The 72,089-nt window shown below is 42.9% G+C and overlaps 1 protein-coding gene across 1 annotated transcript; it reads right to left on the bottom strand.

Moving 5' to 3' along the window:
- Window positions 1-27,916: 27,916 nt before the first annotated feature.
- Window positions 27,917-67,557, bottom strand: LOC311139000 (serine/threonine-protein kinase 4-like). The gene is made up of 12 exons (XM_084173825.1): window positions 67,243-67,557; window positions 65,991-66,071; window positions 65,366-65,494; window positions 65,040-65,154; window positions 64,264-64,428; window positions 63,105-63,272; window positions 62,766-62,903; window positions 57,901-58,029; window positions 56,904-57,096; window positions 46,478-46,635; window positions 34,669-34,860; window positions 27,917-28,777 (listed from the first exon to the last, which is right to left on the bottom strand). The coding sequence occupies exons 1-11, from the start codon at window positions 67,284-67,286 to the stop codon at window positions 34,702-34,704; spliced, it is 1,479 nt and encodes a 492-aa protein (XP_084029951.1). The 5' UTR covers window positions 67,287-67,557; the 3' UTR covers window positions 27,917-28,777; window positions 34,669-34,701.
- Window positions 67,558-72,089: the final 4,532 nt, after the last annotated feature.

The raw sequence follows: 72,089 nt of genomic DNA, 5'->3' as shown, positions 1-72,089 counted from the left end.
CTGTCTCCTACCCTTCATCTAAACTGATTGAATGGGATTTAACAGGTGACATCAATAAGGGATCATAGCTTTCACCTGGATTCAGCTGGTCAGTCTATGTCATGGAAAGAGCAGGTGTTCATAACATTTTGTACACTCAGTGTAAATATTTATATTCCGGACTCTGACATTGCTAGTTCTGATATTTCTTAATTATTTTATTTTTCTGTTTTGGATTTGTGTGTATTGTTTTTGTATTGTAACGTGTAGCTCAGTTGGTAGAGCATGGCATTTGCAACGCCAGGGTTGTGGGTTCGATTCCCACGGGGGGCCAGTATGAAAACGTATGCACTCACTAACTGTAAGTCGATAATAGCGCTGCACCTGTGATAACATCTACAAAATATGTGTACGCAAACAATAACAATGACTCCAACCTAAGTGTATGTAAACTTCCGACTTCAACTCTATATTAGTAGACTATATGTAAAGACCAGATTACATTGAGAATAATCTGATGGGTGATAATATTATCAAATGCTTGTCAAATTATGAATGAGAGACTGATGAAATGTGTGCAGTCTGCGCAAGAAACAGAGCAGAGTGCATGCCTTTCATGAGACTTTTTTCAAATCATCATTAGAGTCACATCATGCAGCCTTAGAATGTATTAGAAATCAAAACATATAGCCTAAGTTTGTATCACAACTAAAGTTGCATAAATAACTCTACAGTAAATGAAGTATGAAGAAGGACCCGTTTCAAATCACCACTTTGTTAACCACTCAACACAGAATAGCTGCATGTGCACAAATATCCTTTCAATTTATTCAGCTATGTTCAATTGTATTCATCGCACTATAAAATAATATAAAATAATGCCATGGGAATTATAAGCAAATCTTATCTGCTAAATGAACTAGTGTATCCCCCAGCCATATGACATATGGCGAACATAAGGACGACTCAGAATATGCTATTCTGTTCTTCTGAATAGGCTACATTTTCCTCATATCATGTTTCTTTAGACCTGCCTAAAATAAATAATGGATTTATTGTGATGGTGTAGGCTTAATTCAATTGATTGATTTAACTTTTTAAAATGTAGATGTTCAAAGGTTTACGTTAATGGTCAATTTACATGAGACCGGCAGTTATTTGCATGACAGTAACCAGCTAACAAAATGTCATGACCGGCACAGCCCAAGACATCACAGCTAAATGTTTTATCTGCTGTGTGAGTCCGTACATGTTCGGTTAGGTGCGCCCTCTGATTGAAGCTTTTCCCACAGTCATCACAGCAAAATTGTTTCTTTCCTTTGTAAATTAGTTTATGCCTGGTTAGGTTATTCTTGAAACTCAAGCTTTTCCCACAGTCAACACAGCTAACTGGTTTCTCCTGTGTGAGTCAGTTTGTTAACAATTAGGTTCCCCCTGAGATTGAAGCTCTTCCCACAGTCATCATAGCTAAACTGTTTTTCTCCTGTGTCAATCCTAATGTGCATGGACAGATATATTTATATTTGAAGGTTTTGCCACAAACAGGGCAGGTGCAGGGTTGCTCACCGTGCCAGAGTCAGTTTACAGATTAGCGTTTCTTTTCAGATGTGGCATTCACTGGATCTATTCTTGGCAAGAGTCATGTGGTTCTGCAGGTCAGCTTTCAGAGCAAACGTTTTGCCACAGTCACAGCAGCTGTGAGTTCTTCTAAAATTGGTTCTGGGTTTGGAACAGTGTTTCCCTACTGATGGGTTTAGATCCAATGATGAGCTGGGATCCAATTGTCTCATTTTCTTCTGTACTCTATTATTAAAGTATACTGTGGTATTCTAGTAGGAGAGTATACAATTGTAGTAGTCTGAGTGTAGTTATTTCTGATGAAATGTGTGATCTTACTGCCCCACAATCCAAAGTGATAAGGTTGATACAGTGTTCACAGTCTATCACTGATTTGATAGTCTATCAAAGTAAAACATTTTTAACTTCTTCCACTACCACAACAATACTTTTAAAGGGTTAAAGCAAGCACCACAACTTTATTTCATGTAAAATTATAATGTAGTTACTGTAGTGTTTTTGCAGACATTATTGTAGTATTGACTGTTGTGTTTTTGTTTTATTATCTTTGACATAGAAGTGGGAGCTTTTTCATTGAGGAGAAAAACCTACTGGAAACCTACAGGATAAATACTAAAGGTAGGACTGGGGTCTGAAAAGATAGTTCAGAGCTTCTGCTCTTTTCTATAACCCGTAGGAACACAATATATGGTCTATACTTGGCATGTACAGTCGTGGTCAAAAGTTTTGAGAATGACACAAGTATTGGTCTTCACAAAGTTCGCTGCTTCAGTGTTATGAGATATTTTGGACAGATGTTACTGTGGTATACTGAAGTATAATTACAAGCATTCCATAAGTGTCAAAGGCTTTTATTGACAATTACATTAAGTTTATGCAAAGAGTCAATATTTGCAGTGTTGACCCTTCTTTTTCAAGACCTCTGCAATCCGCCCTGGCATGCTGTCAATTAACTTCTGGGCCACATCCTGACTGATGGCAGCCCATTCTTGCATAATCAATGCTTGGATTTTGTCAGAATTTGTGGGTTTTTGTTTGTCCACCCGCTTCTTGAGGATCGACCAAGTTCTCAATGGGATTAAGGTCTGGGGAGTTTCCTGGCCATGGACCCAAAATGTCAATGTTTTGTTCCCCAAGCCACTTAGTTATCACCTTTGCCTTATGGCAAGGTGCTCCATCATGCTGAAAAAGGCATTGGTCGTCACCAAACTGTTCTTGGATGGTTGGGAGAAGTTGCTCTCGGAGGATGTGTTGGTACCATTCTTTATTCATGGCTGTATTCTTAGGCAAAATTGAGAGTGAGCCCACTCCCTTGGCTGAGAAGCAACCCCACACATGAATGGTCTCAGGATGCTTTACTGTTGGCATGACACAGGACTGATGGTAGCGCTCACCTTGTCTTCTCCGGACAAGGTGTTTTCCCGGATGCCCCAAACAATCGGAAAGGGGATTCATCAGAAAAATGACTTTACCCCAGTCCTCAGCAGTCCAATCCCTGTACCTTTTTCAGAATATAAGTCTGTCCCTGATGTTTTTCCTGGATAGAAGTGGTTTCTTTGCTGTCCTTCTTGACACCAGGCCATCCTCCAAAAGTCTTCGCCTCACTGTGCGTGCAGATGCCCTCACACCTGCCTGCTGCCATTCCTGAGCAAGCTCTGCACTGGTGGTGCCCTGATCCCGCAGCTGAATCAACTTTAGGAGACGGTCCTGACGCTTGCTGGACTTTCTTGGGCACCCTGACGTCTTCTTCACAACAATTGAACCTCTCTCCTTGAAGTTCTTGATGATCCAATAAATGGTTGATTTAGGTGCAATCTTACTAGCAGCAATATCCTTGCCTGTGAAGCCCTTTTTGTGCAAAGCAATGATGACGGCACGTGTTTCCTTGCAGGTAACCATGGTTAACAGAGGAAGAACAATGATTTCAAACACCACCCTCCTTTTTAAGCTTCCAGTCTGTTATTCTAACTCAATCAGCATGACAGAGTGATCTCCAGCCTTGTCCTCGTCAACACTCTCACCTGTGTTAACGAGAGAATCACTGACATGATGGCAGATGGTCCTTTTGTGGCAGGGCTGAAATGCAGTGGAAATGTTTTTTTGGGATTACGTCCATTTTCATGGCAAAGAGGGACTTTGCAATGAATTGCAATTCATCTGATCACTCTTCATGACATTCTGGAGTATATGCAAATTGCCATCATCAAAACTGAGGCAGCAGACTTTGTGAAAATTAGTATTTGTGTCATTCTCAAAACTTTTGACCACAACTGTAGGTTTCTCACTTATTGGTGGCACAAATGGGATATGGTGGAATGGACAAGGTATATGCAAATAAAATGCTTTAGTATTACTATAGTTTAGAAAACAGTAGTGTTTCTGTTGACTGTAGTGGTTTGCGGACATTATTGTAGTATTTACTGTAGTGTTTTGCAGACTGTAGTATACTACAGTACCAGAGCATATGAGCGGAGTGGAGCGGGAGCGAGCGTGGAGCGTGAGCGGACGGATTTTGACAGAGCGCAGAGCGGCATTTTTAAAAGGACGGAGCGTCGCCCTATGTCCCGCTCCAATTTCGCTCGTTCACACCACGAGTCTGAAGCATGCTCAAGCCTGACCCAGAATCCATCTGTTTAATTTAATTTGTGTCGTCCATGAATTTGTATTTTATAGAGCGAGAGGAGCAGCAGCAGCAACAAGAGAAAAGGGTTGAGGAATTCAAAAGTGTATTCACTGCACGTAAAGGCCCAACCATAACAAGGGAGAGAAAAAGAGAGCTGGATGTAGCATTTTTTAAAATGATTACGCGAAGGGGTGCAACACTTCGCCAGCGTAGCTCAACCGGGCTACACCCCCCCCCCAAGAAACTATGATAAATTAGTACTTTACTTTGTCAAATTTACATCTGAGATGCCCCATTCACATGCTTCAGCTGGCGATCAAAAACGCCGTTAACAAGCACGACAACATTAATAGGCTGTTAGTGAAAGTCGGGCACCTGGTGAAAAGTGTACACAAGAGCACAGAGGAAACCGACCAATTAGGTGTCCGCTCCACATATGCCTGCGCCATTCGATGGAGCAGCCAGCTGCGGATGATTCAGTCGTTCATCCGGTTGTTCCAAAAAGACCCGTTATGGTAAAACAAACTCAAGTCTAATGTTGCTAACATCACCCTGAATCAAGTACGGCAGCTGACGCACCTTGTCAGTGTGCTGACACCACTAGCAGACCTCACAGACAAAATGCAGGAGCTGGGGAACCTGGGGATGATCCTCCCTGCTGTCACATAAATCAAATCCCTGCTCACCGATTACACTCACGCTGCACTTCCAATGGGCATCGCTGCTTTTGCAGAAACATAGGCAAACAACGTGTCAATTCGCTATGGAATATACTATACTGATTAACATCTCATTTTAGCGTCAGTGTTAGATCCCCGTTTCAAGACAGAATGGATAATCCGAGATGAGTCTGTATGCAACAAATTCGGGGAGATAAAGTAAGGCTGTGGTTTAAGCTAAAAGTGAAATACATGCAGATTTTGTTCCTTTTTTGGAGTGAGCGGGGGGCGATTTGAGTGGAGCGCGATGCAAACTGTGTTGAGCGCTGAGCGATAATGAGCGGACTGGCCTGATGTGGCTTTGAGCGGGGGGAGCGGAGGGGTGAACAGCTCCGTGAGCGAGGAGCTGAGATTCTCACCGCGACACTCCGCTCATATGCTCTGTACAGTACACAACAAAATTCTATAGCAAGTATACAACATTTTATCGGGGGATACTACAGTATGTAGTATAGTATTCTACAGTATACTACAATTTACTACATAATTCTATAGTAAGTACTGTAGTATTCAATATTAAACTGTAGTATTTTTTCATGTGGGTTTCCTGCCATACAGTTGGAGTAAGACACTGACCTTAATTAGCCCTCAGAGAATATATATATATTTACACACAGTGTACAGGTATGTCCAAATACCCCTAATTTAGACAGGTAAAGGAACACATCATTCTGTGCTACTTCAGTCCTTTCTTGACATGAGTAAACACCGCACCAGATTCCACTTGTATATGAAGAATGTTGGTATGCGAGGCAGCGGGAGCACAGAATGTTGCTGTGGGCTACCAGACAGTTGTAGGTCAGTTGTAGAGCAAGCTCAGAGCGTAAGAATTTATGAGAATAAGCAGATATGAAATACTCGATCAGGGTGTCAAACATGTTTTATGGCTTTACAACGATTTGAACTCATTCACAAACACTTCAGCCAAAACTACACGATAGAAAATACTCAAAAGATTGACAAGAGGGCAGAGCCATAGTTACGTACAGTGTACCTACATGGCTCTGAGAATGGTGTCCTAACATATGGTTCAAATAGCGCACTCCTAACATGTCAGCAGTAATCCTTAAATCTAAACTTGGGTCCTCTTACATAAAGGTTTATTTTGTGGCTCTTGGAGCACACGTGCAGTTTGGGGAGGGAGGCGTTTTGGGTAGAGGGAACTCCCTGGCTCTGGTAGGGCGTCCTTAATGATAGCTGACCTGAGATGGAGGCACTGACCTTCACATCCTTCCACCAGCCTGCCGAGAATCCCTCACGTCCGTGGAGATCAGAAAGGATCAGGACACAGGCATGTACACGCAAACCCACACACATACACACACACACAGAATCACGTTGGCACATTTTTCAAATGTAAGTGGTATATTTTCAAAACTCTTAGTACGAAGGTTAAAACTGATAACACTTGTAATTCCCCGTCTTATGTTCAGAACCTTTGATTGAGCATTCCAGTTGAACACATATTTCACCCCTGAGTCTCTCATGCAAAATTAAGATTTTCGTGAAATACCATGAGAACATTTTGTTTAGTCACCAATACGTCAGCTAACCTCAGGGCTCTCCAGAGGGTGGTGCGGTCTGCCAAACGTGTGCTTCAAGGTCTCAGAGTGAGTGATGTCACTGATTGAAACGCTACTAGTGCACACCGCTAACTTGCTAGCCATTACACACCGGTTACACAGTACATACGTAGAATAAATAATCAGATATAGGGGTATTGTAGAATGGATTGTAAAGCAGAAACATGCAGTATAAAGTTATTGGTGTAGCCTGGTATACAGTGCATTCGGAAAGTATTCAGACCCGTTGACTTTTAGCACATTTTGTTACGTTACAGCCTTATTCTAAAATGGATGAAATATATTTTTTTCCTCATCAAGCTACACACAATACCCCATAATGACAAAGCAAAAACAGGTTTTTAGAAATGTTTGCAAGTTTATTACAAATTAAAAACGTAAATATAACATTTACATAAGTATTCAGACCCTTTACTCTGTACTTTGTTGAAGCACCTTTGGCAGCGATTACAGCCTCGAGTCTTCTTGGGTATGACGCTACAAGCTTGGCACACCTGTATTTGGGGAGTTTCTCCCATTCTTCTCTGCAGATCCTTTCAAGCTCTGTCAGGTTGGATGGGGAGCGTCACTGCACAGCTATGATGCTGCCACCACCATGCTTCACCGCAGGGATGGTGCCAGGTTTCCTCCGTAGGTGACGCTTGGCATTCAGGCTAAAGAGTTCAATCTTGGTTTCAACAGACCAGAGAATCATGTTTTTTCTCATGGTCTCAGATTTCTTTAGGTGCATTTTGGCAAACTCCAAGCGGGCTGTCATGTGCCTTTTACTGAGGAGTGGCTACCGTCTGGCCACTCTACCATAAAGGCCTGATTGGTGGAGTGCTGCAGAGATAGTTGTCCTTCTGGAAGGTTCTCCCATCTCCACAGAGGAACTCTGGAGCTCTGTCAGAGTGACCATCGGGTTCTTGGTCACCTCCCTGACCAAGGACCTTCTCCCCCGATTGCTCAGTTTGGCCGGGCGGCCAGCTCTAGGAAGAGTCTTGGTGGTTCCAAACTTCTTCTACAGTGGGGAAAAAAAGTATTTAGTCAGCCACCAATTGTGCAAGTTCTCCCACTTAAAAAGATGAGAGAGGCCTGTAATTTCCATTATAGGTGCACGTCAACTATGACAGACAAATGAGGGAAAAAAATCCAGAAAATCACATTGTAGGATTTTTAATGAATATATTTGCAAATTATGGTGGAAAATAAGTATTTGGTCAATAACAAAAGTTTCTCAATACTTTGTTATATACCCTTTGTTGGCAATGACACAGGTCAAACGTTTTCTGTAAGTCTTCACAAGGTTTTCACACACTGTTGCTGGTATTTTGGCCCATTCCTCCATGCAGATCTCCTCTAGAGCAGTGATGTTTTGGGGCTGTCGCTGGGTAACACGGACTTTCAACTCCCTCCAAAGATTTTCTATGGGGTTGAGATCTGGAGACTGGCTAGGCCACTCCAGGACCTTGAAATGCTTCTTACGAAGCCACTCCTTTGTTGCCCGGGCGATGTGTTTGGGATCATTGTCATGCTGAAAGACCCAGCCACGTTTCATCTTCAATGCCTTTGCTGATGGAAGGAGGTTTTCACTCAAAATCTCACGATACATGGCCCCATTCATTCTTTCCTTTACACGGATCAGTCGTCCTGGTCCCTTTGCAGAAAAACAGCCCCAAAGCATGATGTTTCCACCCCCATGCTTCACAGTAGGTATGGTGTTCTTTGGATGCAACTCAGCATTCTTTGTCCTCCAAACACGACGAGTTGAGTTTTTACCAAAAAGTTATATTTTGGTTTCATCTGACCATATGACATTCTCCCAATCCTCTTCTGGATCATCCAAATGCACTCTAGCAAACTTCAGACGGGCCTGGACATGTACTGGCTTAAGCAGGGGGACACGTCTTGCACTGCAGGATTTGAGTCCCTGGCGGCGTAGTGTGCTACTGATGGTAGGCTTTGTTACTTTGGTCCCAGCTCTCTGCAGGTCATTCACTAGGTCCCCCCGTGTGGATCTGGGATTTTTGCTCACTGTTCTTGTGATCATTTTGACCCCACGGGGTGAGATCTTGCGTGGAGCCCCAGATCGAGGGAGATTATCAGTGGTCTTGTATGTCTTCCATTTCCTAATAATTGCTCCCACAGTTGATTTCTTCAAACCAAGCTGCTTACCTATTGCAGATTCAGTCTTCCCAGCCTGGTGCAGGTCTACAATTTTGTTTCTGGTGTCCTTTGACAGCTCTTTGGTCTTGGCCATAGTGGAGTTTGGAGTGTGACTGTTTGAGGTTGTGGACAGGTGTCTTTTATACTGATAACAAGTTCAAACAGGTGCCATTAATACAGGTAACGAGTGGAGGACAGAGGAGCCTCTTAAAGAGGAAGTTACAGGTCTGTGAGAGCCAGAAATCTTGCTTGTTTGTAGGTGACCAAATACTTATTTTCCACCATAATTTGCAAATAAATTCATTAAAAATCCTACAATGTGATTTTCTGGGGGAAAAAAACTCAATTTGTCTGTCATAGTTGACGTGTACCTGATGAAAATTACAGGCCTCTCTCATCTTTTTAAGTGGGAGAACTTGCACAATTGGTGTCTGACTAAATACTTTTTTCCCCCACTGTATTTATGAATGATGGAGGCCACTGTGTTCTTGGGGACCTTACATTCTGTATAAATGTTTTGGTACCCTTCCCCAGATCCTTGCCTCGACACAATCCTGTCTTGGATTTCTACGGACAATTCCTTCGACCTCATGGCTTGGTTTTTGCTCTGACATGCACTGTCAACTGTGGGACCTTATACAGACAGGTGTGTCCAATTAATTGAATTTACCACAGGTGGACTCCAATCAAGTTGTAGAAACATCTCAAGGATGATCAATGGAAACAGGATGCAACTAAGCTCAATTTCGAGTCTCATAGCAAAGGGTCTGAACACTTATGTAAATAAGGTATTTCTGTTGTTGAATTTTTTATAAATCTGCAAAAATGTCTAAAAACCTTTTTTTGCTTTGTCATTATGGGGTATTGTGTGTAGATTGTTGAGGAAAAACATGTATTTAATCAAGTTTAGAATAAGTCTGTAACGTAACAAAATGTGGAAAAAGGGAAGAGGTCTGAATACTTTCCGAATGCAATTTCTGCCCCATGCAACATTGCACAATATCAACTTTTCTATGTAACCTGTTACTGTAACTGCCACAGTAGCATCATCTAAAATCATCAGCTGAAAGTGTATCAATGAAATTCAGATAATGAGAATAAACTGTTATTTACAACCTAAGTATTTCAGCACTGCATTGTACACTTCACTATAATTTCAAATATAGTGACTCTTTCCACTTTGCCCTACTGTATTGAAGCACACTGGCTGATGGAGGATGATGATGTAGTATTTAAATCAAACCTAAATGGATGTCAATTGATACATTTATGATCTACAAATATAGAATTGTATCGTGTTCAGCCGTTGTCAATATTGAATATTTTATTGTGAATAGCAGATACTTAGATTGAATATGTATGCAAAGTTACTGGGAAGTAAGTCTGTCCTCACCGGAGCTCCACAGTGATCGCACTCCCTATGCCCAGCAGTATTCCTGCAGAAAACCCTTACCTGACAGGAAGTAGGTCCCCTTTCAGTGTCAAAATGCTTCGCCATTCACTAACTACTTCACACACAGTCGTACAAACAGGCATTAACACACACACGATAAAATAAAGAGACACACATTCACTCATATACTGTGGGCTGAACACACACACAGAAAAGGCAAAAACACACACGCACATGCATGCATGCACGCACACACACACTCACACTCTCTCCACTTAGACATATGCTCCCACATGCTAGTCTGATCTGTGGCAGAGAGGTGAAGGCAGGGGCTGTTAGGAGACACTTGTATGAATGGTAGTGGAGCCTCTAGTAGCCCTTCTGTATGTCATTGGGAATTCTATGGCTTTATTGTGGTATAAACTAAGACTATCTGTATTCATTTTCATCAATTTGCTTATTATGTTTTTATAATTATTTTTTTTACATTTTGTGGAATTATATCCTCATGTTATCATGTGAAATCTACAGATCAAATAGCATGGCATACAACACACATACGGACCAATCTATCAAATACTCTCTGAATTTACAAAATGAAATGGAAGTAACTAAAATAAACATATCTCCAAAAAAAAGAATACAACACATGTATTTCATTACTTTTTTAGCTTTAAACGTTGTATTGATCAAACTGTATAGAGGAGCCATTCATCTGGCAAGATCCGTGACTGAATGCTGCTAGCCAGTCCTATACCATGTGGTAAAGCTAAACAGCGAGTGTGTGCTTGGCGAGTGTAGCTGTTGTGGAGGAAAAGGCATTTTTATCTCACCTCGCAGACACAGGGCTGAATAGACAGAGAGTGACTGTCAGCCCTGTCATCACGACAGAGCACTACAAGGTCCTTCCTGTTTTAGCGAGGATTTAGTGACATCAACAGTGAAATGGAGATTATCCTCTCAAAACCACTGCAAGGTCATTATAATTGTATTTGCTCAGTCTCGGATGTGAGTATTTTAAGAACAGAAGATATAAAAAGTGCACCCATGCTGAAGAGATTTTGGAAACATCAAGATTTGTTTGACACTTGGCAGGAGAAATCATATTTATTGGGGAAATTATGCTAATATATCACTGACATTTGACTCATATAATCATACAACAATGTTTGTCAAATAAATGTGAACGGCAGTGAAATTGGTACATTTGAAAGTCACATGAAAGACCATTGAAGTAGTTTACTCATGAAATAAAACAAAAGATCAGTTACTTTCAAAGTTGTGTCAATTACCAGAATATGGAGATCAAATACATTTTTCTTTCTTAATATTTGCCTTTGTACATGTCAATTGAGCTCAATGATTTAGTTTACTGTACTACTGTTTCTATGTAGCTTCTAAGTTTTTCTATGCGTTTGATGTGATGAATTGAAGGGGTACCTTTGTGTCCTCTGTTTGGATGTGGGTGGCCTCATGGTGGGCTTTCGGGAAGGAAGAGAAGCAAGATTACACTTTTTACTGGAAAAACAGGCAGATGGTCTTATATTGCTTTTCGGCAAGGAACTGTTTTGCAAAAGCATTTCCTCACTGTGTCTGTTTTCATCAGTTCAAAAGTAGCATTTAAACAATGAAGTCATTGTCATTCAGGAAATATGGAGGAAAATCAGCTGTCTAACAAATTCAGGCACCATTATAGATGTAGGATCTTAATTTGAGCCAGTTTGCTACAGCAGGAAAATAATCCTGCAGCAACAGGAAATGTGAATTATTATGTGGATTATATAATTTATGGATTTTTTTTTAAGGGTTGATACATTTTTCGTTAGGGCAAATCAAGTCTGAAATGTCAAAGTGGAAATAACAAACTTTAGAAGCCTTTTTAAAACTCAAATACACTACTAGTTTGCATTTTGTGTTGTGCAGGAAAATTGTCAACAGCAAAAGAGTGATCGAATTAAGATCCTACATCTGTACACCTCAGTATTGACTGAGTTGTTGATTATTGTGCAATGTCACTGATAAATGCTGTAAAAAAACACATCTACGAAGTACTTGGCAAGTATTATGTAATATTATTTTCAGAGATTTTAGAAGTATAATCTTTATGTAGAAAATGTGATAAACAAAAAGGCAGTCAGTGTCAAGTTTGTGTGAGCAGCATGATTTATTAACACTATAGGGCACTGGTCTTTAACCTTTTTTGACCCAGGGACCCCCTCCCAGGCAATCCGGCAACCCAGGGACTCCCGTCACACGTTATAATTTTTTTTTATGGTCTTATCGGGTGAATGATAATGGCAAGGAGAAGTAATCAATATTTTTAAAATGAAACGATTTTGTAGATAGCATTTCATTATTTTGACCTCCCAAATCATAATTGGAACATAGCCTATTAGCTAGAAAGTTAACTCCAAACACATTTTCACTAAGAGCAGTTGTTTAGCTGGTTAAACAAAGGATGTGTTTACACAGACAGCCCAATTCTTTCTACCACTAAAATCTAATCAAATCTCATTTTATTTGTCACATGCTTCGTAAACAACAGGTGTAGACTAACACTAGTAGTTATTGGTACGTCTGGGCGTCGGGTAGGGCATGGTTTTTCCCGCCTTGGAAAACCCCTTTGGGCCGGGGACGTGGCATTGCCTTGCCGGCATCTCGGGGCGGGTGGGGGCGAGCGCACCCACTGACCAGGGCACCCACTGATGGGAACTGCCATTTGTATTGTCTGAGTATTGTATTGCTATTGATTAATATATACATATATATATATATATATATATATATATATATATATATATATATATATATATATATATATATATATATATACAGTACCAGTCAAAGGTTTGTACACACCTACTCATTCAAGGGTTTTTCTTTATTTTTATTGTAGAATAATAGTGAAGACATCAAAACTATGAAATAACAAATATGGAATCATGTAGGAACCAAAAAAGTGTTAAACAAATCCAAATATATTTTATAATTGAGATTCTTCAAATAGCCACCCTTTGCCTTGATGACAGCTTTGCACACTCTTGGCATTCTCTCAACCAGCTTCATGAGGAATGCTTTTCCAACAGTCTTGAAGGAGTTCCCACATTTGCTTAGCACTTGTTGGCTGCTTTACCTTAACTCTGTGTCCGACTCATCCCAAACCATCTCAATTGGGTTGAGGTCGGGGAATTGTGGAGGCCAGGTCATCTGATGCAGCACTCCATCACTCTCCTTCTTGGTCAAATAGCCCTTACACAGCCTGGAGGTGTGTTGGGTCATTGTCCTGTTGAAAAACAAATGATAGTCCCACTAAGCCCAAACCAGATGGGATGGCGTATTGCTGCAGAATGCTGTGGTAGCCATGCTGGGAAAGTGTGCCTTGAATTCAAATAAATCACAGACAGTGTCACAAGCAAAGCACCCACACACCATAACACTTCCTCCTCCATGCTTCACGGTGGGAACAACACATACCGAGATCATCCGTTCACCCACACCACGTCTCACAAAGACACGGCAGTTGGAACCAAAAATCTCACATTTGGACTCCAATTTCCACCTGTCTAATGTCCATTGCTCGTGTTTCTTGTCCCAAGCAGGTCTCTTCTTCTTATTGGTGTCCTTCAGTATGGTTTATTTGCAGCAATTTGACCATGAAGGTCTGATTCACACAGTCTCCTCTGAACAGTTGATGTTGAGATGTGTCTGTGACTTGAACTCTGTGAAGCATTTATTTGGGCAGCAATTTCTGAGGCTAGTAACTCTAATGAACTCATCCTCTGCAGCAAAGGTAACTCTGGGTCTTCCATTCCTGTGGCGGTCCTCATGAGAGCCAGTTTCATCATAGCGCTTGATGGTTTTTGCGACTGCACTTGAAGAAACGTTCAAAGTTCTTGAAATGTTCCATATTGACTGACCTTCATGTCTTAAAGTAATGATGGACTGTCGTTTCTCTTTGCTTATTTGAGCTGTTCATGCCATAATATGGTATTTTACCAAATAGGGATATCTTCTGTATACCCCCCTTCCTTATCTGTCACGACTTCCGCCGAGGCTGCCTCCCCTCCTTGTTCGGGCAGGCTTCGGCACTCGTCGTCACCGGCTTACTAGCCACTGCCGCTCCATATATCATCATTCCATTTGTCTTGTCTTGTCAATTACACACACCTGGTTCTTATCCCCTCATTAGTCTGTGTATAAGTGTTCCCTCTGCCCCCCTTGTCCTTGTGGGTGATTGTTGTTTGTGAGAGTAGTGTAGCTCGGTGGAGCTACTCGCAATTTGTATTGCCGGGGTAGATATTTCCCCTGTGCCTGTATATTGTTGGAGTATCCCATACCGTGTATTGCCAGGGTAGATCGTTTCCCCTGTGCCTGTTTTTGTTTGTCGCTATCCAGCGCTATTGTGTACGACGGAATAAACTCTGTATTCTGTGATTTACCGTTATGGAGTCAGCGGGAGATGAGCACATGCCTGGAGTCGTGGCACGGGTCCAGGAGCATTCCACGATGCTGACCAGCTTTGGGGAAGCGATGGATCGGGTTCTTCAGGTCGTCCAACGCCTGGAGATGAGAGGACCCGATCTGTCGAGACCAGCTGGCCAACCGGATTCAGCCACCTACACCCCAGCACCCGGAGGGATCCAGATATCCCGACCACGGGCGTTCGACGGGACGGCGGCGCTCTTCCAAGGATTCTTCCTCCAACTGGAGATCTACTTCTCCAGCATCAGGCCGGCCCCATCAGAGCGGGAGAAGGTGTCCGTCCTTGTTTCCTGCCTCTTGGGGAAAGCCCTGGAGTGGGCCAACACGGTTTGGAACGAAGGAGTAGCCGCGTTGAAGAATTACGGGGAGTTTGCTCGCCTCTTTCGGGCGGTCTTCGATCACCCGCCCGAGGGTCGAGAGGCGGGCGAATGGCTGCTCCACCTAAGGTAGGGGACGAGGACCGCGCAGGCCTTCGCGTTGGAGTTTCGGACTCTTGCAGCGGGGTCCGGGTGGAACGAGCCGGCCCTGATCAACCATTTCTGGTGCCATCTGCGGGAGGACGTCCGACGAGGGCTAGCCTGCCGGGACACCATGTTGTCTTTCACGCAACTGGTGGACATGGCCATCCGTTTGGACAACCTGGTAGGGGTCTGCCTGTTTCCACCCCGGATGACTCAGATCCCGAGCTGATGGAGCTGGGTGGAGCCGCCGTCCGAGAGAGCGGAGGACGACAGCGACAGTGCCACTCTGGTGGCACGAAGGGACAGTACACCACACGTAGTCGTCAACGCTCTTTTGGGTCTGGAGGTGGCAGGCAGGGCACTCTCGCATCACCCCAGGTATCGAACACCCAGACTCGTTCAGAGCCCTCTGCTGCGCACTGTACCCTACCTATCTACTTTTCCGATCACATTGTAGTTCCCCAGTGTATGGCGCTAGTCGATTCAGGCGCAGATGGGAACTTTATGGACAGGGCATTCTCACGCCATCAAGGCATTTCATTGGTTCCCCTATCCATTCCACTCCCCATCAGAGCACTTGATAGTCGACCATTAGGGTCCGGGTTTGTTAAGGAAGTTACTGTACCAGTCACCATGATCACCCAGGAGACTCATTGTGAGCAAGTTACTTTTTCTATTATTGAGTCTCCTGCTTTCCCTGTGGTATTTGACCTCACCCTCTCACCGTCCCCCCCTACTCACAAGGCAGGCAATACCCTTGACCTCATCTTTACTAGATGCTGCTCTTCTACTAATCTCACTGCAACTCCCCTCCATGTCTCCGACCACTACTTTGTTTCCTTTTCTCTCTCGCTCTCCTCCCACACTACTCACTCTGCCCCTACACAGATGGTAATGCGCCGCCGCAACCTTCGCTCTCTCTCTCCCACTACTCTCTCCTCTTCCATCCTATCATCTCTTCCCTCTGCTCAATCCTTCTCCCTCCAATCTCCTGATTCTGCCTCCTCAACCCTCCTCTCCTCCCTTTCTGCATCCTTTGACTCTCTGTGTCCCCTATCCTCCCGGCCGGCTCGGTCCTCCCCTCCAGCTCCGTGGCTTGATGACTCATTGCGAGCTCACAGAACAGAGCTCCGGGCAGCGGAGCGGAAATGGAAGAAAACTAAACTCCCTGCCGACCTGGCATCTTTTCACTCCCTCCTCTCTACATTTTCTTCATCTGTTTCTGCTGCTAAGGCCACTTTCTACCACTCTAAATTCCAAGCATCTGCCTCTAACCCTAGGAAGCTCTTTGCCACATTTTCCTCACTGCTGAATCCCCCCCCCCTCCTCTCTCTCTGTGGATGACTTCGTCAACCACTTTGAAAAGAAGGTTGACGACATCCGATCCTCGTTTGTTAAGTCTAATGACACTGCTGGTCCTACTCACACTGCCCTACCCTATGCTTTGACTTCTTTCTCCCCTCTCTCTCCAGATAAAATCCTGCGACTTGTGACTGCAGGCCGCCCAACAACCTGCCCGCTTGACCCCATCCCCTCCTCTCTTCTCCAGACCATCTCCGGTGACCTTCTCCCCTACCTCACCTCGCTGATCAACTCATCCTTGACCGCTGGCCATGTCCCTTCCGTCTTCAAGAGAGCGAGAGTTGCTCCCCTTCTCAAAAAACCAACACTCGATCCCACTCATGTCAACAACTACAGACCAGTATCCCTTCTTTCTTTTCTTTCCAAAACTATTGAGCGTGCCGTCTTTAGCCAACTCTCTTGCTATCTCTCTCAGAATGACCTTCTTGATCCAAACCAGTCAGGTTTCAGGACTGGTCATTCAACTGAGACTGCTCTTCTCTGTGTCACGGAGGCTCTCCGCACTGCTAAAGCTAACTCTCTCTCCTCTGCTCTTGTCCTTCTAGACCTGTCTGCTGCCTTTGATACTGTGAACCATCAGATCCTCCTCTCCACCCTCTCCGAGCTGGGCATCTCCGGCGCGGCTCACTCCTGGATTGCGTCCTACCTGACCGGTCACTCCTACCAAGTGGCGTGGCGAGAAGCTGTCTCCGCACCACGTGCTCTCACCACTGGTGTCCCCCAGGGCTCAGTTCTAGGCCCTCTCCTTTTCTCCCTATACACCAAGTCACTTGGCTCTGTCATATCGTCACATGGCCTCTCCTATCATTGCTACGCTGACGATACACAACTAATCTTCTCCTTTCCCCCTTCTGATAACCAGGTGGCGAATCGCATCTCTGCATGTCTGGCAGACATATCAGTATGGATGACGGATCACCACCTAAAGCTGAACCCTGGCAAGACAGAGCTGCTCTTCCTCCCGGGGAAGGACTGCCCGTTCCATGATCTCGCCATCACGGTTGACAACTCCGTTGTGTCCTCCTCCCAGAGTGCGAAGAGCCTTGGCGTGACCCTGGACAACACCCTGTCGTTCTCCGCTAACATCAAGGCGGTGACCCGCTCCTGCAGGTTCATGCTCTACAACATTCGGAGAGTACGACCCTGCCTTACACAGGAAGCAGCACAGGTCCTAATCCAGGCACTTGTCATCTCCCGTCTGGACTACTGCAACTCGCTGTTGGCTGGCCTCCCTGCCTGTGCCATTAAACCCCTACAACTCATCCAGAATGCCGCAGCCCGTCTGGTGTTCAACCTTCCCAAGTTTTCTCATGTCACCCCCCTCCTCCACACACTCCACTGGCTTCCAGTTGAAGCTCGCATCCGCTACAAGACCATGGTGCTTGCCTATGGAGCAGTGAGGGGAACGGCACCTCTGTACCTTCGGGCTTTGATTAGTCCCTACACCCAAACGAGGGCATTGCGTTCATCCACCTCTGGCCTGCTGGCTCCCCTTCCTCTGCGGAAGCATAGTTCCCGCTCAGCCCAGTCAAAACTGTTCGCTGCTCTGGCACCCCAATGGTGGAACAAGCTCCCTCACGACGCCAGGACAGCGGAGTCACTCACCACCTTCCAGAGACATTTGAAACCCCACCTCTTTAAGGAATACCTGGGATAGGATAAAGTAATCATTCTACCCCCCCCCCCCCCCCCCCCAAAATTGTAAAGTGGTTATCCCACTGCCTATAGGGTGAATGCACCAATTTGTGAGTCGCTCTGTTTAGGAGCGTCTGCTAAATGACGTAAATGTGCCCTTGAGCAAGGCACTTAACCCTAATTGCTCCTGTAAGTCGCTCTGGATAAGAGCGTCTGCTAAATGACTAAAATGTAAATGTAAATGTATTAGGTATCCCTTGGCTAGCACTCCACAACCCCACCTTCTCATGGCCGTAGAGGGTTCTCACGTGGGGTCGCGAGAGTGTCAGGGTAGGTGTCTAGGTGTTTCCGTTGGTGCAACCATGGTGGAAAGTCCAGACGGTACCTCCACCATGCGCATTCCCCCCAAATACCTTGATCTGGCGCATGCGTTTTCTAAGACGCAGGTGACAAAATTACCACCTCATCGGGCGGGGGATTGCGCGATAATCCTTCGGGTAGACGCTGTACCTTCTAGGAGTCATGTGTACCCCCTGTCGCAGGCTGAAACTGAGGATATGGAAACATACGTCACCGAGTCCCTGGGCCAGGGGTATATACGTACCTCCACTTCACCCGCCTCCTCGAGTTTCTACTTTGTGAAGAAGAAAGATGGTGGTCTGCGCCCGTGCATTGATTATCGATCACTGAACAAGGAGATGATAAGATTTACATATCCTCTCCCCCTCATTCCTTCAGTGATTGAATCAATGCATGGGGCACGCTTCTTCACCAAATTAGATCTCAGGAGTGCATACAACCTGGTGCATGTTCGGGAGGGGGATGAGTGGAAGACAGCATTCAGCACAACCACGAGGCATTATGAATACCTGGTGATGCCCTACGGTTTGATGAATGCTCCATCCATCTTCCAGTCCTTTGTGAACGAGGTGTTTCGGGACATGCTTGGTCGCGGTGTGGTGGTCTACATCGATGACATCCTGGTGTATTCCGCCACGCACGCCGAGCATGTGTCCCTGATTCGCAAAGTCCTGGCCAGACTGTTGGAAAATGACCTTTATGCCAAGGCAGAGAAGTGTAGGTTTTTCCAGCAGTCCGTCTCCTTCCTCGGATACCGCATTACCACCTCAGGTGTGGAGATGGAGGGAGATCGCATTTCAGCCGTGCGTAATTGGCCGACTCCAACCACGGTTATGGAGATGCAGCGCTTCCTTGGCTTCGCCAACTACTATCGAAGGTTTATCTGGGGCTTTGGCAAGGTGGCAGCTCCCATTACATCCTTGTTGAAGGGTGGGCAATCCCGGCTCCGCTGGTATGCTGAGGCTGACCTTCAGTAGACTGCGGGGTCTGTTCACCTCAGCCCCGGTACTGGCCCACCCCGATCCATCACTACCGTTCGTAGTGGAGGTGGATGCGTCCGAGGTAGGGATAGGCCCTGTCCTATCTCAATGCTCGGGCACGCCACCCAAGCTCGGCCCCTGTGCCTTCTTCTCTAAGAATCTCAGCCCGGCGGAGCAGAACTACGACGTTGGTGATCGGGAGCTGTTGGCTGTTTTCCGAGCTTTGACCGTGTGGAGGCATTGGCTCGAAGGGGCGAAACACCCTTTCCTCGTCTGGACGGACCACCGTAACCTGGAGTACATCCGGGCAGCGAGGAGGCTGAATCCTCACCAGGCCAGGTGGGCCCTATTCTTCACTCGGTTTGATTTTACACTGTCATACATTCATACAGACGCACTGTCCCGGCTGTGTGACAAAGAGGAGAGGCCCAGAGACAACACCCCCATACTCCCGGCCTCCTGCATTGTGGCGCCGGTAGTATGAGAGATGGACGCAGATATAGAGCAGGCATTACGCACAGATCCATCTCCACCTCAGTGTCCAGCTGGGCTGCGGTACGTGCCTGCTCTTATCCGTGATTGTCTGATCTACTGAGCACACACGTCACCCTCCTCTGGTCACCCAGGTATCGGTCGTGCAGTGCGCTACCTGACCGGAAAGTACTGGTGGCCTACCTTGGCTAAGGACATGAGGGTGTACGTCTCCTCTTGCTCAGTGTGCGCCCAGAGTACGGCACCTCCCAGCGGGTAAGTTACAACCTTTATCAGTTCCACAACGACCATGGTCTGTTGATTTTTTGACTGATCTTCTCCTCTCCCAAGGTAACACCACTATCCTGGTCGTTGTGGACCACTTTTCCAAGTCCTGCCGCCTCCTTCCTCTGCCCGGTCTCCCCACGGCCCTGCAAACTGCGGAGGCCCTATTTACTCACATCTTCTGGCACTACGGGGTACCAGAGGATATAGTGTCCGACCGAGGTCCCCAGTTCACGTCCAAGGTCTAGAAGGCATTCATGGGACGTCTGGGGGTCTCAGTCAGCCTGACCTCTGGGTTCCACCCCGAGTCAAATGGGCAGGTGGAACGGGTAAATCAGGATGTGGGTAGGTTCCTGCGGTCGTACTGCCAGGACCGGCCGGGGGAGTGGTCGGTGTTCTTGCCATGGGCAGAATATGCCCAGAACTCTCTCCGCCACTCCTCTACTAACCTAAAGCCATTCCAATGTGTTTTAGGTTACCAACCGGTTCTGGCACCGTGGCACCAGAGCCAGACCGAGGCTCCTGCGGTGGATGACTGGTTTTGGCGCGTGGAGGAGACATAGGAGGCTGCCTACATTCACCTCCAGCGCGCCGTACGTCGTCAGAAGGCCAACGCTGACTGCCACCGCAGTGAGGATCGGGTCTGGCTCTTGACCAGGAATCTTCCATTCCGCCTGCCCTGCCGGAAGCCGAGCCTGCTGTTTGTGGGGCGGTTCAAAGTCCTGAGGAGAATCAACAAGGTCACTTATAGTTTATTACTTCCCCCTGATTACCATATTAACCCCTTGTTTCATGTGTCTCTCCTCAGGCCGGTGGTGGTTGGTCCTCTCCAGGAGTCTGAGGTGCGGGAGGTTCCTCCACCTCCTCTGGACATCGAGGGGGCCCTGGCATACTCTGTCCGTTCCATCCTGGATTCGAGGCGTAGGGTGGGGGGCCTTCAGTACCTCGTGGAGTGGGAGGGGTACGGTCCGGAGGAACGGTGCTGGGTCCCGGTGAGGGATATCCTTGATCCCTGCCTGTTGCGGGTTTTCCACCGTCGCCATCCGGCTCGCCCTGCTCCGCGTCCACCTGGCCGTCCCCGAGGCCGGGGTCGGCGCGCTGCTGGTGCTGCGCGTCAAGGGGGGGTACTGTCATGACTTCCACCGAGGATGCCTCCCCTCCTTGTTCGGGCAGGCTTCGGCGTTCGTCGTCACCGGCTTACTAGCCACTGCCACTCCATATATCATCATTCCATTTGTCTTGTCTTGTCAATTACACACACCTGGTTCTTATCCCCTCATTAGTCCGTGTATAAGTGTTCCCTCTGCCCCCCTTGTCCTTGTGGGTGATTGTTGTTTGTGAGAGTAGTGTAGCTCGGTGGAGCTACTCGCACTTTGTATTGCCGGGGTAGATATTTCCCCTGTGCCTGTATATTGTTGGAGTTTCCCATACCGTGTATTGCCAGGGTAGATAGTTTCCCCTGTGCCTGTTTTCGTGTGTCGCTATCCAGCGCTATTGTGTACGACGGAATAAACTCTGTATTCTGTGATTTACCCTCCTGCGCCTGACTCCTTCTATCACACTCAACACATTGTCACAACACAACTGATTGGCTCAAATGCATTAAGAAGGAAAAAATTCCACGAATTAACTTTTAAGAAGGCACACCTGTTAATTGAAATGCATTCCAGGTGACTACCTCATGAAGCTGGTTGAGAGAATGCCAAGAGTGTGCAAAGCTGTCATCAAGGCGAAGGGTGTAATGTAAAAATTTTTTTTATAAAGAAAAACCCTTGAATGAGAGGGTGTGTCCAAACTTTTGACTGGCGGTGTATATAAATATATAAATAAATAAATGATAAAAACAGTGAAACTTACGGGTCCTTTTCCAACAATGCAGAGTTAAAGATAAAAATAGAAAATAAAATAAAAAATTGAAATAGTGACACGAGGAATAAATACAAAGTGAATAACAAATAACAATAACTAGTAAAAAAAAAAGTGATTTATAGATGGCCTGGAGCCAGTGGGTTTGGCGACGAATATGTAATGAGGACCAGTCAACAAGAGCGTACAGGTCACAGTGGTGGGTAGTATATGGGGCTTTGGTGACAAAACGGATGGCACTGTGATAGACTACATCCAATTTGCTGAGTAGAGTTTGGGAGGCTATTTTGTAAATGACATCGCCGAAGTCAAGGATCGATAGGATAGTCAGTTTTACGAGGGCATGTTTGGCAGCATGAGTGAAGGAGGCTTTGTTGCGAAATAGGAAGCCGATTCTAGATTTCACTTTGGATTGGAGATGCTTAATGTGAGTCTGGAAGGAGAGTTTACAGTCTAACCAGACACCTAGGTATTTGTAGTTGTCCACATACTCTAGGTCAGACCCGTCGAGAGTAGTGATTCTAGTCGGGTGGGTGGGTGCCAGCAGCGTTTGATTGAAGAGCATGCATTTAGTTTTACTAGTGTTTAAGAGCAGTTGGAGGCTACTGAAGGAGTGTTGTATGGCATTGAAGCTCGTTTGGAGGTTTGTTAACACAGTGTCCAATGAAGGGCCAGATGTATACAAAATGGTGTCGTCTGCGTAGAAGTGGATCTGAGAGTCACCAGCAGCAAGAGCGACATCATTGATATACACGGAGAAAAGAGTCGGCCCAAGAATTGAACCCTGTGGCACCCCCATAGAGACTGCCATAGGTCCAGACAACAGGCCCTCCGATTTGACACATTGAACTCTATCTGAGAAGTAGTTGGTAAACCAGGCGAGGCAGTCATTTGAGAAACCAAGGCTATTTAGTCTGCCAATAAGAATGAGGTGGTTGATAGAGTCGAAACCCTTGGCCAGGTCGATGGAGACGGCTGCACAGTACTGTCTATTATCGATCGCGGTTATAATATCATTTAGGACCTTGAGCGTGGCTGAGGTGCACCCATGACCAGCTCGGAAACCGGATTGCATAGCAGAGAAGGTACGGTGGGATTCGAAATGGTCGGTGATCTGTTTGTTAACTTGTTTCAATGCAAATTGTCCGGGTGGCCATTTGATTAATTGTTCAGCAGTCTTATGGCTTTGGAGTAGAAGCTGTTAAGGAGCCTTTTACCTAGACTTGGTGCTCCGGTACCTCTTGTCGTGCGGTAGCAGAGAGAACAGTCTATTTCTTGGCTGACTGGAGTCTTTGACAATTGGAATATAGGGAGGTGGTCAGAGACCAGGCAGTGTGGTGCTAAGACAACAACCTCTCCCTCAACAACAGCAAGACAAAGAGCTGATCGTGGACTACAGGGAACGGAGGAGCGAGCACGCCCCCATCCACATTGATGGGGCGGGTCGAGATATTCAAGTTCAAGTTCCTCTGTGTCCACTCCCTCAAAATTTGAGACATCTGTGGCATTGTGTTGTGTGAAAAAACTGCACATTTTAGAGTGGCCTTTTATTGCCCGCAGCATAAGGTGCACATGTGTACCTGTGTAATGATCATGCTGTTTAATCAGTTTCTAGATATGCCACACCTGTCAGGTTGATGGATTATATTGGCAAAGGAGAATTGCTCACTAACAGGGATGTAAACAAATTAGTGTACAACATTTGAGAGAGATAAGCTTTTTGTGCATATGGACATTTCTGGGATCTTTTATTTCAGCTCATGAAACATATGACCAACACTTTACATGTTTTACATTTACATTTACGTCATTTAGCAAAGGGGGTACCAACTCTATATTAATGCCCATGATTTTGTAAAGAGAAAAACATCCCCACAGCATGATGCTGCCACCACCATGCTTCACCGTAGGGATGGTGCCAGGTTTCCTCCAGACGTGACGCATGGCATTCAGGCCAAAGAGTTCAATCTTGGTTTCATCAGACCAGAGAATCTTGTTTCTCATGGTCTGAATACTTTAGGTGCCTTTTGGCAAACTCCAAGCGGGCTGTCATGTGCCTTTTACTGAGGAGTGGCTTCCGTCTGGCCACTCTACCATAAAGGCCTGATTGGTGGAGTGCTACAGAGATGGTTGTCCTTCTGGAAGGTTCTCCCATCTCCAAAGAGGAACATCTGAGCTCTGTCAGAGTGACCATCAGGATCTTGGTCACCTCCCTGAACAAGGCCCTTCTCCCCAGATTGTTCAGTTTAGCCGGGCGGCCAGCTCTAGGAAGAGTCTTGGTGGTTCCAAACTTCTTCCATTAAAGAATGATGGAGGCCACTGTGTTCTTGGGGACCATTAATGCTGCAGACATTTTTTGGTACCCTTCCCCAGATCTGTGCCTCGACAATCCTGTCTCGGAGCTCTACGGACAATTCCTTCCACCTCATGGCTTGGTTTTTGCTCTGACATGCACTGACAACTGTGGGACCTTAAATAGACAGGTGTCTATATGGTGGACTCCAATCAAGAAACATCTCAAGGATGATCAATGGAAACAGGATGCACCTGAGCTCAATTTCGAGTCTCATAGCAAAGGGACTGAATACTTATGTAAATAAGGTATTTCAGTTTTCAATTTTTTATACATTTGCAAAAATGTCTAAACCTGTTTTCGCTTTGTCATTATGGGGTATTGTTTGTAGATTGATGAGAACATTTTAGAATAAGGCTGTAATGTAACAAAATGTGGAAAAAGGGAAGGGGTCTGAATACTTTCCGAATGCACTAGGCAAACACAAAGCAACTGTTCACAAGGCTGCAGGGCCAGACGGATTACCAGGACACGTACTCAGAGCATGCGCTGACCAACTGGCAAGTGTCTTCGGTAACATTTTCAACCTCTCCCTGACCCAGTCTGTAATACCTACATGTTTCAAGCAGACCACCATAGTCCCTGTGCCCAAGAACGCCAAGGTAACCTGTCTAAATGACTATCGCCCGTAGTACTCACATCTGTAGCCATGAAATGCTTTGAAAAGCTGGTCATGGCTCACATCAAAACTATCTTCCCAGAAACCCTGGACCCACTCCAATTCGCATACCGCCCCAACAGATCCACAGATTATGCCATTTCTATTGCAGTCCACAATGCCCTTTTCCACTTGGACAAGAGGCGCACCTCTGTAAAAATGCTGTTCATTGACTACAGCTCAGCGTTCAACACCATAGTGCCTTTCAAGCTCCTCACTAAGCTAAGGACCCTGGGACTGAACACCTCCCTCTGCAACTGGATCCTGGACTTCCTGACGGGCCGCACCCAGGTGGTGAGGGTAGGCAACAACACATCTGCTACGCTGACCCTCAACACGGGGGCCCCTCAGGGGTGCGTGCTTAGTCCCTTCTGTACTCCCTGTTCACCCACGACAGCGTGGCCGCTCACGACTCCAACACCATCAAGTTTGCAGACAACATGACGGTGCTAGGCCTGATCACCAACGACGATGAGACAGCCTATAGGGAGGAGGTCAGAGACCTGGCAGTGAGGTGCCAGGATAACATCTCCCTCAACGTTAGCAAGACAAAGGAGCTGATCATGGATTACAGGAAATGGACGGCCGAGAACGCCCCCATTCACATCGACAGGGCTGTAATGGAGCGGGTCGAGAGCTTTAAGTTCCTCGGTCTCCACATCACTAAGGATCTATCATTGTCCACAAACACCAACACAGTCATGAAGAGGGCAAGACAATGCCTCTTCCCCCTCAAGAGGCTGAAAAGATTCAGCATGGGCCCTCAGATACTCAAAAAGTTATACAGCTGCACCATTGAGAGCATCTTGACTGGCTGCATCGCCGCTTGGTTTGGCAACTACTTAGCATCTGACGGCAAGGCGTACGGCCCAGTACATCACAGGGGCTGAGCTCCCTGCCATCCAGGACCTCTATACCAGGCGGTGTCAGAGGAAGGCTGTAAAAATTGTCAAAGACTCCAGCCAGCCAAGTCATAGACTGTTTTCTCTGCTACCGCACGGCAAGCGGTACCAATACAACAGGACCCTGAACAGCTACTACCCTCAAGCCATAAGACTGCTAAATAGTTAGGCCAGATAGCTATTTGGTTAACTATTTAACTATATAAATTGACCCTTTTTGCACCAACTTTTTTTTACTCATCACATATGCTGCTGCTACTGTTTATTATCTGTCACTTTATTCCTAGTTATATGTACAGTGAGGGAAAAAAAGTATTTGATCCTCTGCTGATTTTGTACGTTTGCCCACTGACAAAGACATGATCAGTCTATAATTTTAATGGTAGGTTTATTTGAACAGTGAGAGACAGAATAGCAGCAAAAAAATCCAGAAAAACGCATGTCAAAAATGTTACAAATTGATTCGCATTTTAATGAGGGAAATAAGTATTTGACCCCTCTGCAAAACATGACTTAGTACTTGGTGGCAAAACCCTTGTTGGCAATCACAGAGGTCAGACGTTTCTTGTAGTTGGCCACCAGGTTTGCACACATTTCAGGAGGGATTTTATCCCACTCCTCTTTGCAGATCTTCTCCAAGTCATTAAGGTTTCGAGGCTGACGTTTGGCAACTCGAACCTTCAGCTCCCTCCACAGATTTTCTATGGGATTAAGGTCTGGAGACTGGCTAGGCCACTCCAGGACCTGAATGTGCTTCTTCTTGAGTCACTCCTTTGTTGCCTTGGCCGTGTGTTTTGGGTCATTGTCATGCTGGAATACCCATCCACGACCCATTTTCAATGCCCTGGCTGAGGAAGGTTCTCACCTAAGATTTGACGGTACATGGCCCCGTCCATCGTCCCTTTGATGTGGTGAAGTTGTCCTGTCCCCTTAGCAGAAAAACACCCCCAAAGCATAATGTTTCCACCTTCATGTTTGACGATGGGGATGGTGTTCTTGGGGTCATAGGCAGCATTCCTCCTCCTCCAAACACGGCGAGTTGAGTTGATGCCAAAGAGCTCAATTTTGGTCTCATCTGACCACAACACTTTCACCCAGTTCTCCTCTGAATCATTCAGATGTTCATTGGCAAACTTCAGACGGGCCTGTATATGTGCTTTCTTGAGCAGGGGGACCTTGCGGGCGCTGCAGGATTTCAGTCCTTCACGGCGTAGTGTGTTACCAATTGTTTTCTTGGTGACTATGGTCCCAGCTGCCTTGAGATCATTGACAAGATCCTCCCGTGTAGTTCTGGGCTGATTCCTCACCGTTCTCATGATTATTGCAACTCCACGAGGTGAGATCTTGCATGGAGCCCCAGGGCGAGGGAGATTGACAGTTCTTTTGTGTTTCTTCCATTTGCGAATAATCGCACCAACTGTTGTCACCTTCTCACCAAGCTGCTTGGCGATGGTCTTGTAGCCCATTCCAGCCTTGTGTAGGTCTACAATCTTGTCCCTGACATTCTTGGAGAGCTCTTTGGTCTTGGCCATGGTGGAGAGTTTGGAATCTGATTGATTGATTGCTTCTGTGGACAGGTGTCTTTTATACAGGTAACAAGCTGAGATTAGGAGCACTCCCTTTAAGAGTGTGCTCCTAATCTCAGCTCGTTACCTGTATAAAAGACACCTGGGAGCCAGAAATCTTTCTGATTGAGAGGAGGTCAAATACCTATTTCCCTCATTAAAATGCAAATCAATTTATAACATTTTTGACATGCGTTTTTCTGGATTTTTTTGTTGTTATTCTGTCTCTCACTGTTAAAATAAACCTACCATTAAAATTATAGACTGATCATTTCTTTGTCAGTGGGCAAACGTACAAAATCAGCAGGGGATCAAATAATTTTTTCCCTCACTGTAGGTGAAACCAGTACTTTCTCTTTCCAATAAAAATGTTTATGATTTAAACATATCTACAAGTGGTAATGTGTACATGAAATCTAAATTATCAATTTATGACATCCAAAATACTAATATCACCAGTACACTGGTTCTGACATTAGTAACTTCAACGGGGAGAAAAAACATGGTACAAATAAATAATTCCTTAAATCGGTTTTAATAGGCAGGCAACAAATATACAAATCAAACACTGATATTCAACACATGCATGACTTCCATTGCATAATTTAAGGCATGAACATTTTAAAACAATTTTATTGGAATGAATACTAAATTTAAGGACCAGTGGAGACTGTAGAGTAGAGTTGTTCATTCATATTACAGTGCTGAAATGCTTTCCAGTGATTGCTACTTCAATGAATGCCTATCAATTTAAGGGATTTAAATGTAGCCTGCCCATGGAACATTACTTATAAACAATGGTTGTAACAATGTGATAAATCTAAAATAAACATAAATCAGATCAATAGAGCAGGTTTAGATTGGGGGATATGTTAAAGGTTTATGGAGTTCTAAACCTACAGCAATAAAATCATTTTAATTCATTAAAAAAAATCAAATGAGACAAAAGTAGGCAGGATAAGGCAACAAAATACATTCCCTTTTTGCTTGTAACAAGTAATCTTTTCATATAACCAAATTGTGCATATTGGTCATCAAACTGGGCCTTTTCGATTAATTTCTTAATGTCATTAGATACAAACCTGAGAATATCTGACCTGAGAAGCTAGTTTGCACACTGATGCAAATGTCTGTAACAGAACAAATGCAAAACATATTTTCCTCCTAAGGATATAACTGCTAAACTATACACTGAGTATACCAAACATTAGGAACACCCCCCCCCCCCCCCCAAATTCATTGGGGCATGAACTATACAAGGTGTCGAAAGCATTCCATAGGGATGCTGGCCCATGTTGACTCCAATGCTTCCCACAGTTGTGTCAAGTTGGCTGGATGTCCTTTGGGTAGTGGGCCATTCTTGATACACACGGGAAACTGTTGAGCAAGAAAAACCCAGCAGCGTTGCAGTTCTTGACACAAACCAGTGTGCCTGGCACATACTACCATACTCTGTTCAAAGGCACTTAAATATTTTGTATGTTTGCTCTGAATGGCACACATACACAATCCATGTCTCAATTGTCTCAAGGCTTAAAAATCCTTCTTTAACCTGTCTCCTCCCCTTCATCTACACTGATTGAAGTGGATTCTAGAAGTGATATCAATAATGGATCATCGCTTTCATCTGGATTCATCTGGTCAGTCTATGTTATGGAAAGAGCAGGTGTTCCTAATGTTTTGTATACTCAGTGTATGAGTATATATATATATATATATATATATATATATACATACATACATACACAGGACCAGTCAAAAGTTTGGATACACCTACTCATTCCAGGGTTTTTCTTTATTTTCACTATTTTCTACATTGTAGAATAATAGTGAAGACATCAAAACTATGAAATAACACATATGGAATCATGTAGTAACCAAAAAAGTGTTAAACAAATCAAAATATATGTGAGATTCTTCAAAGTAGCCACCCTTTGCCTTGATGACAGCGTTGCACACCCTTGGCATTCTCTCAACCAGCTTAATTAGGTAGTCACCTGGAATGCATTTCAATGAACAGGTGTGCCTTGTTAAGAGTTCATTTGTGGAATTTCTTTCCTTCTTAATGCGTTTGAGCCAATCAGTTGTGTTGTGACAAGGTAGGGGGGGTATATAAACTACCGTTCAAAAGTTTGTGTTCACTTAGAAATGTTCCTGTTTTCGAAAGAAAAGCAATTTTTTTGTCCATTAAAATAACATCAAATTGATCAGAAATACAGTGTAGACATTGTTAATGTTGTAAATGGCTATTGTAGCTGGAAACGGCAAATTTTTAATGGAATATCTACAAAGGCGTACAGAGGCCCATTTTCAGCAACCATCAGCCCTGTGTTCCAATGGCAAGTTGTGTTTGCTAATCCAAGTTTATCATTTTAAAAGGCTAATTCATCGTTAGAAAACCATTTAGCAATTATGTAAGCACAGCTGAAAACTGTTGTGCTGATTAAAGAAGCAATAAAACTGGCCTTCTTTAGACTAGTTGAGTATCTGGAGCATCAGCAATTGTGGGTTCGATTACAGGCTCAAAATGGCCAGAAACAAATAACTTTCTTCTGAAACTCGTCAGTCTATTCTTGTTCTGAGAAATGAAGGCTATTCCAATGCGAGAAATTGCCAAAAACTGAAGATCTCGTACAATGTTGTGTACTACTCCCTTCACAGAACAGCGCAAACTGGCTCTAACCAGAATAGAAAGAGTGGGAGGCCCCATTGCACAACTGAGCAAGAGGACAAATACATGAATGTCTAGTTTGAGAAACAGGTGCCTCACAGGTCCTCAACTGGCAGCTTCATTAAATAGTACCTGCAAAACACCAGTCTCAACGTCAACAGTGAAGAGGCGACTCCGGGATGCTGACCTTCCAGGCAGAGTTGCAAACAAAAAGTCATATCTCAGACTGCCCATCTTAATCTTTTCTTTTTATTGGCCAGTCTGAGATATGGCTTTTTCTTTCCAAACTTTTGAACGGTAGGATGAGTGTGTGTGTATATATATATATATATACATATACATACACACATACATACATACATACATACACACACACACACATATATACACACATATATACAGTGGGGAGAACAAGTATTTGATACACTTCCGATTTTGCAGGTTTTCCTATCCTACTTACAAAGTATGTAGAGGTCTGTAATTTTTATCATAGGTACACTTCAACTGTGAGAGAGACGGAATCTAAAAAATATTTTCTTTAAGAAGCCCTCCTGTTCTCCACTCATTACCTGTATTAACTGCACCTGTTTGAACTTGTTACCTGTATAAAAGACACCTGTCCACACACTCAATCAAACAGACTCCAACCTCTCCACAATGGCCAAGACCAGAGAGCTGTGTAAGGACATCAGGGATACAATTGTTGACCTGCACAAGGCTGGGATGGGCTACAGGACAATGGTAAATGGACAAAAAGTTCAAGATGACGGTCAATCACTCTCGGTCTGGGGCTCCATGCAAGATCTCACCTCGTAGGGCATCAATGATCATGAGGAAGGTGAGGGATCAGCCCAGAACTACACGGCAGGACCTGGTCAATGACCTGAAGAGAGCTGGGACCACAGTCTCAAAGAAAACCATTAGTAACACACTACGCCGTCATGGATTAAAATCCTGCAGCACACGCAAGGTTCCCCTGCTCAAGCCAGCGCATGTCCAGGCACGTCTGAAGTTTGCCAATGACCATCTGGATGATCCAGAGGAGGAATGGGAGAAGGACATGTGGTCTGATGATACAAAAATAGAGCTTTTTGGTCTAAACTCCACTCGCCGTGTTTGGAGGAAGAAGAAGGATGAGTACAACCTCAAGAACACCATCCCAACCGTGAAGCATGGAGGTGGAAACATCATTCTTTGGGGATGCTTTTCTGCAAAGGGGACAGGACGATTGCACCGTATTGAGGGGAGGATGGATGGGGCCATGTATCGCGAGATCTTGGCCAACAACCTCCTTCCCTCAGTAAGAGCATTGAAGATGGGTCGTGGCTGGGTCTTCCAGCATGACAACGACCCGAAACACAGAGCCAGGGCAACTAAGGAGTGGCTCCGTGAGAAGCATCTCAAGGTCCTGGAGTGGCCTAGCCAGTCTCCAGACCTGAACCCAATAGAACATCTTTGGAGGGAGCTGAAAGTCCATATTGCCCAGCGACAGCCCCGAAACCTGAAGGATCTGGAGAAGGTCTGTATGGAGGAGTGGGCCAAAATCCCTGCTGCAGTGTGTGCAAACCTGGTCAAGACCTACAGGAAACGTATGATCTCTGTAATTGCAAACAAAGGTTTCTGTACCAAATATTAAGTTCTGCTTTTCTGATGTATCAAATACTTATGTCATGCAATAAAATGCAAATTAATTACTTAAAAATCATACAATGTGATTTTCTGGATTTTTGTTTTAGATTCCGTCTCTCACAGTTGAAGTGTACCTATGATAAAAATTACAGACCTCTACATGCTTTGTAAGTAGGAAAACCTGCAAAATCAGCAGTGTATCAAATACTTGTTCTCCCCACTGTATATTTTGATTTGTTTAACACTTTTTTGGTTACTACATGATTTCATATTTGTTATTTCATAGTTGTCTTCACTATTATTCTACAATGTAGAAAATAGTAAAAATAAAGAAAAACCCTGGAATGAGTAGGTGTGTCCAAACTTTTGACTGTTACTGTGTGTGTATATATCACACACACACACACACACACACACACACACACACACACACATATAAAATTGTCCCTTATGTACACCAAACGTTTTAATGTTAAAAAATGTTTAAGTACCAGCTGCTCTATGGAATGATGGCGATGAGTTATGAACAAAAATAGAGAAGTAAACTGTACAGTAAATAACAAAGAAGTGCACCGTGGTTTACCACTCAAATTTTTAAACATTGTTTAACCAATTAATTATTGTATCATTTTATCCATTCTCTCATTCAATTACACAATTCAGGACCAAATCCCAAAATCTGATGCGCATGCAACTTGACGTTTTATTGAAATTGTCCATTCACATCAGCTATGCACATCTCTGAAGATATAATTTGGCCTTGAGTGAGGCACATGCCAAGGCTGAGGTACTCTCTTCTTGAATGACATTCATGTTCTCCTGGGTCATATACCCATTAATTAAATTGGGTAGCACTTTATAATAACTCCATGTAATAAAGCATTTTTTATTGGATTAGTAAATAGTTTATAATTTATTAATCATTACTCACACATGTAAATGTTAGTAACCTTGTTATTCACACGTTTATAAACAACTTTTAAAGTATTTAATAATGATTCATAAGAGCATGCATACAGAAATATAAACGCAACATGTAAAGTGTTGGTCCCATGCTTCATGATCTGAAATAAAATATCCCAGAAATTTTCCATATGCACAAAAAGCTTATTTCTCTCAGATTCTGTGCACAAATTTGTTTACATCCCTGTTAGTGAGCATCTCTCCTTTGCCAAAATAATCCATCCACCTGACAGGTGTGGCATATCAAGAAGCTGATTAAACAGCATGACCATTACACAGGTGCACCATGCGCTGGGGACAGTAAAAGGCCACTCTAAAATGTGCAGTTTAGTCACACAACACAATGCCACAGATGTCTCAAGTTTTGAGGGAGCGTGCAATTGGCATGCTGACATTTACATTTACATTTTAGTCATTTAGCAGACGCTCGTATCCAGAGCGAATTACAGTTAGTGAGTGCATACATTATTTTTTTATTTTTCATACTGGCCCCCCGTGGGTATCGAACCCACAACCCTGGCGTTGCAAACACCATGCTCTACCAACTGAGCTACATCCCTGCCGGCCATTCCCTCCCCTACCCTGGACGACGCTGGGCCAAATTGTGCACCGCCCCATGGGTCTCCCGGTCTCGGCCGGCTACAACAGAGCCTGGATTCGAACCAGGATCTCTAGTGGCACAGCTAGCACTGCGATGCAGTGCCTTAGACTTCCTGACAGCAGGAATGTCCACCAAAGCCGTTGCCAGATAATTGAATGTTAATTTCTCTACCATAAGCCGCCTCCGCCATTTTGGAGAATTTGGAAGTACGTCCTCCCGGCCTCACAACTGCAGACCTCGTGTAACAACACCAGCCCAGGACCTCCACATCCGGCTTCTTTACCTTCGTGGATCATCTGAGACCAGCCACCCAGACAACTGATGAAACTGAGGACTATTTCTGTCTGTAATAAAGCCCTTTTGTGGGGAAAAACCAATTCTGATTGGCTAGGCCTGGCTCCCCAGTGGGTGGGCCTGGCTCCCAAGTGGGTGGGCCTATGCCCTCCCAGGCCCAACCATGGCTGCGCCCCTGCCCAGTCATGTGAAATCCATAGATTAGGGCCTAATTATTTGATTTCAATTGACTGATTCCTTTATATGAACTGTAACTCTGTAAAATCGTTGAAATTGTTGCGTTTATATTTTGTACAGTATAGTTCCTTATAACCATTTTATAATCATTAGTTTACTATTTTTGTGTGGCCTCATCTAAAGTGTGGGCTATTTATAAATACTTTATAAATGTTGAGTGACCAGTGTAATTTCTCACAAAAAGATGGACATGCCATTGGTAGACATTCTAGCAGTACCTGATGCTCCTTAAGGTCTCAAAATATCCTAGAACATATTTGCAAGTAAAACTGTATTTATAAAGTATAAATATCCCACACTTTAGATGAGGTCACACAAAAATGTTGGTTTATAAGGACCTACATTAAACATCTTATGAATGGAGTAATAATTAATCAATTAATAAACTATTTACTAATCCATTATAAATGCTTTATTACATGGAGTTATTAAAAAGTGCTACCGTAAATTGAACTTCCCTTTGGCTGGATATTGTACTGTGCTGCAAAATGAATAGGCTAGTATGTGGAACTAAAAAACTAATTAAGGAATAAGTACCAAGTTTCACAAAAGTGGTAAAAACAGAAAAACACACCAAATTATAGTGTTTGACTGTATGGTATAAAAGTGATCTTGTTGCTCCAATTAGCAATGCTACACAGTTGATTCAAGAGTACCAACAGTGGAAGACAAATGTCCCACGACAGATAAAAGAATACTTGAGAGGTCTGAAGTGCCCTAAACAATTAACACAATAAGTTAAGACATAAAAACGTGCATGCTTGGCAGCACTAAGTGGTTTCCCTTTAAAGAAAAAGACAATAACTGCAATGAAGTAGGGTCCAAAGCAATGAACAGAAGTAATCTGTCCAGTGTGTAGGACCAAGAGCCCACCTAAGAGGTTTGAGGGTCAAACGCCAAACTGTCTCAGAAGTTCTGCTGGCGTCGCTTCTTTGCCTCGATGGCGTCCAGGATGGGCTGGCGCTTGGCCTGGTAGAGCTGGCGGATCTCCTCGATCTCCTGCTCCATCTGGGGGTCCAGGGAGGCCAGCCGTAACCTCAGCTCCTCCACGCTCCATGTTCGCATCTAAAAACAACCACAGGGTGTCCCCTTTAATTATTTCATGCTATGCACCTGCAAATTTGACCCTGAACCACGCAATGCAATGCAATGTACACAAAGTCCGCAATTATACTATGCTTGAACTTGAGGTGAAAAACAAGAAAGAATCACAGCTTCAAACTATGCACAGACACCACCAATACAATTAGAAAAAATCTGGTCTAAACCTTGCACATTGAACCATGGTGTCCTTATTAGTATTTTGTGTTTTCAGAGTTTCAGACTGCATCAAGATTAAGTTAACATTGGTAAATAGTTATTTGGGTTAAGATCCTAACATAACGTTTGAAAAGACGGGTGAGCATTATACTGTTTAGGCTACATGACAGATTAGGATCTCATGCCTGGTTATGTTTCCCCTTCGGATTCCCACCATGAGCACTCTCCAGCTATTTATTGCCCCCCAGTCACTAAAGTAAACATAACCTGGGCGTCTTCATCCTCAGCAGAGAGCCTTGAGAAGCCACTGACAACCTACTGGGCCAGAAGAGCAGCAAACAGACTCACCGTAGAGCACACAGGGTAAGAAATGGACAGGTTATTAATGGAGATATGGCTCTTTGGCCCTTCCATACTGGCATGGATTTTTTATTTAACCTTAATTTTGACAGGGAAGTCATACTGAAACTAGGGTCTCTTTTACAGGTGAGCCCTGCGTAAACACATACAATGTACAAATCACAAAACATATCAAGAAAAACAGACACTTATCAACACAGAGCTCTCCGACCATTACTCTGATCTGACCAAGGGGGACCAGAACACCTAATTTCAGAGAGCTCTAAATTGTTCCACGTAAAGAGCTCAAAAACAACTACAAGCAGCTTTACCCAACTCTGTGGAGACCGAAGGGACCTCCAGTGTTATCCAAGCCTGAGACCATGTTTGGTCATTTGTAAGTCTAAACTGAATGAATGATGATAGATACATAGGATGTTTCTGCATGAGTGCTTTGTAGATAAACACAAGAAAATGTTGCTCTCTCCTTACATACAAAGAGGCCCAACCCACTTTTTGATACAAAACACAACAGTGAGTTCTATAACCATCACCAGTAATAAACCTAAGGTCACAATGGAAAACAGCATCTAGTGGTTTAAGTGTAGATGCTGCTGAATGCATATAGCTAACCTAAAATATACATAAAAGTGGCCTGGACAATTTCTTTCCTATTAACAAGTCAGAAAAGCTTTGAACTTCAACAAGCTCAGTGACGTTTTTTAAAACGACCATTTGTCATTAAGCCAGATACCAAGATATTTGTAGAAAGGAACTCGCTCAATTTGTGTACCATTCAAACTAGCATTATACATTAATTTAAATCTGGGTTACGGGACCTGGAAAAAAGCATTCATTTTGTTTGCATTTAGCACCAAGTTTAGATCCAATAGTGACCTCTACAGTGCTTGAAATTCAGACTTAAAATGTGAAAATGCTTGGCCAACCGATCGAGCAACACAAATTAATATATATTTTTTTACAGCATAACCAATGTTATTTATATAGATTGTAAACAGTAGTTGGCCGAGTATCGAACCTTTAGGGCACCCCTTTATGTAACTCAAGGTTGCTCAGATTTGACCCGATCCACCTTATTGGCCTGAGTTCTGTCATTGAGATAACTATGATATCATCGGCAAGCATCAGTACCCAACAGAATAACATGGTCTACAGTATAAAGTATTTGACAAGTCTACAAACATGGCAACACAATTCTTTCTACACTGAACAAAAATATAAACGCAACATGTCCCATGTTTCATGAGCTGAAATAAAAGATCCCAGAACTGTTGTGCACAAATTCATTTACATCCCTGTTAATGAGCATTTTATCCTTTGCCAAAATAATCCATCCACCTGACAGGTGTGGCATATCAAGAAGCTGATTAAATAGCATGATCATTACACAGGTGCACCTTGTGCTGGGGGCATCCAGGACCTCTATACCAGGCGGTGTCAGAGGAAGGCCCTCAAAATTGTCAAAGACTCCAGCCACCCTAGTCATAGACTGTTCTCTCTGCTACCGCACGGCAAGCGGTACCGGAGTGCCAAGTCTAGGTCCAAAAGACTTCTCATCAGCTTCTACTCCCAAGCCATAAGACTCCTGAACAGCTAATCATGGCTACCCGGACTATTTGCACTGCCCCCCCACCCCATCCTTTTTACGCTGCTGCTACTCTGTTAATTATTTATGCATAGTCACTTTAACTCTACCCACATGTACATATTACTTCAACTACCTCAACTAGCCGGTGCCCCCACACATTGACTCTGCACCGGTACCCCCCTGTATATATAGCCTCCCTACTGTTATTTTATTTTACTTCTGCTCTTTTTTTCTCAACACTTTTTTTGTTGTTTTATTTTTACTTTTTTTGTTAAAAATAAATGCACTGTTGGTTAAGGGCTGTAAGTAAGCATTTCACTGTAATGTCTGCACCTGTTGTATTCGGCGCATGTGACCAATAAAATTTGATTTGATTTGATTTGAATAAAAGGCCACTCTAAAATGTGTAGTTTTGTCACAACACAATACCACAGATGTCTCAAGTGTTGAGGGAGCATGCAATTGGCATGTTGACTGTAGGGATGTCCACAAGAGCTGTTGCCAGAGAATGTAATGTTAATTTCTCTACCATAAGCCGCCTCCAACGTTGTTTTAGAGAATTTGACAGTACGTCCAACCGGCCTCGCAACCGCAGACCACGCCAGCCCAGGACCTCCACATCCGGCTTCTTCACCTGCGGGATCATCAGGTGGGGAGGGGAGGGGGGTGCTGAGGAGTATTTCTGTCTGTAATAAAGTCATTTTGTGGGGAAAAGCTCATTCTGATTGGTTGGGCCTGGCTCCCAAGTGGCTGCACTCCTGCCCAGTCATGTGAAATCCATAGATTAGGGCCTAATGAATTTATTTCAATTGACTGATTTCCTTATATGAAATGTAACTCAGCAAAATCTTTGCATGATGCGTTTATATTTTTGCAAGATGCGTTGATATTTTTGTTCAGTATATTATCTAAGGAATCAGCAATATCGTTTAAAACAAGCATGGTAGCCATAGTGGTGCTATGTTTAGCTCTGAATCTGGATTTAACAACATTAAGAATGCCATTTACAGATAGAAAATAACTGTTTGTTGACCAATGAGTCTAGTATTTTCCGCAAGACAAGGGAGCCTGGAAATGGGTCTAAACTGGACTTTCTGGATTACTGAACTATGAGATACAGCCAATAAAAGAACAGCAAAGAAACATGGAACAATAACCCAAAGGCTATTTGTTTGTAACTGGTAAGGCATATTTTTGGATTGAGACACCTAGTAGAAGATCCTTTGAGTGTTTGCTCTGACCCCAAAACAGACAGTTCCAAAGTAAGGTGAAAGGAATGGAGAGTGGGGATGATGGGATCTAGCCTACAAAATGGGACGAATGGAGGCTGTTCTCTATACGATAGTGAAAAAGGTGCCTCCACAGACTTAAATCTCTGAAATTGCATCTAATTTAAGTTTGTGACTACTTTACTAAAGTATAGGCTATATTTCTTCCTACACCTTTTCTAAACCTAAATCACCACATTGTTTCTCTGAAAAAAACATTGTTCCCCTGTCAACATTAGACAGACCCCATTACATAAGAAGCTACGTACTTTAAGGTGACCAGGCAGACATTCACTCAGACACATGTTATTTCAAGTGGAATAAAGATTGGCTTCAACTTTGTAGTCAAGTTTAAATTAGAAAGAAAACACATTTACAGTCATCTAAAATTCACTGTTTTTAGAAACTTAAAAGAAATAAGCAAAAAGAGGCACTCGGGAAAGATTGAGAGAGGTTTTATTCACAGGTGCAAGTAAAAAGCCATATAAAACAAATAGGCAAAGGGAAGTCTTCTCAGTTGAAGACATCGCTGAGCCTAAGCCTACAGAGGGCTGTTTCAGAAAGTGAGATCAAGGTATAGCCAGACCAGAAACTATGGCAATGAATCCTCGACATCTAACCTGCTTTCTCGCAGGCTAACTTAACTCTCCTGAATTTGTGGAGTAAATTCAAATTTTCGACCAATCCAATCGGATTCCCTGCCTCCTGCACAAATAACATCACATTCCTTTGATGGTCCTTCCTTGGTGCCGATCAGCGTGTGATGTGAACGAGCAGGTATTGGACTTACTCAATTCAGGTGTGCATTAATGGCATAAGTCCAAATCAGCCACTTCGGAACCAGTGTATTCTGACTTCAATCTTCAGGTTAGCTGTCTGCGTTAGATAATCCTGAATAGTTAAGCTCTTTTTCTGCAATACCTGTATGGTATAATTTGCTCTTACTAGCACCTACCCAGCATAGGTCACCCACTGCCAAGCAATACCCCAAAATAGTGTCCTGTGGGGAATGGGGTGGAGAGTGAAAACTACTGTTGTGGGTAATTAGCCACAGCCTATTGTTATGATATTGGGGGGGGGGGGGGGGGGATCTATATGAAATGATTCTCTATCATATGTTAAAATAATTCCATTCTGTATGGACGATAAGAGATTGTGGCCTAAAAAGAGTGCTATCGCTTTAAGAATGGCGCCCGAAAAATGTATGAAGGGAGGAAGTGAGAAAGAGGAAAAATGTGTGTTTTTCCATTGCCTACGTGGAAGACGAAGACACCGGGTAAACCGCAGAGGCGCCAGTTACAAATTGCGAGAAGAGAACTGCAGCCTGCTAAACACCGTCCGTGCCTTCCTCTGTTGGGAATTCCTTTCCTATTGTTTGGCACTGGGAACGTGTTACTGACATGTCATTTTATTTCCTTGTTTGGGATTAACTAAATGGATCGCGGAGAAAGTTTAATGAGAGAGGACATGCCTTCCAAACTCTGGTGTGATCAGTCTTTTGATCAGTCTTTGTGATCATCCACTGCCGGCTATCTTTTTGCTTTCTGGGGGGGCAATATGATTTAAATATAAAATACTATTAACTGAACTGAATTAACTAAAGGGGATCAAAAAGGGAAAAGAAAGAAGGGATTTATAAATTAATAATTTCCTGGTTGGGCGAGACCCAATAGGCTTTTATAGCCGAAACTGAACTTGAGCTTAACCAATACAAAACATTTAAATAAGGTTATTGGGTTATTGTGATGTTATTTAATATTTGGGTGTGTTTGTTAAAATGATCCATTTAAATATTACTTGTGGGGGTTATTATTTTGTTATCCATTTATTTCTGAAGCATATTATTTTTGTTGGGTTTACAAAATATATATCATTTAATTGACAAATCACCTAGTACTTTCCCGTCGTTTTTCTTGCTGTAAGTCCTCTTTAAAAAGTATATTATAAAATGCTGCCAATTAGGGTGATCGTCAGTCAGGGTCCCAGCTTGCAAGATGTGAGATTGCTGGTTGGTTTGGTGGCCATGAGGCCTTTCGTTTGATTTTCAAATCTATAGTTTACATGCAAACCTCATCGGCGTTGCAAAATATATTTACACATACACTTTATTCAATCATTTCGATTGCGTGAAAATGCATCTGCGCAGCCAAGCGCTAAAATAGAACTTGGTTCTACTTGAGACGCTCCATGCGCTGAAACCCACATGGGCGCTTGAAAGACAAAACGAGGAGAGATTAATTAAAGATAACTAAAATCTAACTAGGCTTCCCTTTTTATCTATGGCTTAATCATCAAAGTTGAGAAACACCATTTTGTATGACTCCGGGTCAAAATTCTACAAAGAAAAGAGGACCATATGCATGTCAGGTAAAATAACAACCTAATCTCCCAGGACAAACGAGCTAGCAACAGCTAGCTAGCTAGCTAGCTAAACGGCCATGAATGTTTTGTGTGTTTCGACCTGCCCCCAAATTAATATAGTTTGTTTTGATATTTTAACCTGCGTGTCATGACCACGTCTGGTGTGGATGGACAAAATCTGTGCGCACGTGGGTGGCCGGTGTAGTTAGCATGTTAGGCATGCCTGTTTGTAGTTTTCATTTTTGTATACATTTGTTTCCATCACCATCTGAACATAATAATCTGCTTGGGCTCGCCGACCAAAAAGAGTCAAGACAGAGCTGGCCCTGGAACTAAGGTAAGGTTGCTTTGCTGTCTCCCTTGGCACATGTGCATCCAAAACAGTCCTCAAACGCTGATTTCTCACAAATGCACACATTCATTCAGGTTACAGACCATGTAACTAGGCCTAGGAACCCTAGACAAAGCAAGTGCAACCATATCCGTTGGCTAGTTCTAAGTTACGTAACACTATGCCTTCCTTTACTTGATGTGTTTAAAGTAGTGTTGCACGGCATACATAAAATGTGGTACTTTTTAGATACTAGAACCTGAGAAACTGTTCGGTACTAGAATTTGTGTTACTGTCGGTACTTCTGTCAAATGTGTCTCACAGATCAAAGCTGTCTATCAGCGCAGCCGATGTTCCCCTTATAGAGTAAGCGCACCGTGCCTGTTCCACTTGCCTGCACTGGGAGTCTGGACTGTCATGTAGAAATGTTGTAACTGTTAATTACTGTTCGCAAAACAATGTCCATACAGGCTAGAACACTTTACAATGCAAGAACATACAGCTTATTGTAGGAGAACTGAAGCTATCAATTCACTACCCTAGTACTTTATGATAATATGCTAATCATAACGCAAAATATGGTGATTTCAAAGCGGTTTGCCACAAATTTTAAATCATTAACTTAACACTTGGAGCGCCGGAATTCCATAACTACTAGAATGGCCATGGTCATTCTGATTTAAAGTGTTTAATACTTTATCATGGTTGGTGTCTTGACGGATTTGTCCAAAATCGTGTCACATAATTTTTTCTGGGAGAGAAGTGGTGGAGGGTGGGGGGGGTAGTTTTGCTGGCCGTTCGGCAGTATCTGTGAAGGGCCACCGGATGCAGGTCTAAAGGATCTGATTTGTGTGCTCTGATTCAGCTGTTGGCTTGGTCCTGGGTTTTTGTGGCACTCTTTGTAGAGTGGATGGTGGTGGCTGAGAAATTCCTGCCTTGGGTTTGTTGTGGTGCCATATTCTTTCCATTTTTTTTTTATAATGGATTTTAAAAAGGTGCTCCGTGGGATGTTCAAAGTCCACCTGTGTGCAATCTAACTAATTATATGACTTCTGAAGGTAATTGGTTGCACCAGATCTTATTTAGGGGCTTCATAGCAAAGGGGGTGAATACATATGCACGCACCACTTTTCCATTATTTATTTTTTAGAAATATTTGAAACAAGTTATTTTTTTCATTTCACTTCACCAATTTGGACTATTTTCTGTATGTCCGTTACATGAAATCCAAATAAAATTCAATTTAAAATTACAGGTTGTAATGCAACAAAATAGGAAAAACGTCAAGGGGGATAAATACTTTTGCAAGGCACTGTAGGGGCATGCTAATGGCGACAGGAACACCAATAGAAAATGGACACGAAGTAGAGGCATTACTAAAAGTGTGTTTATTACCCAGTAAATTAGCCGTGGTAAAATGTGAAACTCACACCAATCTTATTGAGAAGATAGCAATAGCGAGCAGACAAGGCGGCAGCACTATCTAAAATAGAAGATGCTACCAAACCGCATGTAAATACTAAAGCTGGGATGCTCAGTTCGAGAGAATTTCAGCAGCAAATTCCTAGGAAGGAAACATGGGAGTGGTTAGAGAACAGGTGTCAACTAGACACAGAGGGGGTGTGGTATAATATGGCGGGGAGTGTTGGGTACGTTCTGGGTCTGGGTTAAATGATGTGCGGTGGAGGAGATCTTCGTGGGCTATCCTCAGCCTTGTCTCAGGGTAGTAAGTTGGTGGTCTGTTGATATCCCTCTAGTGGTGTGGGGGCTGTGCATTAGCAAAGTGGGTGGGGTTATATCCTGCCTGGTTGGCCCTGTCCAGGGGTATCGTTGGACAGGGCCACAGTCCCCCCCACTCAGCCTCAAGTAGCTATGCTGCAATAGTCTATGTGCCGGGGGGCTAGGGTCAGTCTTCTATCTGGTATAATACTCCTGTCTTATCTTATCTGGTTTGGGCTTAGTGGGACTATCATTTGTTTTTCAACAGGACAATGACCCAACACACCTCCAGGCTGTGTAAGGGCTATTTTCCCAAGGAGAGTGATGGAGCGCTGCATCAGATGACCTGGCCTCCACCATCCCCCGACCAACCAAATTGAGATGGTTTGGGATGAGACGGACGGCAGAGTGAAGGAAAAGCAGCCAACAAGTGCTCAGCATATGTGGGAACTCCTTCAAGAATGTTGGAAAAGCATTCCAGGTGAAGCTGGTTGAGAGAATGCCAAGAGTGTGCAAAGCTGTCATCAAGGCAAAGGGTGGTTGTGAGGCCGGTTGGACGTACTGCCAAATTCTCTAAAACGACGTTGAAAGTGGCTTATGGTAGAAAAATGAACATTAAATTATCTGGCAACAGCTCTAGTTGACATGAAGCTGGTTGGGAGAATGCCAACAGTGTGCAAAGCTGTCATCAAGGCAAAGGGTGGCAATTTGAAGAATCTCAAATATAAAATATATTTTGATTTGTTGAACACTTTTTTGATTACTACATGATTCCATATGTGTTATTTCATAGTTTATGTCTTCACTATTATTCTACAATGAAGAAAATAGTAAAAAATTAAGAAAAACCCTTGAATGAGTTGTGTTTAAAACTTTTGACCGGTAGTGTATATATTCTTAATTCCATTCCTTACTTAGATTTGTGTGTATATGTTGTGAAATTGTTAGATATTACTTCTTAAATATTACTGCACTGTCGGAGCTAGATGCACAAGCATTTCGCTACACCCGCAATAACATCTGCTAAACACGTGTATGTGACAAATAAAATGTGATTTGACTTCAAGAAAGATTCTATAAGGGTTGAATAGGAGGGGCTTTGTCCTGAATACAAAGCGTTATGTTTGGGGCAAATCCAACACAACACAGTGTACCGCTCTTCATATTTTCAAGCATGGTGGCGGCTGCATCATGTTATGGGTATGCTTGTGATCGGCAAGGACTAGGGAGTTTTTTTAGGATAAAAAGAAACAATAGATCTAAGCACAGGCAAAATCCTAGAGGAAAACATTGTTGAGTCTGCTTTCCAACAGACACTGGGGACATATTCACCTTTCAGCAGGACAATAACCTAAAACACAAGGCCAAATATACACTGGAGTTGCTTACCAAGATGACATTGAATGTCCCTGAGTGTCCTAGTTACAGTTTAGACTTAAAATCGGCTTGAAAATCTATGTCAAGACTTGAAAATGGCTGTCTAGCAATGATCAATAACCAACTTGACAGAGCTTGAAGAATAAAAAATACATTCAAACATTGTACAATCCAGGTGTGCAAAGCTCTTTAGGAGACTTACCCACAAAATACTCACAACTGTAATTGCTGCCAAAGGGGATTCTAACATGTATTGAATCAGGGGTTTGAATATGTATGTACATTAAATTAGATTTCTGTATTTCATTTAATACATTTGCTACAATTTCTAAAAACATTGTTTCACTGTTATTATAGGGTATTGTGTGTAGATGGGTGAGATTACTATTTTTTTTTTTTTATCCATTTTTCAATTCAGGCTGTAACAGCAAAATGTTAAATAAGTCAAGGGATATGAATACTTTCTGAAGGCTGTTGACTTTGGTAGGGCAGGGGAATATAAACGTGATGTCTGCTAAATGAACAAGTTGATTTCATGGTGCAGCCATATAGCCTTGGCTACTAAGCACAGATAGGCCTAAAATAAAACTTAAAACATGCTATTCAGTTCTTTTGAAATAAATTGTTTTAATATCATATATGACTTTCCTAAAAATCTTAAATGGATTTCTTTGTGATTGTGTATATTAAATTGATTTATTACCGGTGGCTATAGGTACTAAACCTGGTATCGAAGTCAACTCCGGTATCGGTACAACACTAGTCCAGAGTAGAGGAGTGTTTGGAGACAAAAACATGGTCATTTGTAATCTCTCCCTCATTCATAATGCAGATAAATGCTATACCCCAACTTAAGGTAGCAGCATAGCCACTCTCTCTGCACCTGTTCGGCTTACTAGGGAGTTAACAACAGTCATTCCATAAAGCAGACTGTCCACAGACTAAGTCCCAACCATGTTCTCGAGGACCACCAGCCGTCAGATATTTGTTGTAGCCCTGAGCTAGCACATCAGATTCAACTAGTCAAGGACTTGATGTTTTGTGGACTCATTGAATTAGGTGTGCTACTTCAGGGCTGCAACAAATACGTAAAAAGGCCTACACGTTACCTTGCCTGAAATTACATTGCAAAAGCCCTCTCTTGAAACACATTGTCCCTTAAGAGTAATACTCTCTCTCTCCCTCATGCAATGTTGAACACACCAAAGTCCACTTTGACGTCTTATAGCTCTCTAATCCATCAGACACGAACACGTATTGAGGCCATGCAAACAAAATCAAGGCAATACTAGCTAAAATAGTTTGTCTGACAGATCTATATTTAGAACCAGCGCCAATTAGGCTAGCGTCATGTAGTTTATAGTGCAGACCCCAGTCAACATGACACTTCAAAAGAACAACAAAGCTGAACTGAGCTAACCAAAATGCAGCATATCGCATCCTCACCTCCAAGTCTAATTTGCAGCTACTGACCCAATTCTGTTGGGCTGAGACAAATGTGACGTTTGTATCATACTCCGATTGAAGATACTGCCGCTGCTCATGTTGCCAGCGTGACGTCTGGAGTCACTCGACAGTCGCCTTTCAGTCTCTTTTAACGTAACAAAACTACAAAAACAACAAACACGACTAGTGTGGCTCGGCAAGAAAGCAAAACTGCTGCCTAACATGTTCCATACCCCTCTTCTGTGGTCTTAAACTAAACAGAATATGTAGGCCAGGGATGGAGTGGTAAAAAGTAAGATTTACCCTCCACTACATCCCTGATGGAGGCCTAATCCATATGTTGATGCTCAACATTGCACCTTATTTGTTGAGTTTAAGTCATGGGGTTCAATAAATGAACTCATAGGGCCAGCTTCCCAGACAGATTAAGCCTAGTACTGGAATAAAAAGCAGTCCTGTAAGTCCTCAGCTCAAGCATGCATGCTCCGGCATGCTATCAAAGCAGCAGGAGATGTAGTCCAAATTAGACTTTTCGGCGATGCGTTTTCCTTCTTGAGTCAATTATTTTAATAAAAGGCTTTTGGTATGACTAAATCAATACACAAATATGAATATAATTTTATACATATCTTAGATGACCTTGTTTGTGTTCAGTCAAGAGATTATGGGACACGACCCGGAAGTATGACGTAGGAATGCTTCACTTTCATAGAGTATAGCCTAGACTTAATCTGTGTGATGAAACCGGCCCATAAGGTTAATTGTAATTCATTGGAGTGAAATCTAAATTCTAGCTCATCAGGGGATTCAGTTATTTGGAAGAAATGTCAATAATACTTAGATGTCCGCTAAGCATATCACAACTTGCAATGATTTCATTACATTGTAGTTTGTTTTGAAGCAGACAGCCGCATAGGTTAAAACAATGATAGTAGAACGGTTTACTAGAGGCATGTCACTTTCTTTACTTACCAGTTCTAGGTCTCCCTCTGCAGGCAGTTTGCGGTTGTCAGCATTGTGTTCTGGGTCTCCTCCACTGTTGTTGTGACAGTTGGCCTCCTTCTCTTTCTGCTCAAAGTACTCCAGGAAGGACGGCTTGGCGGGCTGCATGGTCTCATCTCTCCCTAGGCCTGCACCGAAAAAGCAGTGTCAGTGTCCAACGTTCAAGACAACAGTTAACTTTCATAAGTTACAGTGCCTTCAGAAAGTATTCACACCCCTTTACTTTTTACACATTAAAATGGATTAAATTGAGATTTTGTGTCACTGATCTACACACAACACCCCATAACGTCAAACTGGAATTATGTTTGTAGACATTTTTTGAAATTAATAAAAAAATAAAAGCTGAAATGTCTTAAGTTAATAAGTATTCAACCCCTTTGTTATGGTAGGCCTAAATAAGTTCAGGAGTAAAAATGTGCTTAACAAGTCATATAAATTGCATGGACTCATTCCGTGTTCAATAATAGTGGTTAAGATGATTTTTGAATGACTACCCCATCTCTGTACCCCACACATACAGATAATTGTACGGTCCCTCAATCGAGTAGCAAATTTCCAGCACAGATTCAATCACAAAGACCAGGGAGGTTTTTCCAAAGCCTCGCAAAAATACAAAAAGCAGACGATGAATATACCTTTGAGCATGGTGAAGTTATTAATTACACTTTGGATGGTGTATCAATGCACCCAGTCACTACAAAGATACAGGCGTCCTTCTTAACTCAGTTGCCGGAGAGAAAGGAAACCATTCAGGGATTTCACCATGAGCCCAATGGTGATTTTAATACAGTTACCTAGTTTAATTATCCTGATAATAGAAAACTGAGGATGGATCAACAACATTGTAGTTACTCCGAGCGGTCGGGTAGGCTGTTTGGAGTGTTTAAACGACTGGATTTAGGACCGTGCGGACACCACAGAGCGGGCTGACAGGCTGTTTGAAGGCAAAGCTTCTGGAAGGCTGGCTGGACCAGCACGGCAGAGTTGAGCATGGTTCAGTGTGTACGTGTTGCCCTCTTTCACCGAGTTGTAAAAGGTAGCAATACAGAAACTGGCAACTCTTTAGTTGACTGGCAAGGTAACTGCTGTTTAACTTAACAGAAAACCCCCGAAACTAGTGTTTATTCGCAGTGCTGAGCTAGTATTGTAACTGACATGTAACGTTAGCTAATGTTTCATCCCTTCTCGACTGAGGAGAATGAATAAGCTACGCTAATGAGTAGCTACCACAGCCAGGTCAGCTCTAGCCTCTAGTTATCTGTCAGCGATATGGCTATTATTACTTTCTAACAGCAGTTGTTTGTATGGAAATGTTTCGTAGCCTTTGTTTTGTCCTGTTTCAGAAGTAAATGAACTTGGCAAGCTTTTGCCAGTTGATGTACTGTTAGAGAGAGAGCTGGCCAAAAGTTGGCTTACATTAGCTATTATTTTTGCCTCAATCAAACTACACCTGAATCAAACGATGAAACCATCGGCCAAATGATTGAAGATTTATATTCTGATGTTTTATCAGTGCAATGTGAGTTGTATTAGTCAGTATGGCAATGTAACTTTATTGATCTGTCAGTTTCCCTAGCTAACTCTCTACTTTTCACACTGACACAGTCAGTAATAAACAGCTCTAACGTTACAGGCTTCACTGTCATGGTGCACAGTAGAGGTCTGCGCGGCACCGATTTATTCATCCCACACCCGCTGGCTTTCTGTCTGACTCCCACCCGCTACCGCAAGAACTGGTCCCAAACCCCAGCGCAGTCCCGCAATATTATTTTAGGCGTATGTGACGCAGCTCACTTGCCAGCCATGGTCCCAGCCATTTTACGCCCTATAGGAAATGCACAAAAATATCTTAAGAAATAGGTTAAATTACCAGAATCTCACAAGGCGTGTACTCCTGAGTGGCGCAGTGGTCTAAGGCACTGCATCGCAGTGCTAACTGTGCCACTAGAGATCCTGGTTCGAATCCAGGCTCTGTCGCAGCCGGCCGCGACCGGGAGACTCATGGGCGGCGCACAATTGGCCCAGCGTCGTCCAGGGTAGGGGAGGGAATGGCCGGCAGGGATGTAGCTCAGTTGATTGAGCATGGCGTTTGCAACGCTAGGGTTGTGGGTTCGATTCCCACGGGGGGCCAGTATAAAAAAAATATATATGTATTCACTAACTGTAAGTCGCTCTGGATAAGATCGTCTGCTAAATGACTAAAATGTAAATGTAAATGTAAGGCCCTTACACTGAAATACTGGGCTATATCAGCCAATATGCTAGATGTAGTTTGAAGAGAGCAGAGTTGGAGACTTGCACTTTCTCTTAAGCTATTTTTATAGCCTACCTTTTAGGAGTGGGTTAGGGGAAAATAAAAGGAAAATGTATTAAAAATATATATGGGGGATTAGAACTGATTCAGGAAATTATATTGATGGAAGCCACAATCTTTCTGCAATATTAAAGCTGAACTACCCCCCCACCCCACTCCTAAAACCAAAGTTGCGCCCCTGTGAAAATGTATGGCAAGACTTGAAAATAGCTGTCTAGCAACTTAACAGAGCTTGAATAATGTTCAAAAGAATAATGGGCAAATATTGTAAAACCCAGGTGTGGAAAGCGCTTAGAGACTTACCCAGAAATACTCACAGCTGTAACAGCCATCAAAAGGTGCTTCTACAAAGTATTGACTCAGGGGTGTGAATACTTTTTTAAATGAGATATATGTATTTCATTTTCAATACATTTGCAAACATTTCTAAAAACAAATGTTCACTTTGTCATTATGGGGCATTGTGTGTAGATGGGTGAGCAAAAAAATCTATTGAATTCATTCTGAATTCAGGCTGTAACAACAAAATGTGGAATAAGTAAAGGGGTACGAATATTTTGAAGGCACTGTAGAATTCGGTAACACTTTACTTGACACCCAGCATCATAACACGTTATGAAATGGTTATCATGTCATATGACATAACAGCTGACATAACTTGTCATTAAATATGGTCATAACACTCATGACATATTTAGACCGGTTGTGACATATATTGCATTATTTTATGGCTGGTTATGACACCTACATAAGAGTGTCAAAACCCACAAAACCTACCACACAAGGCAAAACATTCCATTACACTATAGTCTACTTGTCAAAAGTATGTTTATGTTATATAACATTCTCTGAAATTGACCATATTAAATGCTCATTGTAATTGCACACACATTGATGTCAGACATGCTCGGTTTCTGATGACTGGAATGAATGCAGGAGCACATTTCAGGTGCAGGACAAGACACCATATTTGACAGATGACTGACATAAGTACAGTGAGGGAAAAAAGTATTTGATCCCCTGCTGATTTTGTACGTTTGGCCACTGACAAAGAAACGATCAGTCTATAATTTTAATGGTAGGTTTATTTGAACAGTGAGAGACAGAATAACAAAAAAATCAAGAAAAACGCATGTCAAGAATGTTATAAATTGATTTGCATTTTAATGAGGGAAACAAGTATTTGACCCCCTCTCAATCAGAAAGATTTCTGGCTCCCAGGTTTCTTTTATACAGTTAACGAGCTGAGATTAGGAGCACACTCTTAAAGGGAGTGATCCTAATCTCAGCTTGTTACCTGTATAAAAAGACACCTGTCCACAGAAGCAATCAAACAGATTCCAAACTCTCCACCATGGCCAAGACCAAAGAGATCTCCTCCACCATGGCCAAGTTAACAAAGGAGTGGCTCAAGAAGAAGCGCATTAAGGTCCTGGAGTGGCCTAGCCAGTCTCCAGACCTTAATCCCATAGAAAATCTGTGGAGGGAGCTGAAGGTTCGAGTTGCCAAACGTCAGCCTCGAAACCTTAATGACTTGGAGAAGATCTGCAAAGAGGAGTGGGACAAAATCCCTCCTGAGATGTGTGCAAACCTGGTGGCCAACTACAAGAAACATCTGACCTCTGATTGCCAACAAGGGTTTTGCCACCAAGTACTAAGTCATGTTTTGCAGAGGGGTCAAATACTTATTTCCCTCATTAAAATGCAAATCAATTTGTAACATTTTTGACATGCGTTTTTCTGGATTTTTTGTTGTTATTCTGTCTCTCACTGTTCAAATAAACCTACCATTAAAATTATAGACTGATCATGTCTTTGTCAGTGGGCAAACGTACAAAATCAGCAGGGGATCAAATACTTTTTTCCCTCACTGTACGTGATAGGCCTATCTGGCTTATATACTGGACAAAAATAAACACAACATGCAACAATTTTAACAATTTCACTGAGTTACAGTTCATATAAGGAAATCAGTCAATTGAAATAAATTCATTAGGCTCTAATCTAAGGATTTCACTGACCGGCGCAGCCATGGTGGGCATAGGCCCACCCACTGGGGAGTCAGGCCCAGCCAATCAGAATGAGTTTTTCCTCACAAAAACGCTATATTACATTAAGAAATACTCCTCAGTTTCATCAGCTGTCCAGCTGGGGCTGGTCTCAGACGATCCCACAGGTGAAGACGACAGATGTGGAGGTCCTGGACTGGCGTGGTTACACGTGGTCTGCGGTTGCGAGGCCGGTTGGACGTACTGCCAAATTCTCTAAAAATGACGTTGGAGGCGGCTTATGGTAGAGAAATTAACATTCAATTCTCTGGCAACAGCTCTGGTGGACATTCCTGCAGTCAGCATGACAATTGCACGCTCCCTCAAAACTTCAGACATCTGTGGCATTGTGTTGTGAGACAAAGCTGCACATTTTTTGTCCCCAGCACAAGGTGCACCTGTGTAATGATCATGCTGTTTAATCAGCTTCTTGATATGCCACACCTGTCAGGTGGATGGATTATCTTGGCAAAGGAGAAATGCTCACTATGAGGGATGTAAACACATTTGTGCACAAAATCTGAGAGAAATAAACTTTTTGTGCATATGGAAAATGTCTTAGATCTTTTATTTCAGCTCATGAAACCAACACTTTACATGTTGCGTTTATATTTTTGTTCAGTATATGATTATGATGGTCATAATGCTTCTTGACAGTGTCAAAGTGTATTTTCTACAAATTATTTAAAATAAGATGTGTTTTAAAACATGACTGCAAATAATTAATTACAACAACAAAGGATTTAAGAAACAAACTTTCAGGGCCCCCCGAGTGGCAACACAGTGCTAGAGGCATCACTACAGACCCGGGTTCGATCCCGGGCTGTATCACAACCGGCCGTGATCGGGAGTCCCATAGACAATGACAAACCTCCTGGCATTGACAACTTAGATGGAAAGCTACTGAGGATGGTAGCTGACTCTAAAGCCACTCCTATCTGTCATATCTTTAATCTGAGCCGAGAGGAAAGTCTTTGTCCTCAGGCCTGGAGGGAAGCCAAAGCAATTCCGCTACCCAAGAATGGTAAAGCAGCCATTACTGGTTCTAACAGACCTATAAGCTTGCTGGCAGCTCTTAGCAAACTGTTGGAATAAATGGCCAAATACAATGCTATTTCTCTGTAAACAAATTAACAACAGACTTTCAACATGCTTATAGGGAAGGGCATTCAACATGTACTGCACTGACACAAATGACTGATGATTGGTTGAAAGAAATTGATGATAAGAAGATTGTGGGAGCTGTACTGTTAGATTTCAGTGCAGCCTTTGACATTATTGACCATAACCGGTTGTTGAAAAAACTTGTGATATGGTTCTTCAACCTCTGCCATTTCGTGGATTCAGAGCTATCTATCTAATAGAGCTCAAATGGTTATTTAATGGAAGCTTCTCTAATGTCAAACATGTAAAGTGTGGTGTACCACAGGGCAGCTCTCTAGGCCCTCTACTCTTTTCTATTTTTACCAATGGCCTGACAAATTACCAAAAATGTCTAAAAACCTGTTTTTGCTTTGTCATTATGGGATAGTGTGTGTAGATTGATGAGGGAGGAAAAAACAATTTAATAAATTTTAGAATAAAGCTGTAACGTAACAAAATGTGCAAAAAGACAAGGGGTCTGATTACATTCCAGCCATGAAATAAAGCAATATGTCACAACAGGTGTAAATATGGGTCATGACATATTATGACCGTGTCATAACGTGTTATGACGCTGGGTGTCAAGTAAAGTGTCACCTAGTATTCTATAGATATACGGGGCAGTTTTCATGCAACCAAACATCGAATTTGCATTCAAATGGTTTGAATCCCCATGGACCTGAAAGGGAAGATACTGGTGGTTAAAAGAGACATTTTGAAGAGAGTAAGATGGTGTTACTCATTCCATGACAGTCAAAACCCAGAGGAATACAAACACCAGTTTACAGAAGAAAAATAAATGTAATTAAATGCTATGCCTAGTGTAAAGAAAAAGTAATCCCTTTAAGAGTGTGTTCTATGACCTATGACAATATGCTGCCTGTACCACCAAGCCCCTCCAAGCAGACTTGGCTTAATATTAATTCACAGGATGCTAAATTATTCTGCCATTTCCTTATCGTCTCCCTGGTCTCTTACAATAATAACACATTTCATTTGTATAAGTATTCACACCCCTGAGTCAATACCCTGTAGAAGCATCTTTGGCAGCGATTACAGCATTGAGTCGTTTTGGGTATGTCTGCACCAGCTTCACACATCTGGATTTGGGGATTTTCTCCCATTCTTTCTTGCAAATGTTCTCAAGCTCTGTTAAGTTAGATGGGGAGAGGCGGTGAATTGCAATCTTCAAGTCTTTTCACAGATTTTCAAAAATGGGAGTCAAGTCTGGGCTTTGGCTGGGTCACTCAAGGGCTTCCACATTCTTGTTCCGAAGCCATTATAGCGTTGCTTTGGCTGTATGCTTGGGATCATTGTCTTGTTGGAACGTAAATCTTCGCCCCCAGTCTAAGGTCGTTTGAACTCTAAAGCAGCTTCTCATCAAGAATTTGCCTGTATTTGGCTCTATTCATTGTTCCCTCTATCCTTACCAGCCTCCCAGTCCCTGCCACTGAAAAGCATCCCCATAGCATGATGCTGCCACCACCATGCTTCACGGTAGGGATGATGTTAAGACGCATGATGAGCTGTGCCTGTTTTTTCACCCCCCAGACATAGTGCTTAGCATTCAGGCAAAATAGTTACATTTTTGTCTCATCAGACCACAGAATATTTTGCTTTATGCGCAGAGTCTTTCGCATGCCTTTTTGCAAAACTCCAGGCATTTGGCCACTCTCCAATAAAACCCAGATTGGTGAAGTGCTGCAGAGACTGTTGTTCTTCTGGCAAATTTTCCCATCTCAACCAAGGAACTATGTAGTTCAGAGTGGTCATTGGGTTCTTGGTCACCTCCCTGACCAAGGTCCTTCATTCCCGGTTGCTCAGTTTGGTCGGACGGCCAGCTCTAGGCAGAGTCTAGGTAGTTCCATGTTTTTTGCAATTCTCAATGATCGAGACCACTGTGCTCTTGGAAACTTTCAACACTCTAGAAATTGTTTTATACCCTTCCCCAGCTATATGCCTCATCACAATTATATCTCGGAGATCTACGGACAGTTCCTTGGACATCATGGTATAGTTTCTGCTCTGATATGCACTGTCAACCTTATATAGAAAGGCGTATTTCTTTCTAAATCATTTCCAAACAATTGAATTGGCCACAGGTGGACTCCAATGAAGTTGTAGTGACTCAAGGATGATCAAAGGAAAATGGATGCACCCGAGCTCAATTTGGCCCTTCATAGCAAAGGAGTGTGAATACTTATGTATATGAGATTTCTGTATTTCATTTTCAATACATTTCTAAAAACTTGCTTTCACTTTGTCATTATGGGGTATTTTGTGTAGATGGGTGAGAAAAAACATATTTAATCCATTTTGAATTCAGGCTGTAACAACAAAATGTGGAATAAGTCAAGGGGTTTGACTACTTTCTGAAGGCACTGTAATATTAGGACTAGAATAGGACCCTAAACGGACCCCTGTGGGACACCGCATGTGACCGTAGACTCCGAAAATCGTAATGTATTACTTCCTATTGGACAGGTAGGAGGAGGAGAACCAGAGCAGTTCCAGAGATTAGTGTGCTCTCTAAGACGCCGCAGGAGGATGTTGTGGTCAACAGTGTCAAAAGCAGCACTGAGATCTAAAGGAGGAGGCTAGGTGATCCAGAATCTGCAGCCATCAGCTAGATAACAAAGTGTTCTCCTTGTTCCTCTTCAGTAAAAAGCTGAGGGATGGGGCTGGAGAAATGTAACCACTCAAATTCATACAGAGCTATGGATGCAAGGACTGACCATATATGATATCAAAATTATAGTTTTAACCATGTTTTAAGGCTATAGTGTTTGTTTCCAAACATTGGAGTAAACCCAACATATAAGCTTGTTTTTCATGGGGTACGACACGACAGTTGAATTAAGCTCATGAGGCATATTGCAGATTGCCCCAGTGGACACAAAATCAAACAATGAAAACTCCTGCCAGGAACAAAGTCAGAGTATTCCACAATGCACGCTAGGCCTGCGATGATAGACCACCCCGGAGTTGACTTAACGCAGAAGTAGATACCAAGGAAGCACTAAAGCCCAGCAGTGGGACATCGTCACTGAACAAAATATAAATGATTTAACCCAGCTTGAGTTAAAAACAGGGAGAACTCATCCCTGGGATTTGATTCCTGGCCACACAGCATCATAGGGTCTTCTGCTGAGCTGAGCATGTGTCAAAAAAAGAAAAGCCAGGTCAGGGACATCCTGTTGGCCAAGAAGCTAGCCGTTTTCTATGGGTTTCTGTATTTTCTACCATGCCAGTGCAAAACCAAACTGGTGAATGTTTTGTCTCTAAATAAAACCTCATATCTTACAATCCCATATAGTGGAACCTGACATCCTACACCATTAATCTGAAACATTATCGACTTAAAAGGATCATGTTTCATGTCTGCACATAAGTATGCAGCATCATGGGAGAAAGACACAAACAGATCCAGACACACTACTGCCCCTGAAAAAACACATTCATTATTTAAGTCCCCCACACACTTCAACCAGTCTTTGTCCTCAAGGGGAAAACTGACAGAAAGGTTAAAGATGCAATATGCAGAAATCGCTCCGCCATTTCCTGGTTGCTAAAATTCTAATAGTTCACCTAATTTCAGTTTATGTGACAAAAGCAGGTAGTGTAGAGAATCATTGTACCATCTAAACCTCTGTGAAACATATTTTCCATAACCAAAAATATTGTATTTTCAGCTTTTTGAAGCTGGTGTACAGAACCGAAAGTATAAGATGCAAAAACAAAACTTAAAACGGGAAACATGGAAATAGCACACATAGAACAGATCTACTGCTTCTTAGACTTGCTTTCAATTAGAATGACAGATCTATAGCTCATAATTATGTGAATTGTCAGGTCGCCCAAACCTTTACATATTGCAGCTTTGAAAGATAGTCGTATGTTTAAAAAATTACAAAAAAATTACAAAAAAAATGTACATCCCAAAAAAATTACGTACATCAGGAGTGGAATTGAAAAAAGACTATCACTCAGGGAACTCACCACTGTCCAATCACCAGGCATTGAGTTTGGACATTGTGGACAAAAACATATTTCACATATCATAATATAACCCATGAGATTCTCTCTTTGGGAACTCTACTCCATTCACATTCATTCACTCCCAATTCTACCCCTGCTTGGCATTCTCCAGATGACAACTAATGGCAAAATGTCAGATTACATAAACCTTTTCCTAAACCCTCTTTATTCTCTGGAACTTCCCACCTCTGGTGGTCATCCGAGCAGCAACCAGCACTATACAATGTGGGAAACAATGTCCCCTTCAGCCTAGTGAAATACCTATGCCATCTAGTGGGCCTTGGAGAGACAGCTGCTAAAGCAGGCAGCCACTGAAGGGTCCTGGAGGGCCACAGGGTCCACTGGTTCACTGTGTGGCTCCAAGCCCAATGATGTTACCACAATCTCACTGTATGCAGTACAGTGGTTTCAAACGGAAGCATGAAATAGGATGGACAACCCTAAACTGATTGCATCTGGACTCGCTTATAGCACTTTTAAATTCTAGAGATTTAACTTTGTTTTATTAGTTAATTTAACCTTACCTTTTAAAATAAGTAAATGCAAAACAAAAAATAAGTTGAGAACACATTCTCATTTACAACAAGTTGCAGGGGAGATGAGAGGGGTTCAATGTGCCAATTTGAAGCTTGGGATGCAGAATGCACCACACTGTGATAGATTAATGATACCTTGTCATAGCATTAAACAAAACAATGTCACAACTCTTTCTTTTGGTATCTTTCAATACCAAAAGTCTGCAGTGATCACGTAATGGCTAGACATGACATTCCCTTTCACACTGGATTGCAACGCAACTCTAACAAGAGTATTATAAATCAACTATGACATTGGGGCGTCTGTCACTTACGTTTCATGGTGCCGGCCTCCTCATCATCGTCCGAGTTGATCACCATGGTGCCCAGCTGAGACACCATGGTGTCCGTGTCGCTGTACTCTATCATGGTCCTCGCTGTGTCCCCTAACGAGCCCACCTCCCGGATGGTGCCCATGTCACCCATGCCCGCTCTCACCATCGTGCCCTGGTCCACCTCGTCTTCGTCCTGATTGGGAAAAACAACGTCTTCGGTCACGACTGTGCAACTGGACGACACAGTCACTCACACAAAGTTACATGTGACACTGTGATTTGGAAAAATCCTGTGATGGATCATAATAATAATAATAATAAGCCATTTAGCAGACACTTTTATCCAAAGCGACTTACAGTCATGTGTGCATACATTTTTACGTATGGGTGGTCCCGGGGATCGAACCCACTACCCTGGCGTTACAAGCGCCATGCTCTACCAATTGAGCTACGGAGGACCACCAGTTGGTAGGTTATATTGAATAGTGGCAGTCTGATGTTTCAAGTGTGTAATATCAGGGCAGAGCAATAGCAGTATGCCAACGAGGCACAAGCTAAAATGTTCTGCAGGTCATTTCAATCAATGATATTTAACTGCATTTGTTATAGAAGAATATAAAACTTACACATGCCTTTTGAGCTTAACCCAAAATCTAATGTTGTATTACTCCATTGTAATTTGCAAACAATGTATAGCTCCAAAATGTGCTTAAAAATTCGATGCATGTCAATCTCATGGATTGTCAGTCCTGCATGCATAGCCCTGTCTATGAAAAGGCCTACAGTGTTAGAGAGTAGCAACATTTCCCCTCAGCTTATGAAATAAAGTGGTAGGGTCCTGGTGTTTATAGTCCGTTGTGACGTAGGTCTTCGTGTTAATAAAAGCCAATTAAATTAGCCTCATAAATAGATGATAATGGGCTCGCGGTCTGTTGCGGCCCTGCAGCTGCCAACTATGAATTAGGCCTAAGCTTTAGTGGTGTGTGTGTGTGTGTACCGAGTTGTCTTCGTCCTCTTGGTCCTGTTCGCTCTGCTCGGCCTCCACTTTCTTCAGTTTGATCTCCATGGCATCTGTGATCAGAGCTCTGAGGATGCTGCTGGGCTTAGCAGCCTTAATGAACCGATGCTGCAGGAAGCCAAACACACAATGTACAAACAACAACACGAATGAGCAGACACCCACATCATTGTCAGTAGTGCAGTGCAACGCCATTGAATTAATCTTGCCTTTAATCGCCTAGAAAAAAACACCCGAGATCGTCCAGGTGATCTATCGTAACGAACACGTAGTTAGAAGAAAGATTGCGACATGTTGCTCTTGCAAAGAAACAGTTTGAGGGAGCAAACTTACAGTTCAATTTTCAGAAGATGGGATTGCGCATTTTGGGCTCTATTGTAGCCCTTTTGTGCAGTCGATGACCAAAAGCACCCTCTTTGGCCTCATGGGTGGAACGTTATTAATATAATAATAATTAAAGATTCTTAAAAACCAGACAAAAATCTGGTGTTTCTATGTCAAACAGTTTCGTTATATTTCATTCTTCTGTGATGTCTTCTCAATCGCACTCCACACCTCCCTTTCCCACTAGGACAAAAAGAACACCTATGTGAGAATGCTGTTCATTGACTACAGCTCAGCGTTCAACACCATAGTGCCCACAAAGCTCATCACTAAGCTAAGGATCCTGGGACTAAACACCTCCCTCTGCAACTGGATCCTGGACTTCCTGACGGGCCACCCCCAGGTGGTAGGGTAGGTAACAACACATCTGCCACGCTGATCCTCAACACGGGGGCCCCTCAGGGGTGCGTGCTCAGTCCCCTCCTGTAATCCCTGTTCACTCATGACTGCATTGCCAGGCACGACTCCAACACCATCATTAAGTTTAGTGGTAGGCCTGATCACCGACAATGATGAGACAGCCTATAGGGAGGAGGTCAGAGACCTGGCAGTGTGGTGCCAGGACAACAACCTCTCCCTCAATGTGAGCAAGACAAAGGAGCTGATCGTGGACTATAGGAAAAGGCGGGCCGAACAGGTCCCCATTAACATCGACGGGGCTGTAGTGGAGCGGGTCGAGAGTTTCAATTTCCTTGGTGTCCACATAACAAACGAACTATCATGGTCCAGACACACCAAGACAGTCGTGAAGAGGGCACGACAACACCTTTTCCCCCTCAGGAGACTGAAAAGATTTGGCAAGGGTCCCCAGATCCTCAAAAAGTTGTACAGCTGCACCATCGAGAGCATCCTGATCGGTTGCATCACCGCCTGGTATGGCAACTGCTCGGCATTTGATCGTAAGGCGCTAGAGGGTAGTGTGTACGGCCCAGTACATCACTGGGGCCAAGCTTCCTGTCATCCAGGACCAATATACTAGGCGGTGTAAGAGGAAGGCCCAAAAAATGGTCAAAGACTCCAGTCACCTAAGTCAGACTGTTCTCTCTGCTACCGCACGGAAAGCGGTACCAGAGCGCCAAGTCTAGGACCAAAGAGCTCCTTAACAGCTTCTACCCCCAAGCCATAAGACTGCTGACCAATTAATCAGATGGCCACCCGGACTATTTGCATTGACACCCCCCCACCTTTGTTTTTATATTGCTGCTACTCGCTGTTTATTATCGATGCATCGTTACTTTACTCCTACCTACATGTACAAATTACCTCAACTAACCTGTACCCCCGCACATTGACTCAGTACCGGTACCTCCTGTATATAGCCTCGTTATTGTTATTTTATTGTGTTATTTTTATTTTGTTTTACTTTATTTAGTAAATATTTTCTTAACTCTTTCTTGAACTGCATTGTTGGTTAAGGGCTTGTAAGTAAGCATTTCACGGTAAGGTTATATTCAGCGCATGTGACAAATACACATTTATTTTATGTATATAAAGTGTAATATTGGGATGCAAACTCAACATTGAATACATTTCAACTCTATATCTGACATGGTACAGCCCATAACCATATGTGTGAGGTGTATACTTTTGTTTCAAAGTAGATTTGTTTAAGATTATCAAGAATCACTCTGTGTGACCCTGATTTAGTCCACTGCAGTAAAAGGTTAACAAGCCTAACCAATGGTAGATCTAAGCGCTGGCGGTAGCGCTATAGATCCGGGGGGGGGGGGGGGGTCAGAAATGTGTTTGCTATTTTCACAGTCTGAATAATGAGCTTAATACTGTAGGTTATTGACAGTCTTTGAGTTGACATCAACTCCAATTCGTCTGGGTGCACAGAATATTCTCTTCCTGGTCCATTGTGGATTGATACTAAATGTTTATTAAATAGCATAGGCTCCAGTAACAAAAAAACATCCAGAAAGAAAATGAACCACGGGAAAAAAAAAAAAATTCCCCTGCCCTCGTTTCGAGACAGGTGCATGATAATGGTCCATTCTGAATCAAAACAAACTTCACACCTATATTATTTAGTATATATAAAGACAAGAGTAAATCAAGAATAGTGTGATGGGGGACAATATTAGCCTATCACTTGTGAATGATATATTATCACTTGTGAATGATGGCCAGCTTGTGTGCAGTAAGGCAAGAAACAGCGCATGCCTTTTTTTTGTTGTTGACTTTTTCATGTAGCCAAGCCCATAGGCCTATATGTTTTGATAAGGTTTGTATCCCAACCAAATAACTTCTTAAAATTAAGCACATTAATCCGCTTTACAACGGGTGTAGAGCCTAAAAGGCATACATACGCAGCGCATGAGTTTCAAGTTTGGGGAAGATCATTTTTACCATAGAAATGCACCTATATAATAAAAGCATTACAAGCATAATCGCATTTGCGCTGATAGCCTACTGCAGTGTGCGCATTGCTGTGCTTATGTGAAGAAATAGCCTAATAGTTTATCAACATTTTAAGCTAAACGTTCTGATCTTTTACCTCAGCCTCATTGCTTAGATATGCGCCTCGGAACTGGATAAGGACACGTGCAGTTGCATCCCCGATGTGTCAGTCTTCACTTGTAGCCTGTGAGAAAGACCCAATCATATGACGGGCATTGGCTAATAAAAATTTAGCTATCTGAGCGAGCCATGTGAGTGAGAGGTGCTTCGGAGCACGCAGCCGGGAGAAGGGAATTATTATTATTATATTCAGCCCAAGGGCACAACGGCCAATGGCCGCAAAAGGCATGGATTTTTTTTGTGGGGGGCATTACGGCCACACAAAGGGGATGCAGCCGGGTAATTCGAGGCATTATCAAGTGCTTGTCAAATTGTGAATGAGAGACTAATGAAGTGTGTGCAGCCTGCGCAAATAACAAAGCAGAGCTCATGCCTTTCACGCTACTTTTTTCAAATCGTCATTAGAGTCGCATAATGTAGCCTTCGAATATATTATAAATCAAAACATATAGCCCAATGTTTGTATCACAACTAAAGTTGCATAAATCACTCTAAATTAAGCATATAGGAGGACCGGTTTCCATCAACTCATTTCGAGAAAATATCCTTTCTATTTTATTCAGTTTGTTCAATTGTATTCTTCATACTATAAAATAATGCCATGGAATTCTAAGCAAATCTTGTCTGCTAAATGAACTAGTGTAGCCCACAGCCATATGGCACAGCCAGATCAGGGCCAAACATAAGGACAATGCAGAGTGCGCTGTTCTTCTCAAATAGACTACATTTTCTTCATATCATGTTTCTTTAGACCTATCTAAAATAAATAATGGATTTATTGGACTTCCAAAATGTAGATGTTCCAGGAGATGCTAAATGTGTTTGTTAATTAACGGTCAATTACCGTGAGACCGGCAGTTAATTGCCTGACAATCACCGGCTGAGAAATTTACATGACCGCCACAGGCCTACACTTGAACAATTGAAATATAGTATGCAGGTAGGCATATTTGTGTGTGTGTGTTTTAGGATGTGCAGTATATTTTCAATTCAAGGCACTCTGACAAATAGACCATTTAAACACCTTTTATGGATTGGCTACTTTGCAAGGCCAGGATAAAGAAAGACAACGCTTTGCTGTTGAACCAGCCTTAGTAGCCTGGGCCTAGGGTAGCCTATGGAGGGCTTGATATGAAACTGAAAAAAAGCATCTATTTTTTTTTTAAACAAGAATATTTCTAAATAGGATGGGGTCTGAAGCATATCATCGCTTCTCTCATTCCATGGCACTGTGTGCACAAGTAGGCCTAAATGTCCTTATGCATAACATTTGCACATCTAAACAAAACACCTGTCAATTGTATTATTGCCTATGTGAGAGGCAGATATACAAAAATTGCATCGCCTTTGATATGGCATTATAGGAAGAGTTTAGTCAAGACCTGCTTTTTATGGGTATTAAAACGTCCCATTAGCGCTGCATGAAACGGTCACTTTTGCGCTTGTTTTTAAGGACACACCTCAAATGTTTCCACCCCTCCCACCTCAGCGCAAGCGAGCGGATGTTAGACAGGTAAATTGTCAAACCCGTTTTTACATGGTAAAAGTTAAGAATACGAAATTGCTAACTATCGTGCGTTTGACACTTGCAACTCCTTCGAGCCAGCCGAAATTAGAGCCCTATGAGTGGCCTCGGATAATGTGCAATCCCATCTAAAATATTACAGTTAGTTTGCTCATGCAACGTGTTTCTTTGCAAGAGGAAAATGTCATCCAGAGAGAAATGATGGAAGGAAAGAGAAAATTAACAGAAAGAGATAAAAAGAGGAAGAGATTGAGTGGGAGAGATAAAGATAGGGACTGAGGGAAACAGAAGTATTAGGCTGAATAAGGTCGTTTTGGTATGGGGACAGTGCCTGCGCACCATGACACCCTATTCCCTAGATTGCGCACTACTTTTGGGAAGCAGACAGTGTCAGTGAGATAGGTTGTTTTACCTGTAGAAGCTGTGTGGCAGTGGCTCTGTTCTCTGGGTTCTTCACCAGGCACTGGATGACAAAGTCTCGGAAGAGCTCTGACCATAAGTCTGGGTTTCGGAAAGTCGGTGGAGGATTGGTAGGAATCATAAATATGGCCTATGACAAAGCAACATAGCATGACAGAATAGACAAAGTCACATACTGGGACAATTTAACAACACAAAATCACACATTTCAAGTTCTCTCTGTTTTTGCCAGTGCATTCAGAATGGTTTTAGAGGGGTTCAAGCCTGAGAAGTCTTTGACAAGTTCCGTCAATAACAAAACCAGATCTGTACACATTAAAAATAGGCTCACCCTCATAGGGTGGATGTCTGCGTAGGGAGGCTTTCCCTCTGCCATCTCTATGGCTGTGATGCCCAGGGACCAGATGTCTGCCACACAGTTATACCCAATCTCTTGTATCACCTCGGGGGCCATCCAGAAAGGAGTGCCAATCACTGTGTTCCGCTTGGCCATGGTATCCTGAGGAACAGACAAGTAGTAGACATGACATATGAATGACATCTGTACATGATATATAGAAAACGTTATGATGTCCTGGTTAGTCGTGGATTGCTCGCAAACAACTTAGCTATATTAACTCTAATGCAGGATGTTAAAAAGTCGTAGCCGGCCGCGACCGGGAGACCCATGGGGCGGCGCACAATTGGCCCAGCGTCGTCCAGGGCAGGGAATGTAGCTCAGTTGGTAGAGCATGGCGTTTGCAACGCCAGGGTTGTGGGTTCGATTCCCACGGGGGGCCAGTATGAAAAATAAAAAAATAATGTATGCACTCACTAACTGTAAGTCGCTCTGGATAAGAGCGTCTGCTAAAAATGACTAAAAAAATTTAAAAAAGGGACTACACAGTACAGCCCAGATGGCGAAACTGATATTTTGAAGGTATATAAAAAAAAAGTTGGTTGAAGAGTAGCATCCCTTGGCTGGGTCCAGTACAGATCAAAAAGGGATCAGCTGATGAGACTACTAGACAAGACAGTTTTCTGCACGTGCAAGATGTCAAATAAATGTACAACTATTTTCATTGGTTGGGCGGATCGGTCTTGTTTCTAAACCTCTCCCCAAGATTTGACATAGTGAATTTTAGGGGACACCAACAGTCAATGTGGCAGGTATTAATAGATAGTTCAGATCAATCAAACCAAGGAGTTAAATCAACATCCTAGATCAGAGGTGTCTAACATAATTCCTGAAGGACCGTGTCAGCTGGTTTTTGTTATTTCCTTTCAATTCATGTCCAATTAAGACCTAGCCAACCAGGTGAGGGGAGTTCCTAACTGATCTTAATTTATCAAACAAGTACAAGGGAGGAGCAAAAACCCAAAGACACTAAGCCCTCCAGGAATTGAGCTTGACACCCCTGTTCTAGATCAAACGTTCATCTAAAACAGTCTCATCTCATTAACTTATGACTCAATGATCTGCACCAGCCGTTAGCTGGTGAATCCCTTACCGTCAGCTGTCCCGCTACCCCAAAGTCAGCCAGCTTGGCCTGGCCCTCTGCGTTGAGCAGGATGTTCCCTGCCTTGATGTCTCTGTGGATCTTCCTCATAAAATGCAGGTACTCCAGTCCCTTCAAAGTGGACTGCACTATGGTGGCGATCTCATCCTCTGTTAGCTACAAGACACGTGAGGGAAAAGACACTAATCACGTTTCCATCCACAGTTTTTATGCGAGTAAAGTCATTGTTTATTAAAAAATACAAATCACGACAGCTGTCATGGAAACAGGACGTTTCAGTACAATTGTATAAATGCCGACAGATCATTTGATCGTTCGACATGATGGGATGTTTTTGGGTCAGTAAAATGTATTATGCGAGATATGGCGTCGTCATGCACTGCTTTTTATTTGCAACAAGTCTGTTTGGTGGAAACACCCCTGGTGGGAAAATGCGCTAATTTTCTTCATGTGGATTTTAGAATACTCGCATGAAAATCTTTCACCAATTGAATGGAAACCTAGCTAGTGTGAGACAATTTTACTTATTTCCACGACTGATTGCACAAAACAACCATATTGAAATGTACAGCAAGCAGAAATGTATACAAAACAGTTAATACATTTTTGTAATGTTTACTTTAAATCTGCATAAATAATTGCCACATTCTGATAAACATTTCAAAATATCCCATTACAAGTTTAGGTTACGAAGGCGTTGTTACACACACAGCATATATCACCCTTAATATTCAGTCAGATTTAACGTGTTTCATGTAGCATGTTACCGTTTTGTTGCGTAGACGAATTATGTCAGAGACCGAGCCAGCTCCGCAGTACTCCATTACAATCCACAGGTCGCTGTTCTTAAAATAACTGCCATAGTACTTCACAACATGGGGACTGAGGATGCAAAAGAGCCTTATGAGCATTTAGCCTACTTCTGGTACCTTGTTGTCTATATCAGACTAATCATACGTTTAGAATGCAAAACCATGTTTTCTAACCTTCTTCAGGTCACAAATAATGTTACAAACATAGCAAGAGATGATTTAATCTGGCGACACAGAGGCAAGTCAGGCAACCAGAGGAGGTTGAGTGGAGGGTGCCTCACCTGTTACACTGCTGCATGATGGAGATCTCTTTGATGATCTCCTGCAGGTCGGACTCCACAGGGACCTGTTTGATGGCCACAATCTCCCCCGTCTCTTTGTAGTTGGCCTTAAAGACACTGCCATAGGACCTGCATAGAAAACAGGTGTGAAAAAAAATAAGGTACCTTGGCTACTACTCAATGAGTCGACTCGTGACATGCCTTGGGTTCACAGTGAGAAAGTTGTGGTCATAGGGCCTACATGGTTAGTTTGAGAGGTAAATAGATTAATGAATGTAGTCTTATTCTAGCACAGTAAGTACATTTTATAAATGCTTGAAATAGGCATATCAATAAGGAGCAATACAGTGACTAGCGCAGCACAACTTACTTACACACCCATCAGCTGTCAGTCATGACGCAATGCCAGAGAGCATGTCAATCTCAGACACGCTAGCAGGAAGTTGAGTAACAGGAAATGAGGAAGAAGTGTTTAGGACAGGCGGAGGGAGGGGCTTACTGCATGAGTGACACTTATGTCATGCTGTTATGTCACTCTTCTTCCTTGAGTGTAGTGTAAGTCAGAGAGGGATGGCCAGGCGTTTTAGGTTCAGCTGTCCATAATAGAAACACATGCAGGACTCACCCTTCGCCAAGTTTCTCCAGCACATCGAAGACTTCTTCTGGCTGCTTGGTTAAACTGTCTTCACTGAGCTTCTTTAACTGCCTGTAGGGTGGAAAGGGAAAGTGGGTTTAGGAAACCTTGTGAGTGAGTGAGTCCTACTTAAAGCAACTCTGATTTTAAATAGGTTTAGGACCTAAAACATGCCAGTGTTAGCAGTGGAGTAAAATGTTCTCTGAACTCACTGGCACTGTAATGTACCGATCTAAAAACAGAGCCTCCAGGGCTCCATGACAAACAGATCCAACACAAAATGGGAAACTGTCATATGAATTCTACAACAGAATCCTGTAAATGCAATTTGATAAGCAACATTGGAGCTGTCAGTATTGGCCTCAATCAGGTTTCATAAGGACACAAGATACAGTGGAACAGTAAAGACAGGCATGGGTTTTTAAAACAAATATGCCTAGACAAGAGCATACTGAAGTGGACATTAACTTCTTAAATTGTCAACGCAAATCAGGGATGTCAAACTCATTCCATTGAGGGCCTAGTGTATGCAGGTTTTTGTTTTTTCCTTTCAATTATGCCCTAGACAACCAGGTGAGGGGAGTTCCTTCCTAATTAACGACCTTAATTCATCAATCAAGTACAAGGGAGGAGCGAAAACCTGCAGACACTCAGCCCTCCGTGGAATGACTGACACCTGTGATGTAAATGCTTGGTCAGAGAAAACAGAAAATGACAATGAAGAGATACAAGCATTGTATGACTGCAGGGGCCTCCTAATAACAATGTGTCAATCATAATGCTGCCTCATAATTTGTTACCAATATACATTTGTCGGAATTGTCAAACAATGTTGTTCCACAACCTAATTTTGAATGAAAATGTATCCTCCCCAAGTGTAGTTCAAACTATATAAAGTACTGTACAGAGTACATGTGTTATGTCCAATAATGTTGGCCTATGTGGTTGTCAACATGCTTGCTAGCCTATGTACAGCAGTAGCTAGCTAACAGCATTAGCCAAATCATTGAAAATGTTATCAAATATGCGTGATAGGTAACTAGCTAGCTTTAGTTAAAGTTAAGATAGTTGCTAGCTAACGCGTTAGAGCTTGATTGTGGATCTCTGCTGGATGATGCTAGCTAGCTAACGTTAGCATGCTAGCTTACTTATCCAGTAGCAACCCAACACAATCAGGCTAACAGTATGTTCAAACTAGAGAAACACGCTTCTGCAGCCCATTTAGATAGTCCTGAGACATTACCTGCGTGGGTGAGTCCTCATTTGTACTTTGTCCTTGCTCTCCATTGTTTACTTCAAGATAGTTCACTTCTGCTAAACTAGCCACTCACCAGCTAGCTAGCTAGCGAACTCTAGCAGAGATAAGCGTTTCTGAATGTTTGACAGTTGTCTGAAAACTTAGTTCGATTTTTGAGTAAAGCCAGGATAACAAAATCTCAAATTGTCCTTAAACTACTGTAATCTCATTATAGGCTCCATCCTCCTCTGACTAGGCAACTTTGGACGTATTTGAACATTTATTGCCAAGCGTCTTGACCTTTCAGTTCAAACCCGGAAGAGCGTTGGGACTGGGCGCGGAAATAGAGGGCTAATCCCAAATCTAACCCTAGAACCTACACATTTGTGGAGATTTGACAAGTGTAAGCAATATGGTAATAGTTCCAACTTCTGATAGGATAGGTGATAGTTTCGCCATATTGCCAAAGACAGTACAAGAAGATGGCCATAACTGCTTCTCCAATAGGTCGTTATCAATGAAACGTCACAATATAGAGCAGAGCATTCGATTCAACCCAGTCTCTCATTAACTATGTACAAATAAGCACAATATTTTTTTTATGTACTAATAGCAAAAACTCATGATTACTTATTCTTCTGTGGATTTTATGTGTCGGTTGGCAACTCATGACGACCCATCGAGCTCACAATCATAACGCCAGACCTCTGATGCCACGCCCCTTCTGAATTCCTTTAAACTTGATGCACCCTGAGTTTGTGCTATTAGTACAAATAAACATAACTGCTTATTTGGATGTAGCTAGCTATTTTACAGTGAGAACGCGAGGTAAATTATTCGACAAGAAATGATAAATAATCGAGTATTTTCTGTATTTCGGCCCGCATAACTCTTGTTTTATTTCAATCAATTACATGTATTCGTTCATCTTGTAGACAGGAAGTGATATTTATTAGTCTCCTGCCAACCATATCTGTATGCTAACGTTAGCGTTTTGGTTCCTTCCGGGAGCCAGTGAACTGGGCCTTTTTAGCTAGCTGTTCGCTGTTATTAATTATGTAAAAAGACAATCAATAATATCAATCTTGTACACACATGGAAATGCTTTTTAGTGAATGACTGAGTTATTTATTTCATGACTTAAAAGTGGCGGGCTGTGGGTGATGGACTGTGAAACTCAATCTCCCATGACTCCGTAGTAACGGAACTGACTGTGTTGTGTTCGTTTTTATTATACCTCAGTGGTTGTGTTGAATACCTGTTGATAATCACAAGTTTACTGGAGAACGGAGACCAAGTAGAGACTTTTGGACAAGGTGGATAATTGTATAATATAAGGCAGTTTATTCAGAGGTAAAGATATCTGAAATCGCGTGCACGGACCCGTTCGTCAACCTCGTAGGGAGATATCTGAGAGCGAGCCCCTAAACATTGTGTGCTGACATTTTATACAATAAAATAAAGTAGGTTGATTCTAGTAGTTCTGATCTTCTGATTGGTCCTGATGAGTTGGTCGAGGTCACCTCCATTGCATTGGCTCTGAGTCGGGTTCTCTGTCTTCAGATGTTCAGCCTAAGAGAAGGGGGTTTTTGTGTGTGTGTGTGCTTAACAATGATGATGTGTGTGTGTGTGTGTGTGTATGTGTGTGTGTGTGTGTGTGTGTATGTTTAACAATGATGATGTGTGTGTGTGTGTGTGTGTGTGTATGTGTGTGTATGTTTAACAATGATGATGTGTGTGTGTGTGTGCGTGTATGTATGTGTGTGTGTGTGTGTGTGTGTATGTGTGTGTATGTTTAACAATGATGATGTGTGTGTGTGTGTGTGTATATGTGTGTGTGTGTGGGGGTGTGTGTGTATGTCCTCAGAGCAAGAAGTCGTGAGTTTGGGAGAACTGAGAGACCTATGGCGTGGGTGTTGTCCATAGCCACCTGCTGATAAGGCCGACAAGATAGAAGTCTTTGTGCATTGTATTAAATACAAAGGCCCAACACAAGATGGGTCATGCACAAGATTTTAGTCAGACCAAGCTATAACATTATATATTTACTACGACAAATCCCTCTCTTCACGTCTCCCCAGAGACGTGACCAAGTAACAGTAAAGAAGGAAAACTTAAGACGTGACACAAGCTAACAGTGTAATTGGCAAAATAGGGAAAACTTTATCAGAAGATAAAGTTTTGATTCCCCCTCTTCACGTCTCACAAGAGACGTGACAAAAAGCTTAAATGCTGCAATTGGCAAAATAGGGAAAACTTTATCAGAAGATAAAGTTTTACATTCCCCCTCTTCACGTCTCACAAGAGACGTGACAAAAAGCTTAAATGCTATTCATCATCCAGATATCCTTGGTCAGCATCGTCAATAGCAAGCAAAGGAAACATCTGACCGTTATCTGCAGGATGTGGATCAATAGCGGTGGTTATAATCCTGGTTGTCAGCGTCCGTATGCATGGAATGCAACAGCATCCACAAAGCACTAGAATTGCAGCAAAATTAAGATGGATACAAGTATAGAAGAAACAAGCGTTTTATATTTACCAAACGCATCCATCCAAGAGTCCCACATTGAAGTGTCCACCCCTGAGTGGCTCTTCATCTTACCATTAAGAGTTTGTAACCCTTCCAGGGCAATTATCAAACTGCCATCTGTGGCTGTATTGTTGGGAATAAAGGTGCAACATTGTTCACCAAACATAGCACATACTCCTCCTTTTTCAGCCAGGAGCATGTCGACAGCAATACGATTTTGGAAAGCCATGAGAGAGGTTGCAGCCAACTGGCCATGCACCGCCTCAAAACCTTGTTGTGTCCAATTGCCTAATTTTTAACATTAATGTATGCAGTTAATTCTATCAACGTTTTTATTAATAGTACAACAGTCAGCACCCAAAAGGACGAGCCCCCAAAAACTGTACTCCATGTACCCATGTTCAAGGACAGTTTCACAGACAACAAAGAGAGAGTGTTCTTATCAGCCTGTTATGTGAAACAATCCATATCAGTAGTGCTCCTCCTTAATGCATTCCTTCCAAGCTATTCATCACATACAGATCCAATTAAAAATAAAACCCAACAATTTTATGGTGTCACTCTAAACTGAGTATAATCACCCTTAAGAATAACAGGATATGGAAATTAAATCACAACATTTAATGTTAATAGAAAATAAAAATAATAATTTTAACCCTCTATTCCTCCCCTACACCTAACATGTACTGAGTTGGCTACCAGCCACCCAGGAATCCTTTACCTTCACATCAGGAAGAATAAACAATCACAGTGGTTAGTAAAAACATAAGGTAATAAATGAGCAAGAACTGAAAATAAATGCGTGTATGTATTTTACTAGGCAAAACATGGATCATCCAGCTTGGTCTCAGAGTCAGTAGCAGAGTCACCTGCATCATCCTGGGCCGGTAACAACAGCATCATACCTGACGCCTGCACCACTCCTACCACTGACCTCCTGAGACAAGGGACAATGCAAGCAGCACAACACATTAACAGCAAAAACACAATTACTAGGGTCAGAAATCCAGTAACCACCATAGAAGAGTACTCACCAAACCAGTCACTCAGCCAGGAAATAAGGCAACATCCACAAAGAACAAGTATACCCATAGAGGCCATAACTTCACCCAGAATAGTCACAACAATAGTTTTCCATTTACCAAATATGTTATCAAACCAACCGTTTATGGAGCTATCAATACCAGAGTTCTCAACCAGTTCGTTCGCCAGCGTGGTGATGGTCACTCAAGCGCTTTGGTCACAGGCCCGTCCGGTGCTATATTGTTAGAGATGAAAGTACAACACATATATCCAAACAGAACACAAACCCCGTCCCGCTCAGCCAAAAGCATATCTAAAGCTATTCTATTCTGCCATGTCATTAAGCTAGTTGCCGCTGTCTGCTCAGCTAATCCCTTTATTGCATCACGAGTGTGGTTTATAAATATTTTGCTGGTTATATTAAATATAATTTATCCAATCTACATTTTTATTAATTGTTGACCACCAGAAAATACTTGATTCAAACCCAGCTGCGATCTGATTGTGGATCCCATCAATATATATCCTTTCATCAAAGGATCCCGGGAGGAGGTCCTACTTTCTATGTGACAACTCACCAGTCTCTGACACGTTTGATTGTTTGCGTATGTAGGTGAGTTCACAATCAGTTATCACCACACATCCATCAGATGTCAGCACGGGCCTGGTTTTGGCTCCTATAATCCTCTTGCTGCAACAAAGAGGAGAGATTTAGTCATGGTCTCTTTAGGTGTGACATTCTCTGTGTGGGAGCAGGAGCTAAGATGCCCTACCCTGTATCCTATCCTTACTAGTCCTAGAAAAACAATAATAAGAATCCTATGTGACTTCAAACTGAGGCAACCCAGGTCGGGATGACTTTGTTATCGGGGGAAACAGATAGTGCAAGTTACCATAAGACTCTTTCACCACATTCCCAGGTGGCTTGCATGGAGGAAAAACCTGACAGAGAGTTAAAGCCTGTCAAGGGGAACGGAGTAGTTGTTATCCCTGGTTTGGCTGTCCTACAGGCAAAACAGTCCTCTTTAGACATAGTTTTTTGCCGTATACTGAATCCATTCCAACCACAGGTTAAGATTTCTATACCCCGTTTCCACCTGTACTACTTCCTCCAGGTCCATAGTTTTGCACTATCTTTATCACAGCCCCGGTCTCACTACCTCCCTCAGAGAGGTTTACTCTAGAATTTCCCCTTTCCCTACGTCTAGCTGTCTCCTATGCCTTTTCAACTTGTGTTAGGTTAACTACCACTTCTGGCTGAAACAGGAGGGTCCGTGTGTGTTAGGAATATGGCCCC

This window comes from Coregonus lavaretus, assembly GCF_964263955.1.
Source record: "Coregonus lavaretus genome assembly, chromosome: 12".
Classification (NCBI taxonomy): Eukaryota; Metazoa; Chordata; class Actinopteri; order Salmoniformes; family Salmonidae; genus Coregonus; species Coregonus lavaretus.
Note: the sequence above shows the minus strand (reverse complement) of the source record. Positions and strands in the feature narration are given on the sequence as shown.

What these genes read in the sequence shown, in the direction of transcription:
- LOC311139000 (XM_084173825.1), bottom strand. Translation starts at nt 67,286, where the DNA reads ATGGAGAGCAAGGACAAAGTACAAATGAGGACTCACCCACGCAG. An exon ending in TTCGTCTACGCAACAAAACG is followed by an intron (nt 64,429 to 65,039) that starts GTAACATGCTAC and finishes CGTGTCTTGTAG; the next exon opens with CTAACAGAGGATGAGATCGC. An exon ending in GGAGGCCGGCACCATGAAAC is followed by an intron (nt 46,636 to 56,903) that starts GTAAGTGACAGA and finishes TTTTCGGTGCAG; the next exon opens with GCCTAGGGAGAGATGAGACC.